The sequence below is a fragment of the Chiloscyllium plagiosum genome, chromosome 22 (assembly GCF_004010195.1).
Source record: "Chiloscyllium plagiosum isolate BGI_BamShark_2017 chromosome 22, ASM401019v2, whole genome shotgun sequence".
Classification (NCBI taxonomy): domain Eukaryota; kingdom Metazoa; phylum Chordata; class Chondrichthyes; order Orectolobiformes; family Hemiscylliidae; genus Chiloscyllium; species Chiloscyllium plagiosum.
In genome coordinates, this window is record NC_057731.1 from 27,620,190 (window position 1) to 27,687,242 (window position 67,053).

A 67,053-nucleotide genomic window follows, 5' to 3' on the forward strand; every position below is an offset into this window, starting at 1 on the left:
CAACCAAAATTTTATCAGTCAAATTAGTATGGCATTCTGACTTGATGTTCTATTCAAGCACCCTCCTACGCACACAATGCCAATCGGTGATGCAAGCACTTAAGCTTGCCTGCAGACATCACGTGTCCCCTTTCTAGATTCCAAGACATGGACATAGCCAAATAAAGGAGGCAGGCAGTCAGGTCTAACAATTACTTTGACGACTTGCAGCGTATAACTGGTAATAGCCGCCTTGAACATGGATGTCCATTTATAGGATACAAATGAATCCTCAGCTAATGTTCATTTGTATACAATTAAACATAACTAATTTACAGTTAACAATGTGCACTGCTTATGATTACTTCTTTGGAATGTCTGAAAAATATAATGAAGGTGTGCAGCTTTTCTTGATCCCTTTTTTTCCTTTGCTCTCAACATAACTAATGTTCTCCATTTCTGCAGTTGATATTGAAAAAAACTATATAAAAGAAGTCAGAACACAAATACTTTTTCAAAAACATTTAGAATTTTTTTCTGAGGCTCTCTCCAACTAATTTGAGCCCACTCTGGACTCTCTCTGAAGCAAGCTGAAGTGTTCTTCAGTAACCAGTTAGAGAGCCATTGCTGACCCATTGACCCATAATTATTTAGAAAGCTTTCCTAAAAAGCTAATTCATAGCTACTACCAGCACTAAAAATAACCATTTCAGAGAATTTCTAAAGTGATGCACAGAAGTGAGTTGTTAAAACCAGAGACACCTTTATCATATCCGGAGGTTGCCTTCTAGCAAACAGCATAGGAAAGCAAAAATATTTAGATTCAGAAGATAATCCATATGCATATTTAGATATTTTCTTTATAGCACATGCTTTCTACATCACAATTTTGAGGCAATGTTTCTTCTTATCAGCTTTTATCATTGAAGTTGCTGATTGATATTAATAATATTAATAATAAAGTTCATACGTAAATATGTTGATGCTAATTATCTGCTGATCATGATGATATAAATTGCAAATTCTGGTTATCTGCTGTAAGGAGTGTCTTTACTCTATCCTTTAATGCCAACTTTCACCTTGATTTCATTTAATATTTTCTGTGACAGTAATGAAGGAGGGAAAAGCTACAGAGAGGGAAAGGGAAGAAAAGGAGAGAAGACAAAATGAGGGAAGAAAAAAAGCAGTAGAAGAATGAAGAGGGGGGAGAAAAATGAGCTATCATGTGGAAAGTGAAATGAAAGTTCAAATGCTTTGGAGGTAACTAAGATGCTTGGAGCCAAGACTAAATGGTAGGAAGACAGAATCTAGTGAATTTTCCATTGGGAAATGACAGGACAATAAGGTTTTATGTCAGGATCTGTAATGGCTTTGATTATTGAAGTCCTAATTTTTGAGATGGACTAATAGGGAAGGAAAAGATAGTTACATGTCATGGAGTTGCCATTTAATAAGGGTGGAGGAATTTGAAAAGCCGCATGCAAACCCTGCAATGATAGCCTGAGACTGGTGGGATCTGGGCTTGGAAAAGGGAATTATCAATACCAAGAGACAAACTTGGTGGAGTATTTTCGTGTTTAACATGAAAATTAGGGGTTCTAATAATTATGCTTTTAGTGTTTTGTTATGGATGTAGGGTTGTTTTCATTTGATTGACTGTCACATTAGGCTGACAACACCATTTACAGGTTCCCATTGGGTCACTATTACCATACAGTTTTAAAAATTCCTTTTTTATAGTTGCGCACTTGCTATCTCATGCATTTCCTGTAACACTTCGCCATTGCACTTTGTAACAATATCCAATTTTTCATACATCTCTGAATCACTGCAAGTAATATTATAGGAGGACTTACACTTAAAGATCATAATTAAACAGATGAAAAGCAATGCTCCTTGTCGTCATAGAGATCTACATCATAGAAAAAGACCTTTCAGACCATCCCATTCAGACTAGGTGAAAATGACAATCTAACTATGTGGTTTTATATCTTACAGCTAGCATGCAGTGAAAACACATGCTCGTGATATCATCACCGCACCATATCATGTAACCTGAGCGTACAAGGGACTCAGACTCCATCTCAACTAGGTCCACTTGAAGCATGACATGTTGATAGAAGTGTGCTTCTGTATGTAACCAAAGAATTTGTTATTAGCCCAGACAGTCAAATGCCTGTGACTGTAAGAAGACCGTAATAGCATCTGTTTATTCTTTCAATATCATGTTATCTATGTCTGACTCTAAGCCACACCATGCAGCAGATCACTCCTCACATGCAAAGCACAGAAAGTTAGATAGTAATCTATTCGGGGAAGATGTTTTCAATGGAAATATGAGACACTAGATAGAATACAAATATTATTTATCTTGCCTATCCACTTTCTACTCACAGTGCTATCTGAAAACATTAACAAGGATTTTCACTTATGCAAAAGGTGCTCTACTCTCTCCAATTCTGAACCACTTCATCTAATGCTTTATTAGATGAAGCAACTATATTCAGCCTGTGAATGATAGTGCATTGTGTTTGTTTGGCATCATGAGCAAACTTTCTGCCAAAGACACATTGAACAATTTTCCTACCATGTGCCACTTCTCGTAAAGATCCAAATCTGAGAAATTAGCTTTCTTCCATTGGGCAGATTTCTACTGTATTTCTTGTCATGTTCCTCTACTCTTTAAATACGGTTAAGTGGTATGTACAACTAGCAAATTGGGGAATAATCTGCCTTACTCTGTTGAGGATACAAGAATCCTTTAAAAAGTAAGAAAAAAGTTATTCTATGGAAAACATTAGCAACAATTCCCAACATTTGGCATCCACAGACATGTGGCATCTCACAGAAGTCTCTGGGATAGAAATGAGGATTATATGGATTAATTACTAACTTTCCTGTGTTAGGAATCCTCAGATCAATTCCAGCATAATCAACTCCTCTTGGAATCTGAAATGAGTTAGTTTATATTTACATAGAATTTACATAGAATTTGGATCTAGATAGCTAGTCTTTTTGACTGACAATGCAGTCTCAGAACAGTGGCACAGGTACCATGATAATCAGGCACTGCTCAAGTCCGCAGGACATGTCTTGCCACATAATGAGTATTTACTAATTTAAGGAATGTGCGTGCCTTTTCAGTGCTTTTGTGCATAATGGAGACAGTGATCTCCAATGAGCAGCATGACTACTACTGGGAAAAATGATCAATGCCCAAAGGAATGCAAGGAGTGATCCAATTCTTCCAGGTTGATAAGGAACATGGATTTCAAGTTGTGTTTCAACAATCATACTCGTGCACCTGTACGTTGGCAAAAACAGCAATATGGGCAGCTTTATCTGCGTCATACTGTTTGAGAGCTGAGATCAAAGTGCTGAACAATGTGTCTGGCACCTGTTTGATCTGTGAGCAGCACATTCATTCATCAATACTAGCTGGGAATAAGCCAGCATCATAAAGGTACAGAGTAGTGTTGTCTCCATGTTGCAACTTGGCTGAAGGTTGCTTGCTCCAGATGGCAAATCACTGCAACTGGCACCTTGCTGGCCCACAGGAAGCTGTGACAGTTGTCCTTATTGGCAGGTTGGTGTGCCAAGGTCTGCACATATGGTCCTATGCCTACTAATCTGCCTGGCATCTTTCTTTTACTTTGTTCTACTCTCTACTGTCTGAACTATGAAATGCTTCACTTAAAACATTTCAAAATAATCTTGGTATAAGAATTATATCAAATGCATTACTGAAATGGAAAAACAACAGTTGAAAATGTAGAAAAATAATAAAATTAACAATGCATTAAAAGTCTGATGAGCACATTCAGATATTCTATGTTCATGGAGCTTCCTTAGCTCTCATTCCAAAGATAGGTTGAAGAACTAAAGGACAAAACCACCACAAATATAACAAGAAGGTGCAATATATTTTTAAAAGTGTTTATTGACAAAAGGCAGGGCCGGAATGAAGCTTAACATTGCCCACTCAATAGTCATCTGCTGTTTTCTACCTATCTCTGGAATGCCAGCAAAACCTTGTGGTGCAGTGGGTTGCATCACTGAATCTAAGATATAGGTTTTGAGGTTGAGTCCCATTCTTGGACTTGATGGGCATCACAGTGCTGTCATAATGTGGCCAAACAGGTTGCTTTTCAACTGTAAACTTTTCCAGTATACCTGGGCAGACTGTAGAAGTGGGAGAATCTCTTGGTCAGCCATGCTCTGATGCAAAGGGTCAGGCCTTCATGTTTTACACTTTGGCAAAGTGCTAATCAACTGTTCCGGGAAATGTTAGCTGTGGAAACAGACACAAGCACATGCTGCAGGTGTCATTATAAGCAGAAAGGTTTTTAGTCTGGTGAAGAGTGTCAATTGGAAAGGTGGATGTTAAAACATTCCAAGTCTCAACTTGACTGCATTTTTAGTTTGTTCACCTCCACCCCCTTCTCCCACCACCACCACACTCAATCAAATCCCATGGGGTGGGAAAAGGTGCGGTCAGAGTTGAAATTGGCACCACCATATTCGCCACTTGATCAGGTTTCTGCTCAAAAATGCAAATAATCTGATCCTGTGTTACAATCCAATCAATTCTTCTAGTTAATTTTGACCGAATTCGAGTTTTCAGAGTGACATAATGTTAACACATTCATTTTAACAGATTGGAAAATAAAATATAATAGGGAACCATATTTGTAAATTAAGTTAACATGTCACTTCCTGTCTTTCATTTTTTTCTGTTACATATATTCGATGACAGCATGTCCTTAAGAACATTCAATGATTTAATATATAATTTTATCTATTTTTAAAACAAGAAATTGTACAATGGTGATTTGTAAATTGATGAAACCTACAGCAGGGAACCTACTTTGTTTTGTAAAACATAAAAAATATAATGGTGATTTTATGTGATTATTATTATTGCCAGAGTGTTTTTTGTTGGGGACAAGACTTAATATAAACCATGTCTGTGATTTACAGGATCACTTTTACATGTGGAGAAACTTTCATATAAAAGGAGGCAAATGTGATTCTGGCTTATTGACTGGCCCTGCCTGAATAAATCAGAACTGCATTTTGAGTGAAATCTAAATGAATTGCAAATGTTGTTTTGAACTCAGCTTCTGACTATCACAATTTAATCTGAAACTAAAAGTTCTTGCTTTTACATTGCAAATGTTGTGACTTTTAGTACAATTACAATCATTGGTAGAGATACCATTGATTTACTGGGGAAGATTTTCACAAAATATATTATCAAGACAGTTTTGTTCAAAACAGTTAATGAATACAACAGCATCTCAAAGATTAAATGCACTTCCAAAGGCAATAATGAATGCTGCAGACAAGCAACATCACATGTTTGATGTAAATTTAAATTGCTAGAAAGTGCACATAATTGGAAGGTAGGTAAGGATTAGATCTGTACTGGCTGTAATGATCTCTACTCAGCAGCCAGTTTCCCATTTCACAACACTCAAGCTCATAAAGAACAGTCAACTTGGCTGACAGATTAGAGAGCTATGGAAAAAAAAAATGAAATGTTGAGGGAAAAAAAATGGAAAACATTGGCTCATATTTTGTGGCTCTAATGTGGCTAAACTATTAGCATTTATTTAAAACAAGGAACTGCAGATGCTGGAAATCTGAAACAAAAATAGAAATTGCTGGAGAAACTCTGCAGGTCTGGCAGCAACTTATGGAGGGAAAGCAGAGTTAACATTTCCAGTCCAGTAACCCTTCTCCAAAACAATGACAATCAAACAACTAACCTGATAGCTTCAAAACATTTCCAGTTGCAATAAATTGAGAGACCAGTGAGCCAGTGCAAAAGACAAGGCTAGAGAATTTACAATCATCTTAGGCCAGAAATGCTGAGTAGATGATGTAAAATTACTCCACTTTAAGTCCTCAGCATTACAGATGCTAATTTTCAGGTAAGGTCATTCGCTTCATATGGCTTCAAGAAATGCCAGAATGCAGTCAAAACAACAAAACCTTTGGGCTTTGGCAACCTTACAACACTACTGAAGACACATCCCCCAGACTAGCTGTGCCCCTGACGATTGTTCTACAATAGCTACAATACTGGCATTGATCAACCAATATACTAATATGCTCCAGTATACTAAAAATGGAATAAATTCAACTCAGCCAACTTCCACCTCATCAGTTCACTTGTGATCATCAACAAAATGAGGGTCATTAAATTGTAGTTATCATAGCGCTATTAGAAACAGAAACAGAAACAGAAATATGTTGAAAATAAGAGCAAGAGTAGGCCATATGGCCCACCAACCCTGTTCCGTTATTCAACATGATCATGGCTGGTCATCTCTCTCAATGGCAAACCCCCATTCTGTGCCTATGCCCCTTGACACATTTAGCTTCTAGAAACCAGTTTTTTTTCTTAAATATATTTAATGACTTGGCATCCACAGCTTTCACAGGCAGGTTGACTATCCTTTGCCGAAAGAAATTTCTCTTCATCTTTGTTTGAAATGGCCTATCACGTACTCTGAGAATGTAATCCCTTGTTCTGGATCCTTCCAGCCAGGATAAACATCAATCCTGTGTCCATTCTGTCCAGGCCTGCCAGCGTTTTATAAGTTTTTACGAGATCCGTCTTTATTCTTCCAAACTCTGGGAACGTGGTCCATAGAGTGCGCCATGAGACGTTGCTGCTCAATGTCCAACATGGAGGTCCTTCAGAGCAGATGGTGAGTTAATTCGCCAGACACCTGTTCTGATTTCAAGTTTTCTTGATGTCTAGTTTGTTTGGTAAATAAGGAAACTGAATATCAATGAGGTGAATTGGACTGTTAACAAGGAATTTAGAACAACAATCCCTCTTAAATAGCAACTCCCCTCTGCCTAGTCAAAAACATGCCAAGCCACGTGTTGAAAGCATAAAAGATGTTGCGAGATTCTCCCGACATTGAGATAGGTCTCACTGGACTTCTGCCACAAATCTTGTTATAACTTAGTCAATCAAGCTCCGATAAGATTCTGCCCTCTTAAGCTGAACTAAAGACCAATTTTTACTTGAAAGACATCATTTGAGATATCCAACCGATCATGTTTACTAAGTTGTCACCCAGCCCTCACTGACTCAAGGTCCCACTAAATTAGCTTATGTTTTCCCTGCAATGGTTGTCTTGAATAATTTCAAAACTCACCCCTTTCATACAGCTTTCCAACACCTGATTTCCGAGTTTATTTCTCAGTAATGTTAGACATCTGATTTGTTTTTGTCTCCCAACCTTGGAAATCTCCGCTACTCTCTTGTGCTGTTTTAATAGCACCCACACCACATACCCCCCAACACCCCCACCAAACCACTCCCCCTCCTGGCCACCCCATCCCAAACTTTTGTGCTAGTTGATTGATTTCCACTTCTGCTGTTCTACTCTCACACTTTCTGTAGTACTTGCTCAGCAGTAGCCTGCTCACTAATGTTCAGTCTGAGTTCAGTTAGGGTCACTCAGTTCCTGACCTCGTACAGTCTTTGCTGTAGCTTGGTCAAAGAAGCTGACCTCCAGAGGTGAGGTGAGAGTGACAGACCCTGACATCAAGGCAGCAGTTGAGCAAGTGTGATGTCAAGGAACAAAACTGGAATCAATGGGAATCAGGGGAAAACTCCCTTTTGGCTGGTGTCATACCTAACTCCATATGTTATAGTCATTGGAGGTCAATCATCATTGTTGCAATAGCAGTTCCTCAGGGTTGTATCCATGTACATTGTTTCTCCAGGTGCTTCATCAATAACTTTCCCCTCCCCATCACAAGGTAAGAACAGGGGATGTTTGTTGATGATTGCATGATGGTAAGTCACACTTGCTGTTCCTCAGACACTGAAGCCATCCATGTCCACATACAACAAGTCCTGGGCTGGGACTTCTAGGTGGCAAGTAACATGTACACACAAGTGCCAGGTATTGATCATCTTCAACAAGAGAAAATCTAACCATCTTCACTTGACAGCAAATGGTATCATCATTACTGACATTGCTATGGTCAACATCCTGGGTGTTACCATTGATCAGACTGTTACCAGCCTTATAAATATTGCGGCTACAAGAGTAAGTCAGAGGCTTGGAATTCTGCAGTGAATAACTGACCTCCTCTCATCCCAGAGCCTTTCTGCAATTAAGAAAGCACATGCCTGGAAAGTGATGGAATACTGTCCAGTTGCCTGGATGGGTGCAGTTCCAAAAATACTCATGAAGCTTGAACTATTCAAGACAAAGCAGTCTGCTTCATTGGATCCCCATCCACCACCTTCAACATTCACACCTTCCAGCACTGAGGCACAGTGACAGTAGTATAATGTTTATAAAATAGTATTGTGTACCATTTATAAAATACAAAACAGGATCTCACCAAGGCTTCTTTAACTGCACCTTCCAAACCATCTAGACAGACTAGGCATCAGATGCATGGCAACAACACAACCTGCAAATTCTCCTCCAGGTAACATGACATCTTGATGTGGAACTATATCACCATTCCTTCAATCATGTCAGGTCAAAATATCAGAACTAAGTTCTTACCACTATAGTTGGTGTACCCACACTCAAGAACTGCATCCTTTCAAGAAGGCATAGAACCACCTCAAGGTCAATTAGGGCTAAGCAATAAATTTCCACTTTCTGTGAATAAATTAAAAACCTATTATCAACTGTAACATATCTTGGTTTTGCAATTGTTCCTTATTCTATTTTCCTATTCCCTAGTCCCACCATGCACATATTTTTATAGTAGGCAGTTGGCATTCTGTTCATAACCAGTGTTGCTAGGTAACTGTATGAGATTAGCCAGGATAACTTTCTATGCAATAAACACCATACAATAGAGTTCCTTCTATGATTCACCTTTTTTTAAACAACAATTCACTCAAAATCAATATCACCGACATGAGACAGCAGAATTATCAGCATCGGTTGCACAATTATGTTCAGTGCATAATTAATTTCGGTGATCTTTGTGCTAGTTTTTAAAAGATTATTGTGCTACGCTAACCCTCAAAATGGACACGACCTCCAGGATCAATTAATTTCTGATTTCCATTAACTGTGGTCAACTTCAGACTATCAAAGAATCTCTAAAAGTTCAGTTTGGAGCATAGACATTAAAGGCATGTTTTAGAAGTTTTAAATAAAGTTTACAAAGAAACTGACTTCTACACTCCACAATAGCTACCAAATGGTAATGCATTTTTTGAAAAAGGTTTTCAATAATTTAACATTGCTTTACTTACAGAAGTTTAGTTTGCTGTGATTTAAAATGCTTAATTTTAGTGGTAAGCCTGTTTTCAGCTGAAGTAATCAAACTCCACTAAGTTGCCAACTTTCATAAGTGAAGAATTTTATTTGAACAAAGTTTAAGAAGGTTTCAAGACACTGCCTGATTATATTGGTTCATGGTAGATTTCACATTTGACAATGTGGAAATAAATTTTAGTGGGAACTTGTTGGGAAAAAAGAACCCTCAAATTTGGGTACAATTTGTGTCCAGATCACTAATTTTGCCCAAAGTAGAAACTCTACCCCTTTTTAATACTATTTTAATTGAACATGAATCCTCCTCAATCACATCTGGCAAACACTTTTCAGTGAGTGGTCAGAGATCTCAAGTCTGACCATGAAAGGAAACAGTGTTCATCTCCTTTTTGGGCACAATGCAGTTTATTAATTTCACCAGTGCAATGTTAAATTTAAACGTCAATATATTCTTTAGTTGTAAGGAATTTCTAATATTATAGCTTCTAGTATATAAATTTACAACAACATGTTAAAGAATAAAACACTATGATTAGGATCAGCAAAACTGAGACATCAGGTAATCTGGTAATGGCTTAAATTTCACAATAAATTCCTTGGCATGCCAGCAATGGACCGAGTTCTACACCCTATTTGCAGAAAGTGTCTCAATTAAGAGAATACAGACATTACTACCAAGATTGAGGTGTACACGGCTGAACTCAAGAAAATTCAGATCAAACTTTAATTTTTCATAATTCAGATTTGTCTCTACACAGAAGTTTAGGAGACACTGATCATAGCAGGGAGGCAGGAAAGGAACAAGTTTGACAGTAGGGTGGGATGTAAAGAGGCAACTGGATGAGACTTAAACTCTAAGAAATGGTATCCCATCCACAGCCTGTCAGCCAGACAATTTGGCCTTCAGGACATTAAATATGAAGCAGACATTAAATTTGAGGCAGGCTGCTTGTGTAAATATTTTAAGGAAAGACTTGCCTTTCCAGAGCATTTTAGTTAATGTTCCCAACAGTAAAATCACAGTAGGTGAAATTTGGAGTTGCCACACTCTTTTATATTTTTAACCTCCCATTAGTCTTTGGAGCTTATAGCTTCCCACTAAGTGACAAAGAATCTTGGATAATTACTTTCAGGTATGCTTTAAGAGAGTTTCAAATTTCCTTCCTTGTGTTTTATGGTTCTGAAGGGGTTAATGTTGGAGATTACATTAGGTTACACCCAATCTGATGATGTCATACAGTCTTCAGTGGACAAGTGTGAGTCAGCTCTAGATCCTGATGGAATCATATGTAACTTATATCCTGCACAGATTGCTCCATGCAATAAATTGTATCTTGTTGTTAAGTCAAGTGCTTCTTCTTATTAAAATCACAAGTGGTTCATTTTCTATGGCTGTTAATTGAACAGAACCTTAGACTCAGTATTCGAAATTTAGTATTTTAGTATTCAGAACTCTTGTGATACAGTGGTAGTGTACCTAACTCTGAGCCAAGAGACCTGGATTCAACTCCTTCCTGCTCTACAGGCATGCAAGAACATCTCTGAGCAGATTGATTAAAAAAAGATCATGAGCTCTTGTGGTTCAACAGTGATGTCTATATCTCTGGATCAGCAGGCCTGGGTTCAAGTCCCACCTGCTCCATAGTCGTGTAATAACATATCGAACAGGTTAGAAGATATCTGGAATGAAATGACTAGTGGCTGGCCATTAGGAAACAAGTGGTGCAATTGTGGAGTCCCTGCCTCTGGATTGGGAGGCCTGGCTTGAAGTCCCACTTGCTACAGAGCTATTTTGTAACATGGTCAAACAGGGTGATTAGAAAATATGTAAAAAGGAAGATTCTGTCTAAACTGTTACTATTCACGGTAGGCATTCTTGCAAGAAGAGGTAAAAACAATGACTGCAGATGCTGGAAACCAGATTCTGGATTAATGGTGCTGGAAGAGCACAGCAGTTCAGGCAGCATCCAAGGAGCTTCGAAATCGACGTTTCGGGCAAAAGCCGAAACGTCGATTTCGAAGCTCCTTGGATGCTGCCTGAACTGCTGTGCTCTTCCAGCACCACTAATCCAGAATCCTTGCAAGAAGATTTGGAAATCAGAGTCTAGATTAGAGTGGTGCTGGAAAAGCACAGCAGGTCATTATTCATTTAGAAAGGGGGACTGATTTTAGCATTACACCGAAACTGCAAGTGGTTGGTTCCTGAAATGTATGACACATTCATTCCTCAGTTTTCTGTTTCAGTTCCATGCTGTTTTCCCTCCCTTTCCTCTTTAAGTACAAACAATCAGGCCACATACTTCTTTATGTCCACTCTCAGTGACTCTGTTTAATGACCTTATTAACTACACATGCATTCTAGGGCAAACAGCTATTGTGCTAATATCGTATTTGGAGACAATTTGAATTTATTTTCTTATTTCTATTGTATTCAGTGCAGGAAAAACGATAGAAAATGGCAAAGACTGTAAATTGCTCCATTTGTATTGTCAACATGCTAACTGTAAGTAGCTCTAAATCAACTGGATTTGCAACGTAGCCACAGCTAATAGTTCAGTAGCTTTTACTAGTGTTATTTACTTTTCTTTGTCCCATTTATAAGGTCCTTTCAATAAAGTCTCTGCTGGAAGCACAGAGCCATTTCCTTTTCTTCAACTGTGACTTGCTAATGCATGCATGCTCAGTAATCAGTGGAGGTTGAAGGCTCCTTGATCTATTTTCGTTTAGATTTGAGTTGTTTCCTTTTCTCATATTTACAGCCTATAATGACTCATATAGTCATTTTATGTAAGAAATTACTGCCTGCCATTGACTCATTTTATTTTCCTTTCCCAGCATGGACTCATTGAAATGAATCAATTCAGCAAAGCGTACTTCAAGAGGGCATTGAAAAATAAATAGGAAGGAAAATCTTAAGAAACATCAAGCAATTCTGTACTCCACCAGAGGTAAATACATCCTGTCTTCTAATTATATTCAATCCGGGTCAGTATGAACAAACTATTAGCACAGTTGAACTGAATCCTGTGGTGTCTGTTAGGCTTTTAAAATTATATTATGGAAAATGAAAATAAATCTTTAAGAGATGCAAATACATGTTTACTTTTATTGCTCAAAAAGTCATTTCCAACACTGATTTGTGGAAGGCAGTAATACTAAACTGTAATATAACCCACAGCACATTGCATCAAAATGGAATTTTGGTGTTGAATTGATTTTTTTGATTCTGGTCTGAGCAGGACAAGCTAAATAACAAGTTAAAACATACAACAAGCCACCATTTGCTTATCCACAGTTGTCGAGCACATTATTAATATTTATTATTATAATGATATTCAATACTGGTCCAGATTCATTTTCTTTTATGCTGAATGTTAGTCAGTTATCTGCAGTTACACGACAGATCACCAAGGCTGCAGTGATATTTAGTTTAATGCAGTACTTTTAACATTGTACAATTAAGTCATGTTTTCGTTTAGTAGCCAGCAGCTTGAGGCTACATGTAGTTATGCTTCCAAATGCTATTTAATGCAAATTTTATCTAAAATATGCACATACTAAATGAACAAAATTGCACTCTGTTTTCTTAAAACATATATAAAAGCTTAATGTGTGTTGAAGATTCACACCAACAATAGCTTTATATGAAAGAGTGCCATGCAGCTGTGCTTTCACATGTAAATTTTTTTTTAAATGTTAGGGAATCAAAATGTTATAACTAGAGTGTTGTTGGAAAGGATTTGTCTTTCAAACGACCTTGTCAACACTGCAATGCCAGATGATTTTCAAATAGGTTCATAAATTTGGATGTGCATAAGTGCAGCTGAAAACAATAAAATATTGTGTGGAGATGTTGCGGTGACTTTCAAAACAGTTTGCATTTTTTTAACCATTTTATCAATTAACATTTCATTATTTATTTTGAACTTCTGCTTGTATCTACCCCTGCCCTAAAATCCTCATTTTTCTGTGTCTTTCTCACTGTTGCACCTATCCTTTAGCCAAGAATGTGAGGTAATGTGCATTGTATGTTTCTCCAAGGCAACTATTTTTGCCAGTTCAGTGTTTGCTCAAAAGATGTAGGGAAAATATGTTAGCACTTCTTTTTCCAAGCAGATAAGCATCACTTATAATAGTGCCTCACCCATCAGTTTAGTTAATGGCTTTTCAGTATTTGGTCAGTTTCTGAAAATATGAATGCCTTCATCAGTACCAATTTAGACATTGCAGATGATGGTATTAACCTCACACTGAGCACTCGTGGATAATTTGTGAAATATTCAAATTTATGCTTTCATTGTTGATTCTGATTTTATAGTTACTGTCAATATGCTTTCAAAGTCTCCCCAGAAAGAGACTGAATGGGCTTTGGCTTTGGATTAACTCATGAAGTACTAGTTATGTCACAAAGTCCAAATGATCATGTATTCAATACTTGCTCTGCACTGTATTGACTGGTCTCAGACAGGGCAGAAGTTGCAATACTTTAATTGGTCTCTGAGTCCCTATTTTGGGAAGGGAAATCATTTTCACTGATTGCTATTCAATAATCACTGGCAAAATGTTTGAATATTTAGTCATTAGAGCAGGAATCCACTGAGCTGTAGAAAGTCCCAGGGTTAGCCTGGACAAATAGACATGGCGCTTGCATTGTTCTATGACCATCTGCTTGTTCAATACGATATGCTTACTTCATCTTGCCTGCTCATTGTTGGGTTCAACCTGCATGAAACACTAAGCTGACTCACTGCATGCTTCTGTGCAGGATACAAAATTGTGAAAGGCTTGCACAAATTAAATTATCCCACACTATTAAAAGCTAGCTTGCTTCTCCTAAAGGGCAGGGGCATTCTGCCTGGAGACTGTAATGGATATCCTTCAGCAGGTCATCCTGATTTATTGAATAATGGCACTACATGGGAGTGCTTCAAGGTTTTCAGAAATTGCACTAGAAATCCAGGTGGTGGTGGTAGAGAGAAGAGATATCCTGTAGCTAATGTGGACCAGGCTGCACTCCACCCCCGAATGAGCCTCAGAACGCAGTGGGAGCACATAGCTGTGGAGGTCAAGGTCAAGAGCCAAGTCCTTAGGATCTGGGTCCAATGACCCTAATACGACGTCAAGTTCAGTGGATTCATCTTCAAACACCACATTCCACCAGCTGTGCTATTGGACACACACTCTGCCCAGTGCAGCACAACCTCCTCACTTAACTACTGACAATCTTTACAAATTGAGACTTGTATCTGACATTCATATTTCAACTCAACTTCATACATTTTACAGTTTCATTTCACAGCCTGCCTGCACTGTTAGCCATTCAAGTGACAGCCGGATCACAGAAACAGGTTGCGCCAAATTCATGGTCACAGGGCAAAGTGCTGCATAACCTGAGGCAGCAAGAGCTAACCAGAGGGACACTGACATGTCTGTATGTTCCTATCCCAGCAGAGGAGACACGTGATCACCATAACTGAAACAGCTATTCCTGAGGGTCTGGCCAGTGGTGAGGTGAAACTATTGTAGGTGACAGTATTCTCAACGAAGTTGGAGAAAGTGAGAAATGCAGATGCTGGAGATCAGAGTCGAGAATGTAGTGCTGGAAAAGCACAGCTGGTCAGACAGCATCCGAGGAGCAGGAGAATCGAAGGGCATAAGCCCTTCATCAGGAATGAGGCTTGTGGGAAGGGACTGAGAGATAAATGAGAGGGATGGGGCTTGGGGGAAGGTAGCTGAGAAAATGATAAGTGGATGAAGGTGAGGGAGCAGGTGATAGGCCAGAAGATGGACAGGTCCGGACAGTGGTGCCAAAAGGAGGCTTGGGACTGAGATAATGTGGTGGGAGGGGAAATGAGGAAGCTGTTGAAATCCACATTTATCCCCTGTGGTTGCAGGGTCCCAGGGCAGAACATGAGACGTTCCTCCTCCAGGCGTCGGGTGGTAACAGTTTGGCCATGGAGGAGGCCCAGGACCTGCATGTCCTTGACGGAGTGGGAGGGGGAGGTGAAGTGTCCAGCCACGGGGCAGTGGGTTTGGTGGGTGTGGGTGTCCCAGAGATGTTCTCTGAAATGGTCCGCAAGAAGGCCTCCTGTCTCCCCGATGTAGAGGAGACCACACCGGGTGCAACGGATTCAGTAGCTGACATTGGTAGAGATACAGGTGAATTTCTGACAGATGTGGAAGGATCCCTTGAGGCCTTGGATGGAGGTGAGGAGAGTGGTGTGGACGCAGGTTTTGCACCTCCTGCAGTGGCAGTGAAAGGTGCCAGGAATGGACTGTGGGCTGGTGGGTGTTGTAGACCTGACGAGGGAGTAACGAACACTGACAGGGGTGGGGAGGGATATATTTCTCTGGTGGTAGGGTCCATTTGGAGGTGGCGGAAGTCCCGCTCTGTTTGGCGGTGGCGGGAGTGGACCCCTCCACCAAAGATATTTTCCCTCCCCACCCTTACCAGTGTTCTGAAAAAACCATTCCCTCCGCGACTCCCTCGTCAGGTCCACAACATCCACCAGCTCACAGCCCACTCCTAGCACCTTTGTCTGCCACTGCAGGAAGTACAAAACCTGCGCCCACACCACTCCCCTCACCTCCGTCCAAGGCCCCAAGGAATCCTTCCACATCCATCAGAAATTTATCTGTACCTCTACCAATGTCATCTACTGCATCTGTTGCACCTGGTGTGGTTTCCTCTACATCGGGGAGACAGGATGCCTTCTTGCGGATCGTTTCAGAAAATATCTCTGGGGCACCCGCACCCATCAACCCCACTGCTCTGTGGCTGAACACTTCAACTCCCCCTCCCACTACGTCAAGGACATGCAGGTCCTGGGCCTCGTCCACTGCAAATCGTTATCACCCGACACCTGGAGGAGGAATGCCTCATATTCTGCCTTGGGACCCTGCAACCACACGGGATAAATGTGGATTTCAACAGCTTCCTCATTTCCCCTCCCCCCACATTATTTCAGTCCCAAGCCTCCAACTCGGCACCGCCCTCCGGACCTGTTCATCACTCCCCCCCCCCGATCTTTCACCTTTTCCCTCACCTTCATCCACCTATTACTTCCTCAGCTACCTTCCCCCAAACTCCACCCTCTCCCATTTATCTCTCAGTCCCTACCCACAAACCACATTCCTGATGAAGGGCTTATGCTCGAAATGTCAATTTTCCTGCTCCTCGGATGCTGCCTGACCTGCTGTGCTTTTCCACTCTCACACTCCTCAACAAAGTTGTCCTGCTCACATTTCACTACCTTTGATTGCACAAGCCCCTCTGAGTTAGAAGCAGCAGATGGTGTAAGCAGCTACCTCTTGCTTCCTCACACCTTCCCACCTCACCTTCTCCACCTCCCCCAACTCCTGCCTCCTTAATTGTGACCTCACTCTTTTGCCTTTCTTCTTGCCGGTACCCAGGAACTGCTAAAGGTAAAGGAAATGACATAGGAGTAATAGGTAGAACAGCAACAAGACACTAATGACAAAGCAACACTGCCACTTGATTTAACACACACAACCACCAGGTCAGGGACTGACTCTACACACAGTTTAGAGGACAGCACAGAGGTTAGATCTGCATATAATGAGATGTTAAACAAGTGGCCTGCAGCCACAGAGAATAACAGTAACACAGGTGCCACATTGCCCGACGGCAAACATTCATGTGGGTTCCGATGCTGAGAATTCATGAACACTTTGATGAGACATGTTACTCTGAAATGCTTTGTGCATTGAGCGCTCTACCAGAAAATCTACATGTAATGTCCAACAGTATGAAGGACTCTGACAGTAACGTGCCACAGGATTTTGTGCAGAGCTAGGAGACCATCCTTACCAGAATGGGAATGATGGCCAAAGTCATGAGAACACCAGTGGACGCAACCAGAACGCTGTGTTTGACGGCTGATGTCTCAGCTGCATTTGCAACACAAGCAAAACGTCTGGACCTTATAGTGGAGGGTCAGGTTCATGTCATGAAAGCGCAGAATGCTGTGCTCGTGACAGATACAAGTGCTCAGTAGGCTGGCTCAGTGGTTAGCACCACTAAATTGCCATGATAAACTGCCCATAGTGAGCAGGGATAGCAGACTAGCTGGATTAAACATGAGAAATGCAGGGTTACAGGAATAGTGTACGGGATGTGGGTCTGGGTGGCATGCTCTTTGGAGGATCAGTATAGACCCAAAGTGCTGAATGGCCTGCTTCCACAGTGCAGGGCTTCTATGATTCTATGATTTGCAGGGTATCACAGAAATCCATCCTTCAATGCATTGTTGATGAGGATTGTCGCAATGTCACTGGCAGTGGCTCTCTGCATCAACAACTTGCATTTGTCATGCCACTCTGCTACCCTGTTAATGACATTAACCAACTTAGACTGTTGCCACAGTGTCATGAACTCTAATTGAGCCTACTGTTTCCAGAATCCACTTGCTGTTCTTAATTTGATGATAAACACTGAAATACCTCCTACTGGTCTGTGACCCTTAAGATTGCAGTGCCACATGGCCAGCCAACAGCAGAAGGGTTGAAAACAAGAGCATAGTGCTAAATATTGAAGTGCCAGAACAATTTAAACTTTAAACCATCACAAAGACTCCTGTTTCTGGAATGGTTGGAGATGTTTTCTAGCCGCAATACCCTCTTGTCGTGTCCCTCATTTGAGCAAGATTCTGGTAAGAGTCTGTCGCTATCTCTGTGAAAGGTAGATGAATTGGACAGGTTTCAGCATCTGGTTGCAATGGAGTGTCTGAGAGCAACGAAATGGGATATTGTAGATTCATTGTCAAAATCATCTTAATGTTGACTTGATGCTCCAACGCAATCATTTATTGTCTAATTGTCACAATGTTTTCATCCCAATGCAAAGTGCAATGACATATTTTTCACACTTGAAAAGTGCTATAGAAATACTAAATGTCATAATGTCTTTACATAATTGCTTTTTGAATTTAAAAAGTTTCATTATTTATTAGATTCATTATGTATGCCTTTTATTTACATTTTTATCACATTGAGTAATGGCACCTACATAAATATGTGTTACATTCATTGGATATTACTTTCTGAAGGTGTAAAACTAGGTCTACAGTGACTTGAAAAGCTTTTATAATAATATTCTTGGATTGAGCTGAAAATGTACTCCTAAACAGGGAGGTTATAACAGCAAATTCAGATAAGCCAAAAGATAGGAGGTATCAAGTTTATACCTTAGTGCCAAAATACAGTGACAGTTGAGGTGTTCTTCATTATCTCATGGTTTATGTCCACATTTTTTACTACTCTTTTCAACTTTCAGAGCATCCTGTGCTCTAGATCATGATCGTTCTTGTGGATTATGCAAGAAATATAAGTATCATCTTGACAGAGATAATTCTGTGTTGGGCAATAATAGATCTTCAGTCTATGGTTCAAACAGTTAGCATTTCTCTTCTTTACAACACAACTATTTAATTATTTAGACCATAAGATATAGGAGCAGAATTAGGCCAGTCAGCCCATCAAAAAGAAGTGAAACCTACTCCATGAAAGAAATGTCACAAAACACTACTTTGGATGCATAGGTTATTACTTGCGTGTAACATAGATACTCCAAGTATCTATTTGTCTCATTGTTTATATAATTACAATATAAAAGCATCGCATCATGGATGATGTGTCCTGCTATTTCTCTTAATATTAAATCAGACAGTGAGAAGGAAAAAATATTTCCCCTATTAATACTCAAACAATTTTTTTTTCCTCACATAAATATGTCCCCTATCATCGATAGAGTTCCCATTAGTGCAATATAATTCAGTAGATTGCTACTATAAGAACTAGTGATTTAAATTATTCATGGTGAATTATTGCATCATAAAAATGATCTTAATAGTCCTAGATATCATTCCAATTGCTACAAATATTTAAACTGCTTCAAAGACCATTCTGGTGGTCCCCCCACATACCTGGCTTCTCTCCGATGTTGGCACTCCAGTTTACCTGCTCTCAGTTCCACACCAGGAACTCTAACAGTTGCCTCACCACTTGACTATTCTCCCTCAATCTATAGACTTGTCTCATAATTGTCTCTATCCCTTTCTCTTTCCTTAGCAATATCCTATGTTCCAGGCCTTTAGACATCAGCTTTTCCCCTATTTCTTTCAATTTTTCATGGGATGTGGGGATCACTAGTAAGACTAGCATTTATTGCCTATCTTTAAAGGTGTTGGTGCGCTGTCTTCAGGAACCACCCAGGGGTAAGTTACCAGCAATGTTGTTGAGAAGGGAGCTTCAGGATTTTGATCCAGGGAGAGTGAAGAAACAGTGATTTAGTTCTAAGTCAGAATGGTGTGAGGTTTGAATGGGAATTTGTAGGTGTTGGTGTTCCCATACAACTGCTGCCCTTCTCCTTCTAGGTGATAGAGATCATGGGTTTGGAAAGAGCTGCCGAAGGAGCATTGTTGAGTTGCTGCAAAGCTTCTTGTAGATGGTACACATTGCGCCATTATGCATCAATGGTGAAGATAGTGAATGTTGGGTGTGTTGGATGGATTGCCAATCAAGTGGGATGCTTTGTCCCGAATGGTATCAAGCTTTTTGAAGCTTTTTCGGGGTTCGTCCCATCCAGACAAGTGGGGAGTATTCTATCACACTCTTGACTTGTGACTTCTAGAAGGTGGAAAGGCTTTGGCGAGTCAGGAGGTAAATTATTCACCTCAGCATTCTGAGCTGCAGATTTGCTCTTATAGTCACAAGCCTTGTATCAAAATCATCTGTGACAAACACTGAAATCCATTAGACAACCATCAATTGTCTTTTCACTCGAACATCTTTTCTTTAAAAGGTTAAACACATCAGAAATGCTCTTTTTCATATTATCAGGATAGTAACTACTGTGTGTATGTTATAGATCTAATACACAACACAAACAAATAAAGTACCTGGCCATTAGTTACATAACTAACTCTCCTGCTGTCCTCTTGGGCTATCGCATATCAGATTTGTCGTCATAATTATAGATAATTTTTTACATGATTGAAGATTTTCATGTTTCAAGCGCCACTCAAAGTCATGAAAAATTCATTGAAACTCAATAGCTACTGAGCCCTGTGGTACCCGTTTATTCAGATAAGAACTAAATACAACATCTCAAACATTTTCCATGATACATGTTACAAACATTCAAAAGCTAGAGGATGCAATCAGAGAATTATCATCATTTGTCTTTGTTAGAACTGGTCATAGAATAATAGAATGGTTACAGCAGAGAAGGAGGCCATTGGTCCACCATGTCCTTGCATTTCTGGAAAAACTTGTCCTTCCTGTTGAATGCCAGATTTAGTTTTGGGATTACAATGGTCTGACAGGCTGAGATGGCATTGACATTGGCAACTCTCTCACCATCACTCAATGGCCATGAAAGATCTTTCACTTCAGGTGATTAACCAATTGTCATTTGGAACCTGCAATTAAATCTGTCCCCCAACATTATTTCAGGCAGAGCATTCCAAATCCCAATACTTATTGCATACAAAAATTTTTCCTCTTGATGCCTTTGGTTTTTTTGCCAACCACCTTAAATTGGTGTCCTTGATCATTCTGCCAATGCGAGCAGTTTCTCTCTGTCTACTTTGTCCAGATTACTCATGTCATGAACAGTTCGATCAAATTTCCTTGCAAAAGCCTCTTCATAAATGAGCAACTGAAGTTCATCATGCCTGGAAGCATTCTTGTAAATCTTTTCTGCACTTTCTCTAAAACATTCCTAAAGGATGGAGCACAAATTGGACATGATACCCCGGTTCAGGCTAAACTAGACTTTTCTAAATATATCATCCGAACTTCCTTGCTTTATACCTTTATTTAAATAGCCCAGGATCCAGAATGCTTATTAAACCACTTTCTCAACCTGCTTCGACAACTTGAGGTGGCCAAGGTTAGCATATAGATCTGCATGTCTAACATTTGAAAGGTAATAAATTCTTGTTTAGTGCTTCTTCCAGTTAAACCGTGATCCTTGGCATTTACTAACCTGTCATTTATTGTTTGAAAGGCTTTTTAAATCCATAAATATCCCACTAAGTAGAGCCAACCTGCTGTTTTATACAGTGACTGCTGCAGGTGAATTTTAATCAACAAGGCAGGAAATCTTTACCACAATAGACATCAAATTGCATATGACCAACAGTAGAAAAGTCATAAACAGCTACTCCAATCAGCCTGAACAATAAAATGAGTCTATATGATCAGAAATTGAAAAAGAGTCCAAATCTGTGGAAATAATATCCTTATATTCAATTCACATGGTACTTTAATTTCCTTCCGGCTGTACAGAATGCAGAATATAAAATCAAGGCAAAAAGTTCAAATTTCAGTACAGATCAGCCATGATCCCAAAAGAATCTTTGAATAAGTTTGACAGCTAATTGTCCAATTTCTTCTCCTATATTCTGCCTAAACTTTACAGTGGGCTTGAATCCATAACTCGTTCAGGATATGTTTTTTATATAATGCAATTGGCCACTTCCAAGCTAAACACAAGGTCAAGATTTTGAAATGCATTCATTACGACCTGACTGATTGTATTTCAATCTCATCAATAACGAGCACATTTTCCTTTCTCTCTTGAGACCAATGGCTTTCGCTGAACTGTTTCTACAGGCAGAAGTTGCCCTCCAAAATTTGACTTAAGATAATCCTTTCTGAATACTTTCGCCAGGAGGATTTGATAAACTAAGTGACACAGTAGTGTAAAATCCAATTCAAGCTCAACTTCAGCCTTGTCCGTCATTTACCACTAAGTGGAGTTGTTGGTGTTGGACTTGGGTGGACAAAGTTGAAAACCACATAATGCCAGGCTATAGTCCAAGAGGTTTATTTGGAAGTTCCAGCTTTTGGACCGCTGCTCCTTTGTTAGGTAGCTGATCGCATTAGCTACGTGATGAAGAAGCAGTGCTCCGAAAGTTTGTACTTCCAAGTAAACCTGTTGGACTATAACCTGGTGTTGTGTGATTTTTAACATTTACCATTAAGACTGGACAGTGATCAGAAACAATACCCATGGCAAGTTAAGTTCCAATCCTTATCTTATGGTCACTGAGATAAATTGTAGAATGTCAATGCCATCTCAGCCTGTCAGTCAGTTGTAATCCCAAAACTAAATCTGGTATTCAACGGGACGGATTACTGCTATCACAGGCAGTGCCGGTACAGAGGGTTTCAAAACCTTGCATTATGATGTTAGGTATAATTGCCTTTAATAGTACATATCTTAAACTGCTGACTTGGGCGGCACGGTGGCACAATGGTTAGCACTGCTGCCTCACAGCGCCTGAACCCGGGTTCAATTCCCGCCTCAGGCAACTCTCTGTGTGGGTTTCCTCCGGGTGCTCCGGTTTCCTCCCACAATCCAAAAATGTGTAGGTTAGGTGAATTGGCCATGCTAAATTGCCCGTAGTGTTAGGTGAAGGGGTAAATGTAGGAGAATGGGTCTGGGTGGGTTACGCTTTGGCGGGTCGGTGTGGACTTGTTGGGCCGAAGGGCCTGTTTCCACACTGTAAGTAATCTAAGTATCCATTCTACATGCAGCAGCAGCCAGAGTCAAATGTTTATCCTTAGCCGCCTTATTAGTTTTTTTTCTGTATATAGTCTTATCTTCAAATAAAGAATTCATATGATTGGCTTACCAAACCATGTCATACGCTTACTTCAAAAATAATCATGTTAAATAGTGTGTAAGAAATGGGCGGAGCTGAATGAGTCTAACTTATGGAAATGAAGGGATCGGAAAGGGGAAGATGAGCATGAGGGGGATAAAGTGTAAGGTGTGAGCAATGCATTTTGAGGGTAAAAGAAGTACAAGCATGAATGGAGAGATGGAGTAGAGGGGAAGAGAGAGAAAGAGCATACTGGAGAACAAATGCATACTGGCATTATTGGATTACAGCAGAAAAAGTACAAAGTGAACTGTTTGGGAAGACAGTGGTGCCAATTTGAATAGAAGACGAGAAGATGAGTATTGGATGATGAGGAAAGGATATTCTTGAACTTTTTTTTAGAAAAGATCAACGTTTGCTTATTTTCTGGATTGTTCAACCTATTACAACCTTCATCCAATAGGTACATATCCACACATACAATAACAACCAGGAAAATGAACTCTGGCTCATTTTAACTACCATGGTCTGAGAGCCAACTCCTGGCTCACCACAAACTAAACATAAACTAGAGATTGCACCTGGGATTTTTCGCTCTGCAGTGTTTAGTTTTTTTTTAAATTTTGGCTCAATGGTTATCACTGCAGTCTCACAGCGCCAGGTACCTGGGTTCAATTCCAGCCTTGGGCAAGAGTCTGTGTGGAGTTTGCACATTCCCCTCATGTCAGCATGGGTTTCAAAGGCAAATAAGGGTCAATCACATTGCTCTGGGTCTGGAGTCACATGTAAGCTAGACCAAGTAGGCATAGCAGTTTTCTTCCCTCAGGGACATTGGTTTTATGGTCGTCACTGGTGTCTTAATTGTAGATTTTTATTGATTTCAAATTCCATTTTCTGCCATGGCAGGATTCAAACTCAGGTCCTTGGAACATTATCAGGGTCTCTGGGTTAATAGTCGAGTGATAATATCACGAGACCATTGCCTTTTCTCAAGGTAGATAACCACTGAAGTATTGCAGAAGCTAGATTTTGCTACCTCTCAAACAAAATAAGTATTCTCTCATTTGAAAAACATGAACAGCAATTGCTAACCTACAGCTAACTATCTTGATCTAGTTTCTCTGATATTTCATTGCATAGTTCTGAGGTAATTTGTTGTAAAAAGATTTGATATAATTGGAGACACCTTCAAATCACTGAATTCACTAGTATCTAATTTAGAACTCTGAATATGTAAGAAAGGAAGGAAATATTTTGAATGAAGATAGTTACTAGGCATTTATAAATTTAAAGAAAATACAAACTACGTGAGTTGGCAGAAACTGTTAACCGTCAGAAATTATCAAAACTGAAGTAAAATGTATTAACTTGAATTGTGTATAGACATTATAGAAGTAAACAAAAATAGTTCATTACTAAAACAAAGAATTGGCATTTTTGGATAAGTAAAAATTCAGAAAGAGAAAACTGTACTGGATTGGGAGAAGCAGAATGACAGATGATAGGTAATTTATACAGTGCTAATTTGTGACTATGCATGTGCTGACAATCACAACTTCCTAGCATGACAGTTGATGGACTGACCCTTGACATTTAAACTTCAGGTCACATAAAAGGCTTTGGGAAAATCCTAGCACATATGATGTTAAAGTAAAAGACAGCTGCTTGCGAGGTCCATTCAGTTGCACATTTACAAAGTGTCGCTTTAGGGAAGATGTTTGCTTTTCAAAGAAAAATCATATTATCTGGCCAAGGCACTAAAATGCTCCAGCTTCAGTTTTATTATCATAGAAGAATAGATGAGAAAGACTAACAATAGAAGTTTCACATTGCTGACAACATTTTAATCATACCACTTAAATTGAGACAATCAAGGGAGAATGCATAATTTCCAAAAGCACTATTGCAAAATTTATTTTACAAAAGCCTTAAAAATTATTCTAAAATTAAAATTGGCAAACTCAAAATCCACTGTTTACCTGCCATATATATTTAGTTTATTGTGACCTTCAGTACAATGAAGAACTTCAGATTTAAACAGGAATATTTATAAAAGCTGATGAACAGTTTGTGGAATTTAAATATTTACATGACTTTAAAATACATAGATATGCACATATTTGATAACTACAGAATGAGAGAAATTAACTCTTGACTGAGAGAACCGTGTGGTATTTTCTTTAGAGCTTCATATGCAAAACAGTTGACAGTTTACAGGAACAAGAGGCAAAAAGTGTCTGGGTCTAAAAAGAAGTTACTTGGAACTACAGTGGCCATCATTGATGGCTAACCTGAAGGTCCAATGTGGAAAGGCTGTAAAACGTACATTTTCCAGCATTTGAGGACATGTTGACAAACAGGGCCATAATGCCCTCTTATCTAAAAAGGACAGTGAAACTCCAGGACTTAAACCTGAGAGAAGTAAAAGTGAACCCTGAGGAAACAGTAACAAAGTGGACTCTCTTTTTTTTCACTTGTCAGGTAGGTGAATACTGGGGACCTTTGCTTCAGGTCAGAAATGCTTGAGCAGTTTTGATAGACATGGTAGTCAATTGTTTTGAGGGAAGGGGAGGTGGGTGCATTTAAGAAAGTAAAGCAAGAGATCACACCTAGATCAGCTGTGAACTTACAAAGTGGCATATCAGGCTAGAAGGATCGTATGGCCGAACTCATTTTCCTCAGACCTATGTTATCATATTCCAATAAGGATTTCATAGTATGCTAAGTTTGAATCATTTATAAAGGAGACAGTGGCATTGTTGTGAATCTTTCTCAGAGATACTTAAAAAAATTAAAATTAATTTATGATGCTACGTATGAAATTAGGCTTTTATTATAAATTTCAAATGTTTAGTTAATCTTTGATGTTTATTACTCACCTCTCAGATCAGTTTTTGATATGCTTAATTAAAACTTTTCATATTTGAAGTATGCTATTGATTGGTGCAGCAAATGATCACACACTGTGAGCTTCAAAGAATCATTGCTAGTACTCAGATAAATGATCCACAGGCTCAGAATAGAGGGCACAAATAATTAATAGACGCCCCTCTGCAAACCTCTGAAAAACTACATTTGCATTGGAATCAGAGTGTGGGGTGTACCTTACACAGTCACTAATTGGCAAAAGTATTATTCTCATTATGATTATTGGCTGAATGGGTAAGGGCTCATGCCCGAAACGTCGATTCTCCTGCTCCTTGGATGCTGCCTGGCCTGCTGCGCTTTTCCAGCAACACATTTTCAGCTCTGAATGGGTAGCTTACAATGCAGAGTGATGGCAATTGGCGAAGGTAACCCGGAAGGATTCTCCTTCTCAATCTCTCCCCTCGTTAGAGGCATGGTGGCCCTTAGGTTAAATCAGTCATCTCTTGCTAATGAGAAAGCAACCCTATGGTCTAGTAAGACTATGTTGACTTTTAGTCAGGATGCTGGAGATAATTAAAAGGACACATATAAATACAGATTATCTGGTCCTTATCATTTTGCTATTTATCTGAGCTAGTTGCAAAACTATAGAGAAAGAACAATTAAAAAAATTAGAAGATGAAGAGTCTAAGGACTGAATTTTACCAGAAATGGATTAAGTGTCAAGTTTGGTAGGTTTCATGGTTCATTCTTTGTGAATCCTGGTGAGTTTTCTCTACGTTCGCTTTATTAGCTCTATGGTGCCCTGCTTGTGCTATCTTCTGCTCAGCAATGGCAGAAGTAGGCCCCACTGCCAGTCCTCCCAGAATTCCTTGCATACTAGTGTCATTTTGAAAACCCAGCCATGAACCAGATCAAGTCATGCCTGCCAGGAGCTGCCCTTCACACTGTACAGAATGGGAGGGCAATACAAACAAATTGCTCTCAGGCCACAAAGGTGGCACAGATGTATACACAAGTGCACATTTGTAATTGTTTGGCTGTTAAAGAATAAAGTTGTCCAGGTCTTCTATCCTTAGTGCTGTGTGTTGAACTGTCACTTTAGGAGTCCAATCCAATCACGTGATGTAATGAGAATGTCACCAGCCATTATTTGTGGGAAGCAGCTTAGTCTCACCTTGCGGTTTGTAGAGTAAATATTTCCATGATAAAGCTTCTGCTGTTGAACACTTTGACTTCCTGCTCCTTTTTGGAATGTAACTCTAAGCATCTTAGGGAATGGTGCTCTTTCCCAATGTACTTGAAAGCCTTTACGGGGTTGAAAAATTAACTTTTATACAGCAAGAACAAACAAAAAGAAGAAAACAAAAAAAAACTGCTTTTGTTTCTGGGGACAGATAGAGACGTTTTGCCTTTCAATCAACTTTACAGTCAATGAGTGATCACTGTACCCAGCTCATATCTATTGGAAGTGGGTGTCAATCAATTTGATTTGTTTTACTTAATGCTGTTGTGTATCATGTTGAAGGTGATGGTATTCCTGATAATTATCCTTGCTTTCCTCCTCACAAGACCTCCCTGTCTCTCCAACTCTTCAAAGTCCATGACATCCCCTCTTTATCTAGTCCAGAGGACAGCATGCAAGGAATATGTAACATACTCTCTCTGGAAGCTGGTCCATTTCTGATGCCTACATCAGAAGGATGCAGATGACCACTTCCCATGCAGCGTGGAGAAATTTTTTCGTTCACTTGTGAGACATTAATGTCACTGACTGGCCAGCGTGCATTGCCTGTGCCTAGTTGCCCTTGATAGTGGTGAGCTGCCTTCTTGAATTACTGCAGTCCATGTGCTGTAAGTCGACCTACTTTGCTCTTAGGGAGGGAATTCCAGGATTTTGACCCAGTGGCAGTGAAGGAACGGCGATATATTTCCAAGCCAGGATGGTGAGTGGTTTGGAGGAGAACTTGCAGGTGATGTGGCGTGAGAGTTTGGTGAGAGTTTGGATTGCCAATGGCTTTTGCATCAATAAGGTGTTCCCAGTACTAAGTCATGGCTGCTGTTGTGTTCTCAGTGGCATCTGTGTCCAGTGCAGGTTCTTGGAGGTGACGGCAAAGGCAGGTTTGGGCCCAGTACTTTGACAATAAATAAATCCAATCAATTCAACCATTTCTAATGTCACATGAAATGAATTGAATTGACTGATGACTGACATCTGTGATACAGGGGACTTAAGGAAGATGCCATGCTGGATTATCCACCTGTTTGTAAATACTTTAACCTTATCCTTAAAATCGCATGTGTTCACCACTGACATTGTTGAGGGAGGCGATATTCATGAAATCTTCTCTTACCGTCTGCTGTTTAATTGCCCACCATCATCACCATCTTTTAATTTACTTGATAGGGCTGTAGAACTTTGATCTCTCTGATTCATTTACCACTCTCTGTATTGTACATGTAATCCTGTGTATCTTGTTTTTAGCTATTCTTCACACTGGAACATTTTCACTTTTCATTGAACTAGGGTTGTTCCCCTGATTTGTTGACAGTCATTGAGTGAGGGATGTGCTGGGTCATGAGCTTGCAGATTGTGACTGAATATAGTTCTGCTGCTATGACCACAGCATCTTATGAATGTCCAGTTTTCAGCTGCTCGATCTGTTTTGAATCTATCACATTTAGTACAGTGGTCATCGCCACACAACAGGATAGACAGTGGTCAGACTGTAAGTTTGCTCACTGAGCTGATGGATTTGTTCTCAGATTCCCATATGTGTCTTTGTTTAGCCTGTCCCAGGATGGATGTGTTGTCTCAGTCAAACTGGTATCCCTCTTCATCTGTGTGTAAGGATACCAGTGATAGTTGGTCATGTCCTTTGGTGGCTAGTTTGTGCTCATATATCCTGGTGGCTAGCTTCCTGCCTATTTGTCCAATGTCCAATACTTGTTGTTGGTATGGCATCCTTTCAATTCATCAGGAGCTGGTTCAGTATGGTGGTAGGTTTGTGAGCTACCGTGATGCCTAGGAGCCAGAGTAGTCTGATGGGAATCTCTGAGATGTCTTTGATATACGGTAGGAATGTACGGATGTAACAGATCTAAACAGGAAGACACACATGCACAGAGACTCTAGCCCCCCTACAGTACATCAAAGACATCTCAAAGATGACCATCAAACTACTCCATCCCATAGGCATCATGGTAGCCCATAAACCTACTACCACACTGAAACAGCTACTGATGAATTTAAATGACTCCATAGCAACACAAGCAGAACAGACATTCATATACAAAATACTCTGCAACAAACGTTACATTGGACAATCGGGCAGGAAGCGAGGCACCAGGATACATGAACGCCAACTATCTACCAAAAGTCATGATCAACTATCACTGGTATCCTTACACACAGACGAAGAGGGATACCAGTTTGACTGAGACAATGCATCCATCTTGGGACAGGCTAAACAAAGACACGCATGGGAATTCCTTGAGGCCTGGCATTCAAACCGGAACTCCATGAACAAACATACAGATTTAAAACCCATTAACCAATCTCTCAGAAATAGAACTGAACGTGATATCACCCACTACACCAGACCAAGCCACATAAATAGCAAGCAGGACAGAACACCAATGCTTTACCAAAGACTCACTGATGATGTTACCTAACATGCTGATGAAACATCTAAGAACAAATCTACCAGCTCAGGGAGCAAACATACAACCTGATCCACAACCTGAGCTACAAATTTTCTCCAAAATCTCAAATAGAGAGTCGTCTCATTGTGAAAATGGGATTTTGTCTTCACAAAGACAGGCAAATTCTTCACACAGAGGGTGGTTCTCATGTAGAATGAATATCCTTAGGAAGTGGTGGATATGGATGCAATTACAATGTTTAAAAGATGCTTGTATAAACACACAAAGAGGAAAAGTTCGGAGGGGCTTACCATTATCCATCTCTTTGTCTACTACTGATGTAAAAGCTGAGGCACAGCAATTAGAAGACTTGTTATCAGGCTTCTCACATGTTTAAAACAAACATCAATAGACAAATGATACTGTCCTCCTCTCTCTACAAGAATCTCAGGGAGTCCCTCTCCCACTGCAACTCCCAGGTCATTTCCTCTGCCCTGAAGCTCTTACTCTATGCTACTTTCTCCCCACCCCCACCCTCCTCTAGCTTATCTCTCCACGCTTCAGGCTTTTGCCCGAAACATCGATTTTGCTGCTCGTCGGATGCTGCCTGAATTGCTGTGCTCTTCCAGCACCACTGATCCAGAAATGATACTGTCAGTTAAACCACATACATAAAAACTAGAAGTAGTAGTAGTAGTAGCTTTTTCATTTTTTTCAAGTACTTCCACAATTCAATCTGGTCTTGGCTGATTCTCTACCTCAATGCCATATCCCTGCTTTCTCCCCATATCCCTCGACACTGTGATAATCAAAAAAAAACTTCCTTTTCTTGAATATATTTAGTGATTTGGCCTCCACAACTCTCTATGAGAGAGAATTCCACAGATTTACTCTTTGAGTGAAGACATTTCTCCTCATCTCAGCCTTAAATGGTTGATTTTACATCCCGAGACCACGCATACTGGTTCTATCATCGTTTCCTTTGGATCAGCACCAAAGCTTGTGCGGCCTATTACTCCCCTTATTTGGTGCAAGCTCCCCCTAGTGGCTGTAGGCCTTTATCTCTTACAGACACTGACTCATGTTCAGTAATACTTCTTAAAAAAGACATAACCATAAAGGAAACAGAAAAATAGAATCAAGAGAATGAGAAAAGGACAGAATAGTGGACCAAGTAAAAGAAAGAAACAAACAACTTTTCTTCAATAAAGCAAGATAGCACAGATCATCAATGAGAAATGGAAGCCAAGCATTTGACTGTGGATTGTACAGCTAGTGACATATTCCCTGACTATAGTTATTTATGCAATATATGCAGCTTTACCTTTTCGATCAAGACATAAATGGTCTTGAAAGGAGAGCACGTAAAATATTATTTGCTATCAGCCGAGAGCGAGCTCACCGAATAAACATGTCTGGTTTTACTGAGGATGATAATTGTGGAAGAGCTCAAGATACATAGAACAAAGAACATTACTGCGCAGTCCAAATCCTTTGGCTCTCGATGTTAAGCCGACCTGTGAAACCAGTCTAAAGCCCATCTAACCTGCACTATTCCATTTTCATCCATATGCCTATCCAATGACCATTTAAATGCCCTTAAAGTTGGCAAGTCTACTACTGTTGCAGGCAGGGCATTCCACACCCATACTACTCTGAGTAAAGAAACTACTTCTGACACCTGTCCTACATATATCACCCCTCAATTTAACGCTATGTTCCCTTGTGCTAGCCATCATCATCCAAGGTAAAAGGCTTTCACTGTTCACCCTATCTAACCCTCTGGTTACTTTATATATCTCAATTAAGTCATCTGTCAACCTTCTTCTCTCGAACGAAAACAGTCTCAAGTCCCTCAGCCTTTCCTCATAAGACCTTCCCTCCATACCAGGCAAAATCTTCATAAATCACTTCTGAACCCTTTCTAAAACTTCCACATCCTTCCTACAATGCCGTGACCAGAACTACATGCAATACTCCAAGTGCGGCCAAACCAGAGCTGTGTACAGCCGCAGCATGACCTCATGGTTCTGAAACTAAATCCCTCTACTAATAAAAGCTAACACACCATATGCCTTCTTAACAACCCTATCAACCTGGGTGGCAACTTTCAGGGATCTATGTACATGGACACCGAGATCTCTCTGCTCATCCACACTACCAAGAATCTTACTATTAGTCCAGTACTCTGCATTCCTGTTACTCCTTCCAAGGTGAATCACCTCATGCTTTTCCACATTAAACTCCATTTACCACCTCTCAGCCCAGAACTGCAGCTTATCTATGTCCCTCTGTAACCTACAACATCCTTCAGGACTATCGACAACTCTGGCAACCTTAGTGTAATTCACAAATTTACTAACCCATCCTTCCACGCCCGCATCCAGGTCATTTATAAAAGTGACAAACAGCAGTGGCCCCAAAACAATGCTAGCGGTACACCATTAGTAACTGAACTCCAGGATGAACATTTCCCATCAACCACCACCTTCTGTCTTCTTTCAGCTAGCCAATGTCTGATCCAAATCACTAAATCACCCTCAATCCCCTGCCTCCGTATTTTGTGCAACAGCCTACTGTGGGGAACCTTACTGAAATCCATATACACCACATCAACCATTTTACCCTCATCTACCTGTTTGGCCACCTTCTCAAAGAACTCAGTAAGGGTTGTGAGGCACGACTGACTCTTCACAAGACCATGTTGACTATCCCTAATCAACTTACTCCTTTCTAGATGACAAGATATGCATCAACTTCCAGATTAACAGACTTATATTGTGGTCTGTTGACCACTTCTTGAGTATTCACATTCTCCCCTTGTCCGCGTGCGTTTCCACTGGGTGCTCTGGTTTCTTCCCACAGACCAACGATGTACAGATCAGGTGGATTAGCTGTGTTAAATTGTTCATAGTGACTAGGGATGTGCAAGACAATTGGATTAGCCATGGTAGATGTAGGGTTATGGGGATAGTGTAGGGGAGCTGAGTCTGGATGGGATGCTGTTTGGAGGGTCAGAGCAGGTCCGATGGGCTAAAAAGTGTATTTTTGCTTTGTAGAAATTCTATGATTCTACTTTAGTGCCAGATACCACAACAAAGAGCATGACTGTGATTTTTCTGAAGAAGAACTCACAGAAAGGTAACTGTGTTGGTAACTTTTGAAAAGATTGGTAGCTCAGGATGATGATAAGTATGTAAGTTAGCTAGCTGAGCCTAAAGGTTTGTTTTCAGAAATTTCGTCACCATACTAGGTAACATCATCAGTGAGAGTCTCTAGTGAAGCGATGAAGATATGTCCCACCTCTCTATTTATAGGTCTTGGTTTCTTAAGGTGGGTGAAGTCAATTCCAGTTCTTTTTTTCAAGGGAAAGTAGATAGTAATGCAGAGAATTGAACAAGCTGCCCTCCCATTTATTCAACTCAAATTTTGGGTCCACTATGTAGGTGACATCTTTGTCATCACAAAACAGACCAAATTAGAGGAAACATACAATACCATCAACAATATCCTGACAGGCATAAAATTCACAAAAGAAGAGGAGAATGACAACAGACTCCCATTCCTAGACGTGACAGTTGAATGTACAGTTAACAGAGAGCTTCAAACCAGTGTCTACAGAAAAGCAACAAACACGGATCGAATACTTAACTTCAGAAGCAATCATCCCAACACCCACAAACGGAATTATATCAAGACATTATTTCAATGAGCTACATCACACCGCAGCACCCAAGAACTACAAAAAACAAAAGAAAAATATCTACGCAATGTTTTCAAGAAAAATGGGTATCCAATAAACACAATCTGCTGATTCCTCAGAAACAAACCCAAACAAACAGACACAACACAGCCAAAAACTATAGCCACATTACCTTACATCAAAGACATATCAGAAATGACTTTCAGACTACTCAGACCCCTTGGCCTCATGGTAGCCCACAAACCTATCAATGCACTTAAACAGCAACTGATGAACATAAAGATCCATTAGGTACTACCAGCAAAACTAACATCATTTACGAGATACCATGCAAGAACTGTAAAAAACACTACAGGCAAACTAGCAGGAAACTTGCCTCCAGGATACACGAACACCAACTGGCCACCAAAAGAAATGACCCACCACCACTAGTTTCTATACATAGAGACAAAGAAGGACACCACTTTGACTGGGACAACACACACATCCCAGGACAGGCAAAACAAAGACATGCATGAGAATTCTTAGAGGCATGGCATTCCATCAATAAACACATCGATTTAGATCCTATCCACTTTTCCTTGGAAAAAAGGAACAGGAAATGACATCACACACCTAAAGAAACCAAGACCTATAAATAGAGAGGTGCGACATGCCACCAGCAATTCACCGGAGACTCTCACTGGTGATGTTTCCTATATGGCGACAAAACTTCTGAAAACAAACCTTGAAGCTCAGTGAGCTAACTTACATACTTGTGTTGGTACCTGCCTTGACAATGATCAGAGTCCTTCTTGAAAGATCTTCTGGGCAAATAAAAAAGGCCATAAAATTGATGCCTTGCTGGAAGATGGATGCCAACATGAAGTCACCATGTGCTAAGCCAAAGTCAATTACATGTTTTGAATGCAAAAACACTATTTCTACAACAACATGTAGCAAATCAGCAGGATCTGTCAGTTATACACACACCTACTCAGACGTTGTCCAGTATTTCTTCATAGTTGGCATGGTGGCTCAGTGGTTAGCACTGCTGCCTCACAGCACCAGGGTCCCAGTTTTGATTCCAGCCTCAGGTGACTGCCTGTGTGAGTTTGCACATTCTCCTCATGTCTGCGTGGGTTTCCTCCGGTTTCTCCCACAGTCAAAGATGTGCAGATCAGGTGACTTGGCCATGTTAAATTGCCCATAGTGATAGGTGCATTGGTCAGAGGGAAATGGGTCTGGGTGGGTTACTTTTCGGAGGGTCGGCGTGGACTTGTTGGGCCGAATGGCTTATTTCCACACTGTAGGAAATCTATTCTAATCTGCAAAGCATTTGGCACCAAAGAACAATAGGCATGCATGTGTCTAGAAAGCCCTTTTAGAGGGTTGAGGGCCAGGCAGTGGATGCAGAATCATGAAATATTTTTCAAGGCAGAGAATAGATTCTTGATAACCAGTGACATGAAACATTATTGGGGAAATGCAAAAGTGTAGAGTTGAGATTAAAATCAGATTGGTGACGATCTCTTGAATCATGGAGCAGGCTTGAAAGGCCAAGTAGCCTAGATTTACTCTTTGTTCACATGTTCATAAAATCATGTTTCAAAAGTCAAACCAAATCCTGGTATGAGACCCTGGTGAATAATAAGGTCCAACACCACATGTGAGCAGCATGGAAATTCATCCAAATGTATACAAAGATATCAATGAAATGAACAGCCAGCAAACCAAAAGGCAACCTTTGGAAGATGAACAAGTCCTTCATGTTAATGGTATGAGACAACAAGAGCTTTTATGACCAGCAACTTTTGGATGTCTCCAAAAGTCAGGTCGGCATACAAAGAAAGCCACAATAGTACAGAAGCTACACCAATATATTATTACTATGTGTCTAAAAAGATATGTACCCCAGAAAAATGGCATTTCATGATACAATCTCTTAAAGAGCTCTCACAACTTATTTCAGATTTTCAATTCCATATGGTGATATATCACAGTGCAGTGTCAAAATGCAAGCTGAGTTTGGATTTGTAAAATCATCAATTGATGGTGGCAGGAAAACAACATGCACAGATTTCAGCATCATAACCATTCACAAGACTCAAACCATACCCACTGTGGTAGGGCAGATCTCAAGGATAATGCAATTCCATTCATCAATCCCAAAAGGAAGTGCCATGTGCAAGTTCAGGAGAAGCTTCCAGTAGAAATGAGTGAAATGGTTCAAAATGATCTCATTCTGAATGTCAACCAACACACGTTTGGTGTAGTTCCATCACTTGTATCTTAAAAAAAGATGGCACTATTAGATCCAAGGCACCTCAAACTCTAACTTAAAAGGAATCCACATAAAATACTCACAGTGAAATAACTATGTCCTAAATATACAGTTGTTAGGTTCTTTTCCACATTCAATGCGAAACATGGCTACAGGTGATCCACTAAGACAAAGAGTCCCAAGAGCTCACAACATTTCAGACATCATTTGGACAATACTACCAATTGGGCAATCAGTTACCCAGACCTATTCCAACAGCACAAGGGTAGAAATATTGAAAATATAGCCGACTGTATTAGCATTGCTGATGGGGTCATGGGTCAACAGCTGCGCATACCTGCACCTAGCAATGACAGCAACAACAGCACGGATTGGCATTTAACAATGTGAAGTACAGATCAAAGTCAGCTAGATAAACTTTTTTTGTGTCCATTTACTTCAACCATGGAGCCTGTCTTGATCCAAGCAAGATCAAGTCCTTCTTGAGCTACAAATAGATTCTCTATATCTGCATGATGTTCTTCTACTCCTTGGGTGGAAATTGCAATGAACTCATGTGACTAAGGAAAATGAAATCTTTGTGACAGATTACTTTTCCAAATTTCCCATTGTTCAACAAGTAAATCTCACAGGTAAAGGAATATCTAGACTGCTTCCTTGGACTTTTCAACTTTGCAGAAAAATTATCTCTGCTGAAAGGTTTGCTCAAGAAAGATACTCCCTATGAGTATCAAGGTGACCCGCATTATGTTTTTGATTCTGTCAAACAACCTCTGTTGACAAAAGCATGCCTATTGCAATAGAACATAACCAGGAAAGACAGGGTTCTGGAATTAGATGCAATGCAAAAAACTCCCAAGCATCTGCCTTTTGCAAGGTAAAAGTCTATTCTCTTGGATTGAAAGTCCTGTCATCAGTGGAGCCAACCATTCCATTATAATGTGTGAGATATCACCTCTTGCATTTGGCATCTTGTGATTTCACAGCGACTTAATTGGCAACAAGTTCACAGTTGAAATGGATCATAAATCACAAGATATGATCAGCCGTAAAGCACTACTGAGTTCACCAGTTTGCTGCAATTACTTGTCAGATCTAAGGGTATGACTATGAAATCTGATCCAGGCCAGGTCCCAGGATGATTGCACCTGCTGCATTGAGTAGATGGCCCAAACTGTACAAAGATCAAAACTCCCCTCTTGAGCTACAAATGGATTTTTAATAACTGCATAATGTTCTTCTACTCTTTGGGCAGTAATTGCAATGAACTCGTGAATAAGAAAAGTGAAATCTTCATGACAGATCACTTAGCGAGTTTTGAGAAGATTTGTAGCTCAAGTTGAGGTTTTGGATGTAGGTTTGCTCGCTGAGCTGCAAAGTTCATTTCCAGACATTAACAAGCAGACAAAACACTTCCAGAAACCCTAGCCACCCTACCCTACATCAAAGACATCTCGGAAATGACTGCCAGACTACTCAGACCCTTTGGCATCATGGTAGCCCACAAACCCACCAACACACTAAAACAGCAGCTAATGAACTTGAAAGACGCTGTACAGACAATGAGCAAAACTAATGTCATTTGCAAAATACCGTGCAAGAACTGTAACAAACACTACATTGGACAAACAAGCAGAAAACTAGCCACCTGGATACTGAACACCAACTAGCCACAAAAAGACATTTGTATCATATATCACTAGTATTCTCATATACGGATGAGGAAGGACACCACTTCGACTGGGACAACACATCCATCTCAAGACAAGTCAAATAGAGACATGCATGAGAATTCCTAGAAGCATGGCATTCCAACCTGAACTCTATCAACAAACACATCAAGTTATACACCATCTACCACCCCCTGAGAAAAGTAACAGGAAGTGACTTCACCACAGGAAATAACATCACCACAGGAAATAACATCACCAACCTAAAGAAACCCAAACATATAAGTAGAAAGCAGGAATTTTCAGCATTGCTTCACCTGAGGCCCACTGAAGATGTTACCTAGTAGGGTAACGAAACATCTGGAAATGAACCTTGCAGCTCAGCGAGCAAACCTACATCCAACAGATTACTTCTCCAAATTTTCCATTGTTCAACAACTTAGCAGCTTAACAAGTATAACCAATACTGAAACAATGACTGATATTTTCATCTTATTTGGCATACCAGAGTGGATGGTGTCTGACAACCGATCTCAGTTCACTGGAAAAGTATTGCAAGAATTGTGTAATATGTGGGAAGTGACCCATAATACATCATCTTCCCTCTAACCATCCTGAAATCATCCAGCAAAATGTAAGATACTTACCATCAAATCCAACCTCTTCAACTGTTGAGCAACAAAACAAGACTTTTGCATTGTAACATTTATGGAGAATCATTCGCAACACAACTTATCCGTAGAATGCAAGTGCAAATGATTTTGCCTTACAACCAATTGCATAGCCATTTTGAGACACAGTACAGTCTTCTTCAACAACAAAGCAGAATGAAAGAGATGCATTACCAGTGAGCTGGCAGAGAACTATGCACTAGACAGACAGTGTGAGTCAGAAAATGAGTCACAAACACCTGGATATCAACAAAGGTTTATAAAATATGAAATCTGCCCAGATAATATGAAGTCATTACCAATCATGGTGCTACATTGTGAAGGAGCAAAAGCCAGCTGAAATGAACGTGCAATGTACCAATCATGCATTCAGAGAGAAAGAAAACTCTGGTAACAATGAGTGTACAGTGATGCTGCAGAAGGGCACCCACCAGCAAGGCAACTTGGACTAACTGAAAATAAGGCAAATCTCTGCAGATGGGCATACAATCACCCAATCAGGATGAGTTGTCAACATCATCCAAGACATTATATTGAAAGTTGAATTATTAATCCCGTTAACTTCTCTGATTTTGCATGTCTGTATAATTGTTGAATCGACAACACATTTTTATGGTCAATATTGTTTATCTGTTTGGGAGTTTTGTGAAAAAAGGGGACGTTGTGCAATGTGTTGCTGTTATGAAGATTTAGGTATACTGTACTTTTAAGAGAGTTGAAAGCTCGCAGTGACAGTACCAAGTATTCTCAATAAGGCACAATGTAACATGTACTCCAGCTACTGGGGTAGCTGGTTGCCTGGAAATGACAAAACAGAGTCAAATTAGGCCAATCAGTTTCAATTATACAGCAAAAAATATCAAATTCCAATCAAGTTTGAATTGAATATATTGACAATCTTAAGAGCCAATGACACAATCCGATGCTTTGGGGTATAAGACTGGGGGCAATTGAACAGTTAGGAGGAGAACTGCCAAGCCAATGACATCAGCACACTGCCCAGAAAATAGCTCTCTTAAAAGGTACCTTAATCTAACAGTAACCTGTGAAGCAGACTTCCCAAGAAGAAGAAGACAAGAATTCAGAGAAAACTGAAAGCAGCCTAGTTTTGAGATAAGAAGTGTTGTTTTGTAAATCTTAATTGGGAGTTTTACTGGGCTAGCATTATAGAAGGGAAGGTAAAAGATAGGTTAGAGGAAGGACTTGTAAATAGTGGTTAGTTAACTATTCTCTGTTATACTTTAAGAAATAAAGTTGTTAATCTTTACTTTAACTAGTCCTTGGCCTATCGAATTTTCACAGATTACTGCACGGGATAAAACTTTTTTGTGTTGCTGAGTTAAATTTAAGCAGGAGAGTTTGCCCCATGTCGTAACAGATTTTGGGGCTCATCCAGGATTTGAACTGGTTTAGACAGATTTGAATAGATTTGGGAGTTACAAACTATCCAAGCAGATTTAAACACTTGCAGGTCAGTGTCCTAGATCTTTAAATTAACCGTAGGTAAGGCAATTTGCTTAATTTTGGTGATTTGTGGTTGATCAAATTAAAAGTGAGAGAAATGGCTCTTATAACTATTGAAGAGGTTCTGGGACTTGAAGATGATTCTCAAATTTGCCAAGAAAGCTTAGAAGGAAAGAAAAAGGTCATATTTTTAGAGTTAACAAATAAGTTAGATATGGGTTTAACTAAGGACCAAAGTAAAGCTAAAACTATAAGGGAGTTATTCAAACACTTAGGTATGTCAGAGAAACAGAGGTAGAAAAACTTAAATTACAATTGAGGAAAATGGAGTTAGAAGATAAACAAAGAGAGAGACAGGAATGAGAGAGGACACGAGAAAGAGAAAGAGAGAGAAGAAAGGGAGAGAGAGGAAAATGAGAGAGAAAGTTCTTAGTTGATCAAAGAGAGAGAAGAAAGGGAGGGAAGAAGAGAGAGAAAGAGAGAGAGAATTTGAACTTGAGAAGTTGCAACTTAGTCAGCAAAGTCAAGTTAACAGGATAGAGATTAAAAGAGAAGGTATATATATGTCAAAACTGCCACATTTTATGAGAAAGATGTTGAAGCCTTCTTTATTTCATTTGAAAAATTGGCTAGGCAGATGGATGGTCCAAGGGTTTATGGGTAATACTAGTTCAGACTAAACTGGTTGGCAGAGCTCGTGAGGTATTTGCTGCATTGTCCAATGACGTGTCAAGAGACTATGAAGAGGCTAAACAGGTTATTTTAAGTGCTTATAGACTGCGGTTCAGAAACACAAGGTCAGATTTATGTTGAGTTCGAAAGAATTAAACATAGTAATTTTGATTGTTGGTGCGTGCTTTGAAAATAGATAGGACATTTGAGACTCTAAGAAAGATTATTCTGCTATATGAGTTTAAAAACTCACTTCCAGAGATGGTAAGAATTCACGTGGAGGAACAGACAGTTCAGGAAGTGAGAAGGGCAGCACAATTAGCAGATGAGTACATGCTGGTGCATAAGACAAGCTACCGACCAGAATTTCATCCTGTGAGGGATAGAAGTTGGAACAAAGGGAGATCCTACACTACAAAACCAAGAGTAGAGAGCAATGGAAAGATTTTACCACAGGTTAAAGAAGCCCAAGAGAGTGGGTAGGAGGTGAAAGGCCTCAGGTGTTTTCACTGTAATGGAGTGGGACACAGAAAGTTACAGTGCCGGTGGTTTCAGAAGGCTGCATACATGAGGATCAGTGGTCAGCACAACAGCGTGGGCTGAAGGGCCTGTTTTGTGCCGTACTGTTCTATGTTCTATGTTCTAAAAGGTGTTTTCACTGCCAGAAGGTGGGATATGTAAAGACACAGTACTGGTCGTTAACGAAAGGCACTGTGGGAAAAGGTGTGGTAAAAGAAGCTCAGGTAGTGGCATTAGTGAAGGTAGTAAAGGAGACCTTAGAAGAGCCGAAGAGCTGTAGGAGAGTGCATAACCTAGGCAGGGACACGGTATGGAGTCCGTACCTGGTCTCTACAAAGAATTCACCTCTGTGGGTAAAGTTTACTCAGAAAGAACACGGGAGAGGGACAAGAAGTGATAATTTTGGGAGATATAGGATCTAACCAGTCGCTGATAGTAAGAGATAAATGAATATCCACTCTTTTTGATCTATCACCTGAGAGTGTGGTAATTTGTTGGATAGATGGACAGAAATTTAGCATCCCCCTATCCAAGATCAGGTTTGAGTGCCAACTTAAGACTGGGGAAATTACAGTGGGAGTGATTGACAGAGTGTCAGTTCCAGGAATTCAGCTTGTACTTGGGAATGATTTGGCAGGATCTAGGTGGGAGTGAGACACCTTGTTGTGAAGAAGCCAAAGGAAGACCAAGAAACTGAGGAGTTAAAACAGAAATATCCTGGTATTTTCCCTCACTGTTTGGTAACCAGATCCCAATATCAAAGGTCACAGCACGAAGTGAAAAGTAAAGAGAAAGATGAAGGAGTTGAGGTTCAATTAACGGATATCCTGTTTGACATAATGGTGCAGGAAAAATCTGAACAGGCAGAGGTCAGACACAAGTGTTTCCTCCTGAAAAACTAAGAGACTTGTAACAGCAAGATATATGTGGATGCGTATTCTGAAAAGGAGGCAAAGAATATTCTGGAGGATAGTATCTTTCAGACAATAATCCTAAGGTGGAAATGGAGACCACAGCAGGTTAATGCAGAGGAGAAATGGGCCGAAGTGCACCAGACTGTGTTGCTGGTAGCATACGGACAGGAGGTGTTACGGGTAGCACATGAACTACCTGTAGGAGGTCACCTAGGGGTACGAAAGACTCAGGCTAAAGTACAAAAACATTTTAATTGGCCTGGAATGCACAAGGATGTGGTTAACTTTTGCTGAATGTGTCATACATGCCAATTGGTAGGCGAGCCACAGACGGTAATGAAACCAGCATCTTTGTTAACAATTCCCGAACTTGAAGAACCTTTCACGTGGCTTATAATTGATTGTGTAGGTCTCCTCCTGAGAACTAAAAGTGGGAACCAGTACTTGTTAACCATAATAGATGTGTATTCCAGATTTCTGGAGGTAATTCCATTACGGAGTATCAAAGAAAAAAGGGTAGTAGAAGAGTTAGTAGATTTCTTCACATGATATCGGCTATCCAGAGAGATTCAGTCAGACCAAGGGTCAAATTTACTGGTAGGCTGTTTAAGAAGGTTATGGATAGCTTCGGTAGACATCACTTTAAATCCAATGCGTATCATCCTGAATCCCAGGGAACTTTAGAATGGTGTCATCAGACCTTGATTACCATGTTGAAAGCATACTCTCAGGATTACCCATTTGTATTGTTTGCCATTAGAGATGTCCCAAATGAATCTACTTAGTTTACTCCCTTTGAGGTAATATTTGGTCATGATTCTGGGTAATCCAAGATGGAGGACAGGAAAAATTTCTGGCTGTAACAGCTGCTCCTTTTTTGAGGTATTTGAGGCATTGGAGGTGATTTCCTCAAATTCCAGGAGCAGAAATTACTGTTTTATTCATTGTTGCATTATTTTGGAACTTTGGAGAAAACAAAAAGTCAAAACAACAGCACTTTTAAAAGAGAGAAGAACAGACGAAGGAAGCACATGGTGAGGTCAGTGCAGGACAGAGAGAGAGAAAGAAACCCATATTGCTAACTGAGTTAGCATTTACTGCCTTTGCTGTTGAATTCATGTATCGCTGGACATTGGAGGGCATCTGGGAAAATGAACAAACAGTGAAATTCACAACTGATCTTGGAGGAACCTGTCTGGGAGAGGTCACAGCACAGGAGCAGATAAATGGATTTTAAGTGTGACCTTAAAATAAGTCTGCAGTAGTGAGTAGAGTAGGCTCTTTCTTGATTAAATGTTTTATTGAGCTATGTCTCTTGATTAAACATAAAATAAAAGCCATAGGTATGAATTTAATCTAGAGCAGTGTTTTGTAGATGAATTAGACAGTGCTATTTTCTTGGTCTGGTAGATTGAAAGAAGCAAAATAGGCCCTTAGTAGAGTGATATGCTCTTCTTGTCAGATGTGGGAGTTTAGGGAGAGTGTACGGGTTACTGAGGATTATATCTGCAATAAATGTCATTGGTTGCGAATTCTATCATATTGAATGGATTGGTTGGAGAGGCAGTTAGAGGCAATGAGGAATTTACAAGGGCAAAGGGATGTGATGGGTGGCAGTCATAGGAAGGGGGAAATCTCAGATAAAGTGACATAGATGGGTTAACTCCAGGAAAGGTAAGAGAGGTAGACAGGTAGTGCAGGTGTCTTCTGTGGCTATCCCCATTTCAAACAAGTATGCTGTTTTGGAAAATGTAGCGGGTGATCAATTCTCAGGGGAACGTAGCACAAGCAGCCAAGTTTCTTGTATTGAGACTGGCTCGAATGAAATGAGAGGTATGTTGGGTTCCAAGTGATCAATTGTGTTAAGGGACACTCTAGTCTGAGATACAGACAGACATTTCTGTGGCCAACAGCAAAAACTCAGATTGGTGTGTTGCTTCCCTGGTGCCAGGATCAAGGATGTCTCAGAGAGGGTGCAGAATGTTCTCAAGGGGGAGAGAGTGCAGCAGGAAGGCATTGTACACATTGGAACCAATGACATAGGAAGGGAAAACATTAAGATTCTGAAGGGAGATTACAGAAAGTTAGGCATGAATTTAAAAAGGAAGTCCTCAAGAGTAGTAATATCTCGATTACTCCTGGTGCTACGAGCTACTGAAAGCAGGAATAGGAGGATAGAGCAAATGAATGCATGGCTGAGGAGCTGGTGTACAGGAAAAGGATTTACATTTTTGGACCTTTGGAAGCTGTTTTGGGAGGAGAAGAGACCTGTACAAGAAGGATGGATTGCACCTAAATTGGAAGGGGACTAATATCTTGGCAGGGAGATTTGCTAGAGCTGCTCGGGAGGATTTAAAATAGTAAGGTGGGGAGGTTGTGGAGGTGGTGGGACCCGATAGTGAGGAAAGATTTCAATCGGAGACTAGTGTAGTTGAGAACAAAGGCGAGTCAAATAGTCAAGACAGGCAGGAACAAAGCAGAGAACAAGGTAGGACTAATACATTGAAATAAATACAGTTTAATTTAAGCGGCCTAACAGGGAAGGCTGATGAACTCAGGGCATGGTTAAGAACATGGGACTGTGATATCATAGCAATTACAGAAACCTGACTCAAGGATGGACAGGACTGGCAGCTTAATGTTCCAGGATACAAATGCTACCAGACGGTAGCAAGTTAGTCTTAGTACTAGGTGCGCAAATTACACCAAAATTGGAGGTGTAGTGGACATCAAAGAACGTTACCTCAGATTACAATGGGATCTTGATCAGATGGGCCAATGGGCTGAGAAGTGGCAGATGAAGTTTAATTTAGATAAATGCGAGGTGCTGACTTTTGGGCAAGCAAGTCTTAGCAGGACTTATACACTTAATGGTAAGATCCTAGGGAGTGTTGCTGGACAAAGAGACCTTGGATTGCAGGTTCATAGCTCCTTGAAAGTGGAATCGCAGATAGATAGGATAGTGAAGAAGGAGTTTGGTATACTTTCTTTTATTAGTCAGAGCATTGAGTACAGGTGTTGGGAGGTCATGTTGTGGTTTTACAGGACATTGGTTAGGCCACTGTTGGAATATTGTGTGCAATTCTGGTCTCCTTCTTATGGGAAAGATGTTGTGAAACTTGAAAGGGTTCAGAAAAGATTTACAAGGATATTGCCAGGGTTGGAGGATTTGACCTATAGGGAGAGGTGTTGAATAGGCTGGGGCTGTTTTCCTTGGACTGTCAGAGGCTGAGGGGTGACCTTATAGAGATTTATAAAATCATGAGGGACATGGATAGGATAAACAGACAAAGTCTTTTCCCTGGAGTAGGGGAGTCAAGAACGCGAGGGCATAGGTTTAGGGTGAGAGGGGAAACATATAAAAGAGACTTAAGGGGCAAATCTTTCAAGCAGAGGGTGGAATATTTATGGAATGAGCTGCCAGAGGAAGTGGTGGAGGCTGGTACAATTGCAACATTTAAAAGGCATCTGGATGGGTATATGAATAGGAAGGGTTTGGAGGGATATGAGCCAGGTGCTGGCAGGTAGGACTTGATTGGGTTGGGATATCTGGTTGGCATAGATGAGTTGGACTCTGTGACTCTAAATTAAATTAATTAAAGAAAAACTCAGGACCAATGCTGCCCCACAGAGTGAGGATACAAATCCAGTTGATGTGAATTTTGGGGTGCCTCAAAATAGATTAAAAAATGAAGTAGTCCTTGAGGAATGGGATAGGTTGGTAAGCTATCTATCTCAGGAGCATAGAATGCAGTTGAAAGATTTGTTACTGCAATACAAGGACATCTGTAAGAATCAGATGGGGAAGACGAATGCTATTGTACATGAAGTAGATGTAGGGATTACTGCTTCGATAAAACAACACTCTCTCGGTTTAATCCTTTCAAAGCCAGACAAGGTCCAAATGGAGGTGGAGGCCATGCTCGACGAGGACATCATTCGAACCAAGCCAGAGCGAGTGGAATTTGCTGATTGTCTTGGTTCCCAAACCCAGACAGGACTCGGCAATTCTGCGAGGATTATCAGAAAGTCAACGCCGTTGTAATATCAAACTCATATCCAATTCCTAGATTGGAGGACTGTATCAAGAAAGTCGGACAAGCCAGTTACATCACCGAGTTCGACTTAATGTGTGGTTACTGGCAGGTATCTTTATCAGAGACGGCGAAAGAAATGTCCGCGTTTGTAACCCCAAATGGGCTATATCAGTGTAAGGTAATACCCTTTGGAATGAAGAACACACCCGCCACATTCCAGAGACTTATGAACAGAGTTGTGGCTGGGTTAACAAACTGTGCAGTCTATTTGGATAGTGTAGTGATCTTTAGTAAGTCCTGGAAAGATCACATGGTACAATTGGCAGAGCTCTTTGAACAACAACAAGAAGCAAAACTGGAGATAAACTTAAATAAAACAGAATGTGCGAAAGCAGAGGTGACATTCTTGGGACATAATATCGGTCATGGAAGGTTGACCCCACAGAACCACACAAGGATGGAGGCCATTGAGGAATTTCCATCACCAACCTCGAAGAAAGAAGTGCTTCGATTCTTAGGACTCAGCGGATTCTTTCAGAAGTTTGTTCCAAACTTCAGCAGTGTAGTGGCACCATTGACCGATTTGCTGAAGAAGAACACAAACATTCGGTGGACAGAACCATGTCAGGAGGCATTCAAACATTTGAAATCAATATTAACCACCAAACCGAACTACACCATACTTGTCAAAACCTTTAAAATTGCCATCGATGCTAGTGACATAGGAGTTGGAGCTATACTCCTACAGGAAGATGAGGATGGGATTGAACTGACAGTTGGTTACTTTTCAAAGAAGATCAACATCCACCAGAGGAAATAATCAAAAAGGAACTATTGAGTTTGGGACTGGCCTTACACATTTTAATGTGTATGTCACAAAGACGGTTGTGTACACTGATCACAATCAGTTTACAGTTTTAGAATGCTTTAAAGACAAGAATATGAGATAATTTTGTTGCAGTCTTATGTTACAGACTTTTAATTTAAAAATCAAACATGTTGCGGGTCAGAAGACTGTAATCACAGATGCGTTATCACGGATTTAACTGATAGAATTTAGATGAGATTTGTCTCTATTTAATGTTTCTTTATATAAAATATAGGAAGAAGTTGATTAGAGTTATCTGTATATTAGGGTAATATGTAGAGAAAAAAATGAATCCATCTTTTCATTAAGATGGTTCATTTTTTCTTGGGGGGAGGTGTTATGGGGATGTGGGTGTGCTGTACTTTTAAGAGAGTTAAAAGCTCGCAGTGATAGCACCAAGTGTTCTCAATATGACACAATGTAACATGTGGCCCAGCTATTGGGGTAGCTGTTTGCCTGGAAATGACAAAACAGATTCAAATTAGACTCATCCGTTTAAATTATACCCTGAAAAATACCAAATTCCAATCAAGTTTGAATTGAGTATATTGACAATCTTAAAAGCCAATTACACAATCCGATGCTTTAGGGGTATAAGACTCAGGGAAATTGAATAGTTGGGAGGAGAACTGCCAAACCAACAACATCTGCACACTGCCCAGAAAATAGTTCTCCTTAAAAGAACCTTAATCGATCGGTAACCTATGAAGCAGACTTCCCAAAAAGAAGATGACAAGAATTCAGAGAAAAGTGAAAGTGGCCTAGTTTTGAGATAAGAAATATTGTTTTTAAATCCGAATTGGGAGTTTTATCAGACTAGTATTATAGAAAGGAAGGTAAAAGATAGATTAGAGGAAGGACTCATAAATGGTTGTTAGTTAATTATTCTGATATACTTTAAGAAATAAAGTTATTAATTTTTATTTTAACTAGTTCTTGGCCGATCAAATTTTCAGAGATTACTGCACAGGATGAATCTTTTCTGTGTTGCTGGTTTTAAATTAAGCAGGAGAGTTTACCCCATGTCGTAACAGTTGCCACAAATGCGCAATGTACCTTTAAGGGACATGTACATGAAATCATCGCTATACCACAGTATGTGACCTAATGGTACAAAGCTTTCAGAGTTCTGTTCTTTTGCAGCATGACACATTGAAGGAAGCATCTGAATTGAGCCAAGACATGCAAGAACCTGTGGTTGTCATGTACATATGTAGACACTAGGTGCTGAAATACAAATTTGTTGCACTTTTCAGTATTATGTGACCTAAATTTTGTTTTTACGTTATGGCATTATTATCACAGTGTGATAGTGGCAAATCATCAAAATATCACACTATTGTGGGATATCAATTATCGAAATATCACACCATTGTGGGACATCAATCATCAAGATATTACACCATTGTGTCATATCATATCAAAATATCATGCTATTGTGATGTATCAAATCGTCAGAATATCACACCATTGTGGTATATCAAATAATCAAAATATCACGTTATTGTGGTGTATCAATTCATCAAAATATCACGCCATTGTGGTGTATCAAATCAGCAGAATATCACACCATTGTGGTATATCAAATCATCAAAATATCATGCTATTTTGGCACATCAAATCATCAAAATATCGCACCATTGTGGCATATCAAATCATCAAAATATCACGCCATTGTGACATATCAAATCATCAAAATATCGCACCATTGTGGCATATCAAATCATCAAAATATCGCACCATTGTGACATATCAAATCATCAAAATATCACGCCATTGTGACATATCAAATCATCAAAGTGTCATACCACTGTGGTGTATCAATCATCAAAATATCACGCCACTGTGACATATCAAATCATCAAAATATCAAGCCATTGTGACATATCAAATCATCAAAGTGTCATACCACTGTGGTGTATCAATCATCAAAATATCACACCACTGTGGCGTATCAATCATCAAAATATCACGCCACTGTGGCGTATCAAATCATCAAAATATCACACCATTGTGGTGTATCAAATCTGTGGTAGGGTGGGGTGGGGTGGGGAGGTTGACCATTGTCCATCCCACCCATAATTCTAATGGAAGTAGAAAGACAGCAGGATTCATGTCAAACACAATCTACTTGATTGAATACCTTTCCCACCTTGCCATTGGCAAGAGAATCTTGCTTTGTTATTTCTTTTATTTGAAAGTACTATTTATTCACAATTAACCATGACCACATCATAACGATTTGACTTTTCTTTTCTACCAGAGTTGCAAAAAAAGCCATTTAAAATACCTTCCACTAAACAGTGCACAACCAGTTCATTTCTTCCCATAATCTGTTTTATAAAAGGCAATTTAAAAATATTCAATTGTGCGATCCTCATTGACAGAGAGTCTCAGGTCTCAGGTAGTCAATACAGAACAGCTCAATTTCAATACTTCTGTAATAACACCATGTAGTTGTGTTAAATTCAAAGTATTGATGTGATTCATACTCCACTATCACCAGATGAGGTTACTGAAGCATTTGGTAATAAGTGTACTAGTATTGGTAATCTTTCTGCGATTTGCCCATGAAGGGGACTGTAACACTCAGCATATCGCAACACAGTTTGATTTTGGGTCTACCTTCACCAACGATGGGAAATTGTACATGGTCAGCAAAGGGGAATACTTTATGTGGTAAATTATCTTTAATCATTCTGTGCTTTCATGTGTTAAATACAGATACATATGCATAATGGAGCACGGTTACTTGTTTGTAAATCAAGGACACCAAAGAAAATTGCAGTGTTCTTAATGGCACTGCTGATTGAGATTAGATAATTGAACACAGATCAAAATTCAACCTAGAAAAATTCTGTTCTGTTGGGCTCATTTTTAGTGAGTCATAAATATGACATTATTTTCCATTAAAATGGTCTTCAATGTAGTGATGTAAAAATGCAGTGGCAGGCTGCAAAATGTTTAAAATACCAGTTTTAATAGTTTTATAACTTATTTGGCACAGCACTTGCAACTTAATTGGAATCACAAATAAATTTGAAATGTTTGTTGCTATTCTTGAGATACCAAAGTGGTGTGGTATTATCATTCCAGAATGATTAGCTGCAAAGTGACTTTCCATTTCCTTGTGTGTTATTTGCATACTGCGACATAGTGGGGAGTCCCTGAAAGTACCATGAACAATGCTAGCAACATTCAATTTTGTTTACCATGGTCAGAATAATGGGGTTGGTTTTTTACCAAATAGGAGGACTTACCGATGTTGGGGTCAAGTTCAAGGACCTGGCTTCTCAGTTTGGAAGTTAATGGTGGACGAAAGGCGGTCCCGACTGCAGGTTTCATATTGAAAAGGGATGCAGCATTTAGGTTTAAGGCATCATGAAAAGAGACACCTGGATGGGAGAGGAGGAAAGGGTTGAATTCAAATAATGACTGCAATTAGACTGGGAGACATTCAGGTATAATAATGCCTCCTTTGAATTGCTCCTCCAGGTACCAAAGATAGATTGGGAAGTGCTTTGACAATTCAATGGGAGGAAGAAACCAGCAAACTTCATTAAGAAGGCTGGCTTTAGGTCACAGATGAGATCAGCAGTCACCAGTTACCAATATATCAATTAGGATGTACTTTTTTCTCTGGTGATGGTGGCATAATTAGCAAATCAATGTTCTGTATTGAACATAATTACATGGTGTTATGAGAGAACAAGAGGGCAGAAACATTGCATCTCTCTAGACTACCTGTGTTCTGAGACTCACTGGCACAGACAATGGGTGACCACCTAATTTCACTGGCCTTAAATCATACCACAGCATTGCATGCTGTTTAACACCACCTACCTGGACAACACTGTCTTCATGGACACTGGTATTCAATATCTCCATGCTGTAGAATCTCACTGATCTTTTAAACCGGGTTGCAATTTCTACAACCATGAGCCACCAATTATGGCCATATCTGTCCATCTCTTTCACGTTTCCTATTGCCCCTCTGGGTGATGCAGCCCTACTCCCTCAACTTCTTCCTCTCTCTCAGTCAACTCCTCACCAGAGGAGTCAAAATCTGATAAGACCTACAGTTAATTGCTGTGCTCAAATCCGAATCATCCCCAAACTCCAACAATATGTGTTGCACCTTATTACCATAGGCTGTCTCTAATGAGTTCACTCACTTGGCAGTTCCTTGTTTTAATGCCTCTTAACCTTCCAGTGCTGCTCTCAATAGCTTTGATATTCAACCACCTCTTAACTGTTGTTGAACTTGCTTCGCTGGTGAGCTTCTGATGCTCTGCAGATCCCTGGCATCTGTTGTAAAATTTTTAAAAACTCAGAATTGCAGCTGATTGATTTCTTAACACGTTTGATTGACCTTCCCCCACCAACATCACCACTGTGGCCCTTGCAGCTAAGTAGCCAATAATGACTTTTAAATATTCTTTTCTCTGGGTTACTTTTGCGACACAGAACTTTGATTGTTCTCAATATGTAGGTGAAGCTGCAATAATTACCTATGTTGGGTTTACATCTTATTTTGTAACTTTTGAAGCATCATCCTACAGCTTCACATCCATCTGATTATTTCCATTTACCTGTTTCACCACCAGGAATTTGTTTATTTTTGACATTTTATTATCTTATTATCTTTGCCAAGCTCTCATTATAGTCATTGATCTTTTTACCATTTTGTGTGTCTTCTGTTACTGCAGGTTCTTTCTGGTGGCAATGGAATTAAGATTTACTTTGTGTCATTACAATCCTTGTTAGCTGAAAGAATGGAGAATTACAATTGTATGATTATAAAAGCATTGGAAAGAGACATGGAAGTTTTATTGTCTATGGGTTGTAAATTTGCTCGCTGAACTGGCACATTTGTTTTCAGATGTTTCGTCACCATGCTAGGGAACATCATCAATGAGCCTCCAGTGAAGTACTGGTGTTCTGTCCCACTTTCTATATATGTGTCTTGCTTTCTTAAGGTGGGTGATATCACTTCCAGGTTCTTTTTCTATACCATGCAAGGACTGTAATAAGCACTACATCAGACATCCAGGCTGAAAACTAGCCAACAGGATACACAAACACCAACTAGCCACCAAAAGACATGACCCACTATTACTAGCATCTTTACATTCAGATGAAGAAGGACACCACTTTGACTGGGACAACACACCCATTGAGGACAAGCCAAACAGAGACATGCATGAGAAATCCTGGAAACCTGGCATTCAAACCAGATCTCCATCAATAAACACATTGATTTGGACCCTATTTACCAACCTCTGAAAAAAACCCAGAAATGATATGACTCTCCTTAAGAGACCAAGACACATAAATAGAAAACAGGACAGAATACCAGCGCTTAACCAGAGGCTCACTGATGATGTTACCTAGCATAGTGATGAAACGTCTGAGAACAAACCTGCCAGCTGAGCAAACAAACTTACATCCAGAACCTCAACCTGAGTTACAAAGCTTCTCATAAATCTTATTATCTATATTTTCAATACATATGTACGGCTATTGCTTTGCCTTAATCCAACCTTTACATTTTGCTCTTCTTTTCTTATTCAGCAGAATCAAAGCTACCAGTCCAACAAACATTTGAAATATGTCAGAGTCACAGCCACATGTTAAAGTCAGAATCAGTAATATTACCTTTTGCTAATGGTTTAAAATAGATGATTATTGGATTAGCTGTTGCTTGCTGAACTCCTTCCTGTTTTCCTTTCTATACAATTCCACCTGTTTTACTAAACAACAGTTAAAATAATCTCTGGAGTCTATAAAACAGAGTGTAGATGTAGGTTTTACCTCAATAAGAATGAGCAAATGGACTGTGGAGCAATTTAAAACTCAATGGTTTTTCTTAGAGGTTAAAAGATCCACATGTAAAATATCTTTACATTTGTTTATAAGGATTCAAATATCACTAGAGATGGTATGAGTTTATCTTCAGCATTAAGACAAGAAGTATGTGTTTCAGTAAGAATAAACACATCTTTAAACACATCTTTATTCTTGATCACTCAGGAGCAGTTGGTAATGCAGTAGTTTCATTGTCATGAACACCATCAATACACACGCTTCTGAATAAATAAGGACAAATGTCATGGCAAAACTGCCAATGTATATGTACGTTTGTTATGATTCATTTGGGTTCAGAATTTTCAGCACCGACTGAGTTAGGTAAAATGTTTTTTCGAGAAGCTGCTGATTTAAAATTTGGTGTAATTCAATGCTGCACAAAAAAAATCAAGTTACAAAACGTTTAAACTATTAAAGTGCAGAAAACAAGAGAATGGTTCAAATGCACCTTTTGCAAATGGTGTTTGAAAGGATTTTGTAACATCAAAACCAATGGAAAGATAAAGATTAAAGTGATGAGCACATTGTACCCATGTAACTACTGAAAAACAAATGCATTTCTGTATTCAAAGACCAATCATGTGGCTTGCTTTTACATTTTTCCCAGAGCAGTGTACACCAGTATTAAGGCAATAAATAGATTCCCATATGTAAGCATGGATCCAATTAAAACGCATGTTTTCTCTGGCTCATCAAAGTGTAAACAACTCACTTATTGTTTAAAGCTACCATTAGTCATGCCTAAAGTAATATCAGCGTGTTCCTTTATCAATAATGCAATTTTAGTGCATTTCTTGGTGTTCGCAAGCAACATAGCTGATTCAGGAAGCTTAAGATTGTGACGCAAACAGTAAAATAGTGCATTATTCACCCAAATGATGATGACTTTGTAGCACTTAAACTCCCTAGCTGCTAAAAATAAAGTCAAGCAAAAATAGCCAGCTATTTCAAAAGGTCATTGGCATGTCTATACGTCACAATGGTATTATCATTCTAGTCTGACAAATCCATGGAATGTTTCTGAATGAAATTAATCTGTAACAAGCATTATCAACTAAGAAAAGCAGTCTGATTTCGGGCGAGGGCAACCAACCGTGTGCTTGGCTATAGTCAGTGTGTCTGACATGACACAAACTGACAGATACAGTGCTGTGTAGTGCACATCCCTTTGAGCAAATGGTTCCCAAGGGCTCAGATGAAAGCTTCATTTACCCCAAATCCCTCTGAATCTCTTAAGACATAACATCTGTTCAACTTCTAATGTAAAAAAATTTGCTATTTACAAACTTAGGTTCTCACAGGAGCACTGATTAATCAAAATATCTTAAAGTCTTTTCTTAGAAAAAAAGTCTGCATTGAACAAGCTTTCTTCATCTTTTCAATCCACCTTGCTCTCTTAGTCATGACTGATCAACATTGTTCACATTGATTAGACAGAGTAGCTATAAGGATCAAAGACCTGGTTAAAACCATGCAGTGCCTTTCCTTGCAATCTGCTTTGTGTAAAATGCAAAATGTTGCTGGAAATTTGCCTTCTCAAAATGAAATATGAAATAGGAGGTAATAATATCAGACTCATAATTAGCATATTCATCATTGTCAGAAGATATTCATTTATAAATAATTTTCAGAAAATAAAAATTAAGCTGATGTTCTCACAAACTACTTACTGTGTAAATGTTACAAGATATCTCCTCAGCTTTTCATCCTTTCAAGAGTAGTTAACACTTTGCTGCAGGCAGGAGGATTACTAGAACATGAATGCTTTTGACTTCTGAAACAAAAATTACGCTGTGCTCAACAGAAGAAGATAGGATTCAAGAAAGAACTGTATTTGATGGTCAGTTTTTCCCATCTCTGAGCACAGAAAGAGGTCACTTGGTCAATCATGTACAGAACTGCTCATTGCTAGCACAATCCAAAACAAATCCCACTGTGCACCCTATTGCCATATCCCTGTAACTTTCTATTTCAAATGTTTGTCTTTTTCCCTGAAAGTATGCATGATTTCTACCTCAACTACTTACAATCGTAATGTATTCATAGTCTCCTAAATATTTAAATAAATACATTTCTCCTAACTTTTCTCTTTCTTCTCTTAATAACCATTTTTAATTCATGATTTTCACCACAAATGATTCAATGATAACAAATAATTTGTTCCCCTATTCATGATCAATTTTAAAATCTCTTGCATAGTTTTACACTTATTGTTCCATTGAAAGTAATCCCAGTATTTTAAATGTCCTCTTATAATAATTGCCTTTCACTGGTATCATTTTAAACAATGGTAAGGAGAGACATAAAGTCAAAAATTATTGTCTTGCATGTGTCAAAACTGAAATACAAAAACACCGACTGTAGAAAGAACAGTTAGGGTGGCACAGTGGCTCAGTGGTTAGCACTGCTGCCTCACAGCACCAGGTTCAATTCCAGCCTTGGGTGATTGTCTGCGTGGAGTTCGTACCTCCTCCCTGTGTCTGTGTGTGCTCTGGTTTCCTCCCACAAGTCCAAAAATGTGCAGGTCAGGTGAATTGGCCATGCTAAACTGCCCATAGTGTTAGGTGCATTAGCCAGAGAAATGGGACTGGGTAGGTTACTCTTCGGAGGGTCAGTGTGGACTGGTTGGGCTGAAGGGCCTGTTTCCACACTGTAGGCAATCTAATCTAATCAATTTATACAGCATAAATAAGAATGCCAATTGATTGGCATGGAGATGTAGCAGGTTCTATTAACTGTCCAGTTAACTGGCTTATTGGTCAGGGTATTGCCAAACAGATGCAGAAAGGATTGGTTCTCTCCAATGCTTTTTCCTCATTGGAAATATCTGGAACGATTACACTTAGCAAACAAGGCCCTGTGCACGAATAAATGTAGATTCTAGCACACACAAATGAGCCTTACTGATAATATTAAAATGGGTTTCTGGTGTAATTTTTAACATGCTCAGAATTATTTAGTATATGTGTTCCAAAGCAGAATATGTCTGATATTGGACACTATGCAACAATTTCTCCCCTCCCTGGTGAGTTGGGAATAATGTCAAATGAGAAAATGAAATAGGCAGAGAATGAGAAAATTACCTCTTCTATGTTGAGAAAAGGTGCTTGACTTAGTCCTGAAACCTGAAATGTTGAGTTCAAACTTTCTGAATTAATTAGGTTTACTCTTAGACAATAAAGCCAACTTCAATTTTATTAACTTGGGCTAGATCAGATCAATGAGCCACTTATGTAGCTTATTAATTTCTAAGAATTACTGGCCTTATTTCTACATAAATCTGTAGTTATGGTTCTATTATAGAAACTTGCAATTGAGTGAGATTTTGAAACTAGAATTTAAAATGAAAATGTATTCATAAATATCTAATTATCTTAGTAAAATAACTGAAGAAACAACAACATTATTCTGGCACACTTTCTTGACATTGAGCGAGCATTTGATAAAACGTGCCATTATGGAATCCTAGTAAAATATGATTCAATGGGAATTGGGGTAAACTCTCCAATGGTTTGAATCATATGTTGCACAAAGAAAGATAGTTGTGGTTATTGGAGACCTTTCGTCTCAGCTCAGGACATCACTGTATAAGTTTCTCAAGGTAGTGTTCTAGGTTCAGCCATCCTCAGTTGCCTCACCAAGGACTTTGCCCCCTTCATAATTTCAGAAGTGGGGATATTTGCTAATGATTGCACAACATTCCACACCACTCTTGAGTCCTCAGATACTGCAGTCAATGTCAAAATGCAGCAAGATTTGAACAACATTCAAGCTTGAGCTGATAAGTGGCAAGTTACAGCTGTATCACACAAGTGCCAGGCAATGACCATTTCCAGTAAAGAGAATTCAACTGTTGCCCCTCTACATCATCAGCGTTATCATCACTCAACCCCTCACTACCAACATTTTAGAGTTCCCATTAATCTGGATAAGCCATATAAATACAATGGCTACAAAACTGTGTCAGAGACTGGAGTTCTATGCTGAGTAGGCAACACCTGAGCAAACCCATGACCAGTACCATCTAGAAGAACAAGGGCAGCTGATTCATGGGGTCACCACCACCACCTGCAAGTTTCTCTCCAAGCCACTCACCAACCTGACTTGGAAATATATTTCCTTCAGTGTTGCTAAAGCCATGGAACACTTTCCTTCATGGTATTGTGGGTATATCTAGAGTACATGGACTGCACAGTTCAAGAAGGCAGCTCACCATTGTCTTCTCAAGGGCAACTAGGGATGGACAATAAATAACGGACCAGCCAGAAGTACCCTCATTCCTTGAAATTTTTTTTTAAGTAATTCACTTCCTGACTCCCCAGTCTCCAGGATGTGATGAATTGCTCTCCAATTGTCTAGATGGGCACAACATCAAATAAGCAGCTGATTAATTTGGTACCCAAACCAACACTTTCAACATCACTCCCTCCAGTACCAATACAATCAAGAGACCATCTAGCCAGCTCTCCTTGGCTTTCAATGATATTACTGTGCTGAACTTTCTCATCATTCAGACTTGACCAGAAACTCAACTGTTCGGCAGCTTAAGGCTATGGGTACTAAAGCAGGTAAAACGCTGGGTATCTGCTGTTAGTCCATCATACTCAGCAAAGCTGTCAACATCAATGTCAAGCACGGGCTTTTGGGAGAAGCTGGGATTTTCAAGTAAAAACATTATTGTGAATAATGTCATAGGAAACATGCTGATAAATATAAATTTTACACTGCTTAAGCAATTTTTGTTATTTAGACCACAGGGAAGTAGAAAATCATGAACAATTGATTCTTTCCATTAATCCCTCTTTCAACTTGAAAATCCTCTCCTTTCCTAACCGCAGTAAAATCCAACCAATATAGTTTCTTCATCCCTATCAGAAAAAAAAAACTAGTATCTGATTATGCTGTAAAATGCTCAAAACTGCAGAGGCATCAATGAAAATCAAATGGTAAAATTTGGAACAAGTCCTGACTCATAGATGATCATGCGACAGCTGTCAAGGAGTCGAAAGTAATCACAGCTTGTTAAATGTGTGTAAATAGACATCACATGCAGCTTACCACAGTTATGATATTAACAAAAATGAACAAATCTTACAGTGAATTTTCAGAACTTTCCTCAGTAGTTTCCCTAACCTCTTCCATTTCAAGTGGTTGCTGCCATCTGCAAATTCCTCCCATCCTGACTCAGAACTGTGTCACTGTTTCTTTGCAGTCACTGGGTCAAACCCTGGACCTCCATCTGAACAGACCCCATCTACCTGGTTGCTGTTCGAGGGTACCTGACCACAAGATCCTGCAGCAACCCCACGACATGTTGCTTGCCAGGAATTCAGCAGGAGTCACCACAACCCAGTTCGTTGTCATAGCTATGCGACTGCCCAAGAAAACAAGACATTGCAGCAAGTTGAGAAAAAGGGCAAATTGAGAAAAAGGTAGCAATGTATTGTGAATAAAATATTTAAAGGAAAGCTCTCCCAGTAATGAATGTCTCAGAACTATAATCATTGCAATTCGCTCCATTCTTCACCAAATTTTATTTGTGTAATTCTGGTAGTCGAGATCACCCAACAACTCAGACTAGCTCCCTCCAGTCTGCTGGAAAGATAACAGAAAGATCCTGTGCCTGAATTCAACCTTACCTCCCAAGGTCTCCAGCTACATCCCTTCCCCACTCCCTTCCCCAGGTATAGACACACACCCCAAACCACTTCCCTCTCCAGGCTTGGAGAACTCCCCTCCTTCTGCAGACTTGGAGACTTGGAGACTGCCACCCCCAAACCCTTCCTTCACTGGGTGTGAAGACCCTCGTCCCACCCCATCCTTCCTTCCCCATGCTTTGAGACCTTGCACCCCCACTGCAGAATGATGTCAGATTTTTTTGGTAGGGTTATCACCTCACCGCTAACCTAATTTTCACCTTTAAGTGAACTCATGTTGATTTTTTATTTTAAAAAACTCATGATTCGCACAGTAGATTTTTTTTTCCATTTAAAATTGATTGTAAACTGCTACAATTGATTGAGAGTCCAATCTGTGTGTGTGACAGGGGAACCATTATAATCTCTCCCTGTCGTTGAGTCACACAGCAATGTAGGACAACTCGTAGTATTTTCCTGGAACACTAGAAGCATTGACAATGGCTTTGAATTAATTTTTAAAATCTTGAATTTCAATTTCAGTCTAGAAATGAAATGTAAGAAGCGTGGCTAAATCATGTACATGAAAGAAAGACGATGCCTTTATGTGTTACCTTATATCTTTGAAAGTATTTTACAATCAAATATCATGTAGGCAAACCCAGTAAGCACTATTTACTCTGCCCATCTATTCATCACAGTTTCAATTATTTCAATAGCTATTTTCGCCTTCTGTTAAGAATTCATTACAACTTTCAAGATATAGTATTACTGTACACAGAAAACAATGATTTCTTGAATCAAAGCAGAATCAAGCAAGTCTCAAAGTACATATGCTTACAGGATTCAATTTTTTGATTCATAATCAGTTTTTTTTTGCCTTGCAGGGTATTGTTGTGCAATTGATTTACTTCACTTTCAAATTAAGACAAAAGCCCATAGCATCTACAGTAAAGGTTATATTCCTCTCTATTTTGTCTATAAGCAATAAGAAGACTTCCTTGAGGAATGGGCATTCTCAAAGGCATTTGCGTACTCTGATACACATTTTCCTCTGTTATTTCACTCCAGGTCTGCACTTTAGTTTATTGCTGTTCTTTCTGATTTTCTGAGTGGATAATATCCAGCACCTGAACAACTTGGGCAATGGGGAGTTGCTTGAGAAAATAAGATGAGAATGGCAAAAATATGATTCTCAATTGGAAACAAAAGCTATTCTCCACCAATGTCAAAATGAAATTCTTGCCAGTGAGAAACCTTTTTGCACCCATTAGCATGTTACTATTACCTAATCTCACTTTATTAATATACAATTTCCAATTCTCCTCCACACTGGATCAAAACTAGATGAGGCAATTACCAACAGGAAGGTAAGAGCAGGTACCTGCTGACTCCAAATTGCTCTGTGCGCCTCTAGGTCTCCATTTTGAACTGCAGCCCCCAATATCTCAGGGCATATTCCATGGCTAATGATTGGCAGAACATCCTGAGCATGTAAGTTGGCATTGGACACGCACCAGCCTTACCACAGCTTCATGGCACACCTCTAACCCACTTACAATATAGTTCATCATTTCAATGCTGCACTTTGCAACATACAGTCATAGAGTCATAGAGATGTACAGCATGTAAACAGGCCCTTCGGTCCAACCCGTCCATGCTGACCAGATATCCCAACCCAATCAAGTCCCACCTGCCAGCACCCGGCCCATATCCCTCCAAACCCTTCCCATTCATATACCTTTCCAAATGCCTCTTAAAATGTTGCAATTGTACCAGCCTCCACCACTTCCTCTGGCACCACTTCCATACACGTACCACCATCTGCATGAAAATGTTGCCCCTTAAGTCTCTTTTATATCTTTCCCCTCTCACCCTAAACCTACGCCTTCTACTTCTGGACTCCCCGACCCCAGGAAAAAAACTTTGTCTATTTTTCCTATCCATGGCCCTCATGATTTTATAAACCTCTATAAGGTAACCCCTCAACCTCCGATGCTCCAGGGAAAACAGCCCTAGCCTGTTCAGCCTCTCCCTATAACACAAATCCTCCAACCCTGGCAACATCCTTGTAAATCTTTTCTGAACCCTTTCAAGTTTCACAACATCTTCCTGATAGGAAAGAGACCAGAATTGCACACAATATTCCAACAGTGGCCTAACCAATGTCCTGTACAGCCGCAACATAACCTCCCAACTCCTGTACTCAATACTCTGACCAATAAAAGAACCAAACCAAACGCCTCCTTCACTATCCTATCTACCTGCGACTCCACTTTCAAGGAGCTATGAACCTGCACTCCAAGGTCTCTTTGTTCAGCAACACTCCCTAGGACCTTACCATTAAGTGTATAAGTCCTGCTAAGATTTGCTTTCCCAAAATGCAGCACATGGAATTAAACTCCATCTGCCACTTCTCAGCCCACTGGCCCATCTGGTCAAGATCCCGTTGTAATCTGAGGTAACCTTCTTCGCTGTCCACTACACCTCCAATTTTGGTGTCATCTGCAAACTTACTAACTGTACATCTTATGCTCGCATCCAAATCATTTATGTAAATGACAAATAGTAGAAGTCCCGGCATTAATCCTTGTGGCATTCCACTGGTCACAGGCCTCAAGTCTGAAAAGCAACCCTCCACCACCACCCTCTGTCTTCTACCTTTGAGCCGATTCTGTATCCAAATGGCTAGCTCTTCCTGTATTCTGTGAGATCTAACCTTACTAACCAGTCTCCCATGAGGAACCTTGTCAAACGCCTTACTGAAGTCCACATAGATCACATCTACCACTCTGCCCTCATCAATCCTCTTTGTTACTTCTTCAAAAAACTCAATTAAGTTTGTGAGACATGATTTCCCATGCATAAAGCAATGCTGACTATCCATAATTAGACACTGACTTTCTAAACACATGCAAATCCTGTCCCTCATGATTCCCTCCTTTAACGTGCCCACCACTGACGTCAGGCGAACCGGTCTGTAGTTCCCTGGCTTCTTCTTACCACCTTGCTTAAATAGTGGCACCACGTTAGCCAACCTCCAGTCTTCTGGCACCTCACCTGGGACAATCGATGATACAAATATTTCAGCACGGGGCCCAGCAATCACTTCACTAGCTTCCCACAGAGTTCGAGGGTACACCTGATCAGGCCCTGGTAAGGTCCGAAGGAGTGTTGCAGAACAAAGAGTCCTTGGAGTGCAGGTTCATAGCTCCTCGAAAGTGGAGTTGCAGGTAGATAGGATAGTGAGGAAGCGTTTGGTATGCTTTCCTTTATTGGTCAGCGTATTGAGTACAGGAGTTGGGAGGTCATGTTGCGACTGTACAGGACATTGGTTAGGCCACTGTTGGAATATTGCTTGCAATTCTGGTCTCCGTAAAAACCCTTTGGATTCTCCTTAATTCTATTTGCCAAAGCTATCTCATGTCCCCTTTTGCCCTCCTGATTTCCCTCTTAAGTATACTCCTACTTTCTTTATACTCTTCCAAGGATTCACTCGATCTATCCTGTCTATACCTTACATATGCTTCCTTCCTTTTCTCAACCAAACCCTCAATTTCTTTAGTCATCCAGCATTCCCCACACCTACCAGCCTTTCCTTTCACCCTATCAGGAATATACTTTCTCTGGATTTTCATTATCTCATTCCTGAAGGCTTCCCATTTTCCAGCCGTCCCTTTACCTGCGAATATCTGCCCCTAATCAGCTTTTGAAAGTTCTTGCCATTGCAATACAGCAATCAGAATATTTTGCACACATGGAAAAGTTACTAACTCATAGATTCAACCTGGTTGCGTCTGAAGGCTACTCACTTGTACTCTCAGGGCTCACTCATTTCGTACTTTCTTTTCTGCTCATAGTGTCTCTCATTTGCTTTGTCTTGACTTTTTGGACTTTGCCCCTTAGCCAGAGCTCAAACATTCACAGTCCTTCTGTCTTGGCTAGCCTTTTGGTATAGACACAAAGCCAAGCAGCTACTCATGGTTGTCTGCAGTGATCAGTCAAGGGCATCAACACGTTGGTATATAGCCCTGTGGTACTTCAATGTTATCCCTGCAATATTTGCCAGCAGTGTACATAGCAAACACACTGCCTGTGCATCGACCTGCAGTCCAGGAAGTAGGACACAGTCAATCCTGCAAGTCCAGTTCAACCAGTCCAGTGAGTAAGTTAGTCAGTCAGTGTGCTGCATGGAGATTGCCAGGGGTCTGGTCAGTCAGCAGTTGGAACTGACTGTCCAGGTCAGTCAGTTGGGTGAGCCATAGGCAAACCTGGAGGCAGTCAAGAGGGCTAATGAGGTAGGGAAGTTGGTGAATTCAATTCTGCAGATTAGAGACAGCATGCTGGGATGCAGAGGACACAATAATTGTGAAGGCAGTGAAAGGGAAAATAGACAGTACAGGCTATAGGGCGGACTGAATGTGGTAAAAAAAAATGTAGGTTTACTGGTAATTACAGAGTATCTATTAAATGTTCATGACGTGAATGTATAATGTGATGATTTGACAATATTAAATCAGGACAGTGTGGTGGCTCAATAGTTAGCACTGATGCCTCACAACATCAGGGACCGGGGTTCGATTCCACCCTTGGTGACCATCTGTGTGGAGTTTTCACATTCGCCTTGTGACTGCACTGGTCTCCTCTGGGTGCTTCAGTTTCCTTCTACAGTCTAACAATGTGCAGGTTAGGTGGATTGGCCATGCTAAATTGCCCGTAGTGTCCAGGGATGTGGAGGCTGGGTGAGTTAGCCATGGGAAATGCAGGGTTAGAGGGATAGGGTGGATCTGAGTGGAATGCTCTTTGGAGGGTCGGTGTGGACTCAATGAGCTGAATGGCCCGCTTCCATGCTGTGGGGATTCTATGAGCATAATATAATCATGTGTATTAGTTTAAATATGATTGGATGATACAGTCATGTATACTAACTTGGAATGCGAACTATGAAATATGATTTTTGGGTGGGCGATACGGGAGCATAACTGTGTAACCTATGATTGGAAGCCTACCTGTAAAAACAGTAAAAAAACATATTCTTGCAATAAAATTTGAACTGTATGCCATTTTCTTGAAGTGTGCAGCTTCCACTTATGCACAAAAAATGTCTCAACAAAGAAATTTGAATCTCGAATGGTCTGAGTAAATAAAGGGTTAAATATCCCTTTCGGGGGAAACAATCGTGCATTGGGGGCATATGGGTAACTGAAGGAGCAGGAGTCATCGAGGGTCACAACCATCCGACCATCACTGAGGCACAGTATAACACAGTAACAAATCCGAAAATGTTGTGATGTTGGGAGTTGAAGTTATCATTCAAAGAGGTGTGTGAGAACTTGTGAAAGTTCAGTACTAATGGGCTTGACAAGGAATTCAAGGAAGACAGGAACATGGAGGTTCAGCAGTACCAGTTGATGACCAGGCTGAGCTTGCGACTCACTGTGTTGACTTCCCTACTCATGTAAATTGTCGATGTGCGCTGGAAATAAAACGGTTACAACCAAGTCCAAAGTGGGTGGAGTAAGTGTTTTCTCTGCTTGATCACACGGTCTCTGGCTGTGAATGATGTGAAGCTGTTCAAGGGGCAGTTGCATGAATCAGATACTTTCACAGTACAGGTTGAATTAATCTGTAATCACAGTACCCTGCATGGGAAATACATGAAATTTGGATACAAATTGTGGCAACAGGGAGCCTTGACCTTGTTTTTGGTCATTGTAAATTGAATAAAGTCAGTTCTGCGAAGCAGAAGTAATCACAGGTGACTCTAATCACAGGCACCTGTGGGCCACAATTCACAAATATAATGCAAGGTTTCATCTGTTGCACAAAGGCATGGAACTGATTTTCTCACACATTGAACTGTACGTATTCACCAACATACTGTTACATGCAATGTTATCTTTCTTAGGTGATATCCAGGGTGGGCGGATAAGGTATCAGTAAACATACAGCACTTGCAACCTCATACTGTGTTTGCACAATACAGTTTGTGCTGTATTCATTGGAGTAAGGTCCCTATGCCGAAGGACAATGTAGAGGCATGGAATGCCTCTCCTTGTCAGAGTGCCCTCTTATCCACTATATGGAGGTGTTTCGTAAATTGTCAATTGTTTGTAATACAAATGCTGACTCTTCATATTATTAAGCACCTTTTTAAAAATTAATTCTGTTTCTTACATTTCCCACACAAATTCATTGGAAGCACAATTAATGGATCCTGCCACAATAGATATTATTGTCGCTGCTGTGTGATATTACGAAGGTGTGGAAAACTTGAGGAGGAACAGATGCACCAGCAAGCCCAGGATCAGCAGCAACCTCCAGCAGATACTGAACAGCCTCCTCATGATGATGATTACTGGATGGCTCCGTTAGGAAACCCTCTGGGTGAGGTTGAATGTCGATACATTGCAGCTTATTTTTCAGTCAGAACCATCATGGAGCAGACAACAGGAACCCCCTCCCCACCCCCCCACCCCTCCCAAAAGGTCAGATCCTGATACTTGGATTGGGTTGGAGAGACCCTCACAGAATATGCTGCATATTCCTAGTAAACTGTGCACTGCACAACTGAAGTAGGTAATGAGAGTTGTGATGGACTCTCAGAGCTGGGGTGAGCAGAAACAGTCTCCCAAGGAGGAAGATGAGGACATTGAGCAAAAGGAACATTACCTTCAGGCATTATAGAGCTCTGCAGGGTCAGGCACAAAGAGCCAGACAGGACTTATAGATGGCTGGTTCCAATAAATGTGAGCTCGGTGTACTGATTTCTCATTTTGCTGTCGCTGAATAAACGTGAATGTTTTCAATTGTTTGAAGTTTTTTCCAGTATGTGAGGTCTTGATTTGAACAATGAGATGATGTTAGGCTAACCTGGGCACTGGGGATCTAAGATGGGATGTTACCAAGATAAGAAAACTATGCAGCTTTGTTCTTAAATAGTAACGCATTTACAAACGTGCATTTGTCATTGTATCAAAGTGTCAACCGTGCCATCAATGTCCCTTGAGAAGTATGTATTCTGGGGTTTCCTTCCCATTACATGCACTGTGGAGAACGTGAGGACTTCAGATGCTGGAGGTCAGAGTCGAAAAGTGTGGTGCTGGTAAAGCACAGCAGGTCAGGCAGCATCCGAGGAGCAGGAGAGTTGGCATTTCACACTTTGAAAGGCAAGTGTAGGCTGGCAGCACTTGACCCGGTGCATGGCTGGGCTTTAACCAGGAATGGTGGGCAATCCTATCAATGTTGAGAACTCACATCTCTGGCAAGAAGGAAGATGCGACAAGTGTGGCATCAGAGATAGATGGTGCAGAGCAAATGCAATGAGTTTTAGAAGTTAGTGCAAGAAAATATGCCAGGGCCCATGGAGAGAAATGTTCCGTGAAACTCTCCAAAGTTTACACTTAGTTGACATCTGGTAAAATTCAGCTCCCTGTTTAAGCTTACTTACTGAGTATTTATTTTATGCAGGTTTTTACTTTCAACTGACGTGATGACAGCCCCTTTAGAAGTAGCCATATAAATATCAGGTTGGAATGGTTCTGGACCTCATAGGGTTAGTTATATTGACAGAGATCATTAAATGCTTCAAGGAGTATGTTGGGTCCAAGGTAGAAAAGGTGGATAATGCAGTGTAAGAAGCAAAATTATTCAAGTGAGATAAAGTAGCAAATATTCTGTAGCTTTTTCTTAATTAACTTTATGTATCACATAATATTTATGCAGAACATTTCCTGAGAATTAAATGGTGGTATATTTAATGATAACATACATTGCTCATGGTCTGTGGAAAGACATGTGTCATTCTAAGTTACTAGTTCCCTTTGCCTTAAAACTTCATTATCTTTCTCTGGATCTCGAACCTCCATTGTCATTTAACATTTGGGACTTCTCAAAAATCACAAAATTTTGAACATAGGTATGTGTGTAATGGCTTATCTTATGCTTCTGCAGAATATTCATTTCAAATATCAGGGCCTAAACTACTTCCTATCATCATAAAACAAATTCACAAAACCACTCCCCATCCAAATATCCATTTGCATCTTGCAATAAATTCCGTAGTAAAGGCTGGAGAATGAAGAAACTGTTTTTATACTCATACTGTCAAAAATGTTTGGCATCATCAGTATGATCAAAAAGTGGTTGAGAGAGAAGATTCAGCTCACTAGATAATACAATGCAATAGTTTATTGATGTGCTTATATATGATGCCACATAGTGATACAGAATTGAATTACCTTATTATTGAGTTCATAACCTTAGGCTCATCATTGTCTGGATGGTGCAAAACCAAAGCCACAGAGAAGATGAAGGTCAGAGAGAGGGGGGAAGAGTATTCCCCAGCACCTTCATGCACCAGTTACAGCTGGTTTAAAGATGCATTGATGGAGACCTTGGAGGAAATTGCTTTCTATGATAGTTGCTGTAGGGAGGACAAAGTTCCAAACAACAGTTTGTTCTTGGAGGTATTAAACATTCCTGACTTATTATACAGTCATAGAGTCATACATCACGGAAACATATCCTTCGGTCCAATGAATACACATTCCCAAGCTAAAGTAGTCCCACTTGCCTGCATTTGGCCCATGACCCTCCAATCCTTTCCTATCCATGTACTTATCCAAATGTCTTTTAAATATTGTAACTATACCTGCATCCACCACTTCGTCTGGCAGTTCATGTTAACCACTCATGTCCATTTTAAATCTTTCTCCTCTCATCTTAAAAATCATCTTGGGGAAAAAAAATCTTTGCTAATCACTTTATCTAAACCTCTCATGAATTTATAAACTTCTATAAAGTCATGCCACAACCTCCTATGCTCCTAGAAAAAAAAGTCCCAGCCAATCCAGCTTCTCCTTATAACTCCATTTCCAGCAACACCCTGGCAAATCTTTTCTGAACCTTCTCCACTTTAATAATATCCTTCCGATAGCAGGGGGACGAGTACTGCAGAAGACTACTGTCCTGAACCAATGTCCTGTTCAACTTCAACAGGGCATCCCAACTCCTATATTCAAAGGTCTAAACTGATTTGGCAGGGGGATGGGATCCGGACTTGTAGTCCAGCAAGTAGGGTAGCTGTTTGTCAGGATGTCCAAGTGTGTGGGGAGGCTGTGAAGAAGGTAGCACTGACAGGGAATACTTGCGGACACAGAGATGGGTTCAAGTGCGTATACTTCAACGCAAGGAGTATCAGAAATAAGGTCGGTGAACTTAAGGCATGGATAGGTACCTGGGACTACGATGTTGTGGCCATCACGGAAACGTGGATAAAGAGGGACAGGAATGGTTATTTGGAGGTTCCTGGTTACAGATGTTTCAGTAGGATTAGGGAGGGTGGTAAAAAAGGAGGAGG

The 67,053-nt window shown here is 40.0% G+C and overlaps 1 long non-coding RNA gene across 1 annotated transcript; it reads left to right on the plus strand.

Moving 5' to 3' along the window:
* The first annotated feature begins 11,689 nt into the window (after positions 1–11,689).
* LOC122560962 lies at positions 11,690–57,506 on the plus strand. Its single transcript, XR_006314863.1, has 3 exons — positions 11,690–11,763; positions 12,096–12,208; positions 57,269–57,506. It is a non-coding gene; the product is annotated as an uncharacterized LOC122560962 (long non-coding RNA).
* The last annotated feature ends 9,547 nt before the right edge of the window (positions 57,507–67,053 follow it).